Raw genomic sequence first — 72,089 nt, forward strand, 5'->3', positions numbered from 1 at the left:
CAACGAGGTAAGTTTAAGATTTTCCATATTTAACTTGATGATAAATTTACTCGTAATTTCACTTAAATTAACCATTTCACTTAGATTGCTTAGTAAATTTATTCGGTTGCTGCCAAAACTGCTAAACTTTTTACTTTAACACTGTGAAGTTAGTATTTGTCTTTGTTTTGTCTTTTGGTTGAAAGTTTGAAATATATTATCTTTGTTTTCACTGTTTAAATATCATGTCTGTTTATTTACTGATATTTGTATTTTTATTTAGCGGACCGATAAGGTGGATGCTTTACGTCGGGTTTTTCTTGCACGACAGAGTTCACGCATCAGACGGCGTGCACGTGCTATTAAGTCTCCGTATACCCCAATAGTGCGAAGACACCGCAAGAAGAAGCCCGACTCGCTTATCATCCCTCAAGAGTCCACTCCTATCGTTGAAGAGGCCCCTATCATTCCTCGAGAGTCCCCTCCCACCGTTCAAGAGGCCACTGTCATCGTTGAAGAGGTCCCTCCCACCATTCAAGAGCCCGATTCACATGGCGTCATATGTAGGATTCTTGAGAAACCCTCTGACGTGCCGGACATGATGGATTCAAGTTGGCTCTCGTATTAGTTACCGGCCAGTACCATACCGGTATCTGAAGAGGAGAGGAAACAACTACCGGACACAATTCTGGATAACACCCTTTGGGCTAAGACCGCAGTTGATTTTTATCTACATGAGCGAAGCCAGGGGTGTTTCACTGACATATGCAAGCTCAATGATGATATCTATTTGTTGCTTGATCGGTCTTGGTGGGGCGTATTATTAGGGGTCGAAGACAATGGCTATTTCGATGGAGGGGTAAGTCTTATATTTTTCTTATATTTTCATTTGATTATTTTTTTTGTAAATTTATGTAAGTTACTAATATATGTCTTTTTTGTAAAACAGCATATCGATGCGTGGGTGTCACGTCTTCTAATAATTAGGAAACTTAAGGAAAATAAAAGAAATACACGGTATACAATTATGCCGACGTCTTTTAACGCCGTTCACTTGAAGAATCAACGAGATGAATCATTTGCGTTGGGCAATGGACAAGCTAAACTTTATCCTGCATGGTGGGAGGTCGATAAGGTTAGTGTTTATTTTAGATTGAGTTTAAAGGTATTCATAAATAAGTACGCAAATGAATGAATTATTACTTATGATTGCAGGTGTTTATCCCTGTTTTGGAACGTAACCATTGGCTTCTCGTCGAGCTTCAGATCCCATCCCTTAAGGCAATAGTATATGACAGCATGATAAATTACATATCATTGGCTGATTTAAGAGATATTATTAAGGGATGGAGCTCTTATTTGGCTAAATACTTGGATGCGATAAATTATTGGACTCGTTCTGGAAACAAGAAGCCAAAGAAGCTCAATATTACAGTTAGCAGAGACGAGACCGCACCACAACAAACGAAAGGACCCAGAGGGGATTGTGGTCCTCTCGTATGCTTGGCGTTGGACCGTTTGATCACAGGAAGTATAAAGTATCTACCTCCCACCGATATAGATAGAGCTGCAGTAGGCTTGTGGTTTCGACATTATATGGCTAGATCGATATATACGAGACGCTGCCTACCTGCATCCGCGTTATAAAAATGTCCATAAACAATTGGTATGTTTATAGGCTTGTGGTTTGAAAATGTTTGGTTAAGTACCTAGAATTCAATAATTTGTTGTTTGTAGGTTTTAGATGTGTAGAAAGTGTTGTTTGAGCAAATGTTTGGTTTATGCAGGTTAATCTCAGAAGTGAGCTGCGTGAAAATGATGTATGGCTGCAAAAGTTGATTCAATAGTAGAAGTGTTATTTTCTCTAATAATTATTACTTATTTTTTGATTGTTTAATTGATTTGTAAAAGGTGATTTGTAAAAGTTGATTTGTTTAATTGATGTTAACATAATTCTTATTTGTGCTTGTTTAATTGATTGAAATGTAATGGTTGATTTTGTTGATTTCAATCTGCATTATGTTGAAGGCAAAAAGTACTATCGCAATACGAAATGAAAATCGCAACGAGAGAATCGCAACGTGAAATTAAATTCACGTTGCGATTTTCATTTCGCATTGCGATTCCCTCGTTGCGATTTTCATTTCGCATTGTGAAATTAGCGTTGCGATTTTCATTTCGCATTGCGATTCTCTCGTTGCGATTTTCATTTCGCATTGCGATAGTAATTTCCGCGTTGCGATGGACATTAAGATGATTGCCTATTAAGTGATAACAACTGGAACAGATCATAGCAATTTTCAAACTCAAGTTACTAATACATGCCTAACTGAAAATGTTAAAAGTTCACACATAAAATCTACATAATACAACGTTTGCATTTAAAAATCACCTAAGTTAACAGTCCCAAAAGGTGAAGCCAGTTGTGATTGGGATTTTAAAGATGATTGCGATTTTGATTGCCTTTTTCTTGACACCATATGAGCTTTGGATTTTGATGATGATTCATATTTTGGTAGAGGAAAAGATGATTGTGATGGCACTGGTGATCCACATGTCAACCTTGTATGACCACTTTCCTTGCACCGACTACATGTCGATCTCTTCTTCTCTTCACCCTTAGACGGTATACGATCGTGACTTTTTGGTCGGCCAGGTAGCCTTCTGTCCATGGCTGGTGGCAAAACTGTTTGTAAGTCATCTGGTCTGTCCCACTCAGAAGGATGTGAAATAGGGTAGATAATCTCGGCATAAGTCTGTCGATATACTTCTGTAGTGTAGCAATCCATAGCGTATGTGCTTGAATCATCTTGGTTTAGATGAAGAGCAACTTTTATAACATGGCCACATGGATAACCAGATGTTTGCCATTTCATACAACTACACGTCCTTGCATTTAGATCGACAAGCCCATTTAAGTTATTATCCAGTACTTCAAACAAAGTGTTTGAACATGGTTCAACTCTCCATGACGTTGACTTCACAACACGTTTCGTTATCTTTTTTCAGTCCATGGTGTAACACGATGTTCCAATGTTCCTGTAAATTTAAATAAATAATACTTAGTAAAATATATGATAAGTTACGAATTCAAAGAAATAATACCTGCATGGTTTCTTTTCTTGTAGTACCACTGTTGAATAGAGGCTCGAAAAAACTCCATTAACATAGTAATGGGTAATTTCCGGGAATGACGACTTAGAGCGTTAATTGATTCTGCACTATTAGACGTCATGAAACCATATCTTGCTCCAAGTTGATCTACTCTTGACCATCTTTCAAACCCGACATCTTCTAGTGTTTGAGCACACTGAGGCAAAACACGTCTTAAACAGTTTATATGCTTATTGAAATCCACTTCCCGATAAGCCTTTACAGCCTTCCAGTATGTCCATTTGTGCTTTTTTATACCAGCAGACCTTGATTTTAGATTTCTATACAAATGAACACCATAAAGTCCATGAAAAGCATCTGGGAAACACCTTCTAACAGCGTTGTCAATTGAGTTTGCCCTATCGGATATGATTGTCAGATTGCTAATAGGACCTATGCAATCCCTAAGATGCCCCATAAACCATGTCCATGAATTAGAGGTTTCAGATTTGCCAACCCCGTAAGCTATTGGCAATATCCCATTGTTAGCATCCATGACTACTGCTAATAAGTTTACTCCAAGGTATCGACCTTTCAAATGTGCTCCGTCAACTATAATAACTGGGCGCATGCAAGTAATAAACGAACGAATCTACAAAATAATATACACAAGAAATATAATCATTTAAATGTGAAATGCATGTAACTAACAGAAATGAGTCAACAGAATTATATTGATTTACTAACCGCATCACCAATGGCGATAAACAGCAACTCAAAGCGTCCATCTCTATCTGTTTTGATATGAGTTACCGACCCAGGATTTTTCAGCTTTAAATTGTGACAATAAGCCGGCAGTTGGGCAAACGATGCTTCTGGCGACCCCCTCAACAATTCCAAGGCATAACATTTGGCTCTCCAAGCTTGAGAATATGATATACTAATCTTGAACCGAGCATTCATGTCAGTCATAATTTCATGTCCCCGATATACCCTGCCATTCAAAAACATTAACTTAGCCAGAAAACCACCCAACACCTTTTTGTTTGCCTGTCTATGGTGAGGAAAAACTTGGGTTCTTGAACATGTATGTTTATCAATAAAAGTCCTAACTTGAAACATTGCGCAATCTTTTATCCTCTTTGCAATCATGCACCACGTACAGTTTTTGTCAATCGTACACCTTGTTTCGAAACGATCTTTGCTTGATTTGTTAACTTTTAGTTGATAGCCATCTTCCACACATTTCGTATACAAAGCTATCTTCAAGTCTTCCTTTGTATCAAAACAATCATCTTTCTTGATACGAATAACTTTTGTGTAACAATCAACTGCTTTCTTTGCCAACTCTTCTTCCGGTAACTGAAGTAATTCTGGCATATTCCAGTTATACTCCCGTGGCATTTTCTTTTCTTCGGGGACTTTTTCTTCTTCTTTTTCTTCTTCAAGATTATATGAATTTTAGAATGGATGTTCAACATGTTCATTCACAGTCGTAACTTCCTCCTCATTATCATCAACAACATCTTCCTCGGCAACGGGTGTTTCATCATCAAAATTCGGGTATTGACCAATATCAAAATCATTACACGCAGGGTCTGTTTCTTCTTCTGAAACATCATCAAAATCCGTGTATTGACCAATATCAAAGTCCGGGTATTGACCAAGATCAAATTTCGAATACTGACTAGTACTCACAATTTTTTCTCTTGGCTCATCATCGTCTAATTGGTCAATACGAAAACCGGAATTTGGTGCTGAAAGTTGATTTGGATTTGGATTAGAGAAATGCTTTGGGTTTTTTGACCCACTTAGTTGATTACTAACCGCTACTGACCCAACAATACTACTTCTAGGTTCAACAACATACAATGTAACATCATCACTTGAAACATTAATGTAAGCAATGAATCGTTCAACATCTTCATTGTCGGTTAACAAATAAACTTTACCATTTCTCTGATAAGATAGCCTAAATCCACTTAGGGGCTCTAAATTCAATTTCTTTGAAACACGTAACATTAGGGTTTCATAAGTTAACTTCTTTAATGACAGTTTTAGTTGAAGATTCATGGGTAAAGGCATATATTGTAAAACACCATGAACATTCTCCCATGACCCTCCAAAACACAAATCTATCCAAACATGATCAACATTAGATGATTTCATGGTTGTAACTAAACAAACGAGATGCGAAACTAAGACCTGTTGCCGGATGGGGAAGGATGTCGTTGGATATTGGAACGAATGTCGCCGGAGAGAGTGATAGATGGAGATGGAATGAGTTGCGATTTAGGGATTTAGGTTATGAGTTGTTGCTGCTGCGTATATATATACACTAAAAATTTGGCTTGCGAAACTAAAACCTGTTGCGAACTTTGAAACTCGCATTGCGATTCTGTATTATCTCGTTGCGAAAGTCAGAATCGCATTGCGAAAGGCAATCATTTGACCATCTCAATGCGAAATGCAAATCGCAACGATAGAATCGCAATGCGAAATGAAAAAGGCAACGAGGATTAACATGCATAAACTTTTAACAATTATTATTGAATTCTAGGTACTTAACCAAACATTTTCAAACCAAAAGGAGTATATATGTTAACAAAACTTGCATTATGTGTATTTTATGTGTGCACTTTTAACATTTTCAGTTAGGATGTATTAGTAACTTGAGTTTGAACATTGCTATGATCTGTTCAGTTGTCATCACTTATTAGACATTCATTTGACTATCGCAACGCGAAAATGGCTATCGCAACGCGAAAATGGTTATCGCAACGAGAAAATCGCAATGCGAAATGAAAATCGCATTGCGATTTTCTCGTTGCAATTTTCATTTCGCATTGCGATTTTCTCGTTGCGATAACCATTTCGCGTTGCGATAGTCTGTTTTGCCTTCAACATAAAGCAGATTGAAAATCAAAAAATCAACTATTACATTTCAACACAAATTATGTACACATCAATTAAACAAATCAAGATTTACAAATCATCTTTTACAAATCAATTAAACAATCAAAAAATAATAATAATTCTTATTTCTTCATCAATTATTGAATCAATGAATCAACAACTTTGTGACCCCGTACATCCATTTCACGTAGCTCACTTAAGGATTAACCTACAGAAACCAAACATTTGCTCAAACAAGACTTCCTACACATCTAAAACCTACAAACAGCAAATTATTGAATTCTAGGTACTTAACCAAACATTTTCAAACCAAAAGGAGTATATATGTTAACAAAACTTGCATTTGACTTACCAATTAACAATGGACACTTTCATAACGCGGATGCAAGTAGGCAGCGTCTCGAATATATTGCTCTAGCCATATAATGCCGAAACCACAAGCCTACTGCAGCTCTATCTCTATCGGTGGGAGGTAAAAACTCTGTGCTTCCCGTCGTCAAACGCGCCAAGCAAAGGCATACGAGAGGACCACAATCCCCTCTGGCCCCCGGCGATTGCTGTGGCGCGGTCTCGTCTCTGACAACTGTGACATTGAACTTCTTTGGCTTCTTGTGTCCAGAATGACTCCAATACTTAATCCCATCCAAGAATTTAGCCAAATGAGAGCTCCATCCCTTGAAAATATCTCTCAAATCAGACAGTGATATGTAATTGATCATGCTGTCATACACTATTATCTTCAGGGATGGGAGCTGAAGTTGGACGAGAAGCCAGTGACGACGTTCCAAAACAGGGATAAACACCTGCGATCATAAGTAATAATTCATTTATTTGCGCACTTATTTATGAACACCTTTAAAAAATTTAAAAAATAAACACTAACCTTATCGACCTCCCACCATGCAGGATAAAGTTTAGCTTGTCCATTGCCCAACAAAAATGATTCATCTCGTTGATTCTTCAAGTGAACTGCGTGAAAAGCCGTCGGCATTATTGTATATAGCGAATTTTTTTTATTTTTCCTAAGCTTTCTTATTATTAGTAGACGTGACACCCACGCATCGATATGCTGTTTTAATAAAAAATACATATATTAGTGAATTACATTAATTTTTAAACAAATTAATCAAAATCATATATAAGACAAATATAGTCTTACCTCCCCATCCAAATAGCCACTGTCTTCAACCCCTAATAGCACACCCCACCAAGACCGATCAAGCAACAAAAACATTTCATCGTTGAGTTTGCTGATGTCAGTGTAACACCCTTGGCTCCGCTCATGTAGATAAAAATCAACTGCGGTCTTAGCCCAAAGGGTATTATCCACAATTGTTTCCGGTAGTTGTCTCCTCTCCACTTCAGATACCGGAAGGGTACTAGCCGGTAACTCATACGAGAGCCAACTCTCATCCATCATGTCCGGAACCGGTGGGGGTTTCTCAATACTTCGATATATTACCCCATGTGAATCGGGCTCTGGAATGGTGGGAGGGACCTCTTCAACGATGACAGTGGCCTCTTGAACGGTGGGGGGAATCTTGAGGGAGAATAGGGGCCTCTTGAACGATTGGAGGGGACTCTTGAGGGATGACCGGTGAGTCGGGCTTCTTCTTGCGGAGTCTTCGCACCATTGGGGTGAACGGAGACGTAATAGCACGTCCACGCCGTCTGATGCGTGAACTCCGTCGTGCAAGGAAAACCCGACGTAAAGCATCCACCTTATCGGGCTGCTAAAAAAAATTAATACATAAATCAGTAAATAAACAGACATGATATTAAACAAAGACAAATATGTTTCAAACTAGCATTGTATTCACCCAAATCATTATTCTATCATAGTTCACAAAATACTCAGATAACATTCCAGAAGTAAGCACTTATATAAACATTTAAAAGGACAACATATATAAACATTCCAGAAGAAGAATAGTTTACTTTCGCAACACGAAACTTAAAATCGCAACGCGAAATGACTATCGCAACGCGGAAATGGCTATCGCAATGCGAAATGAAAATCACAACGACAAAATCGCAACGCGAAACACAAATCGCATTGCGATTTTCATTTCGCGTTGCGATTTTGTCGTTGCGATTTCATTTCGCATTGCGATTTTGTCGTTGCGATTTTCATTTCGCATTGCGATAGCCATTTCCGCGTTGCGATAGTCATTTTCGTGTTGCGAAAGTAAACTATTCTTCTTCTGCAAATTGAAACTTGAATGGATTGCATTACTTCAACCAAAAGACAAAAACAAAACCAAAAACAAATACTAACAAAAACAGTTTAGCAGTATTGGCAGCAACCGAATGAATTACGAGTATGAAAAATCTTAAACTTACCTCGTTGCGTAGAGTATGAACCTCATTCTGCAACGATGCTACCATCTCACGTAGAGCGGCTACCTCACCGCGTAATGTAGACACCTCAACACGCCATGCACCATCGTCTTTGCGTAAAGTACCGACCTCCTCACGCAAGGCATTGACCTCATCACGTAACTCCCCTAACTCATCCCGTTGAGGTGGAGGTGGAGAACAGGGAGATAAACGTCATGGCATCTTTGCCGGTCGCCTATCTTGCGGTGATGGTGGAGAAGAGGCTCGATGATGTGACATAATAGGTGATGGCTGTCGTTGTGGAGGTGTATAGCCGGGTCGATCAGATGATGGCTCTGGGTGAGGTGATAGCTCTGGGCGAGGTGATGGCTCCCGAAGTGGAGGCTGCTCATCAACCGTTCCATCAAAAAAACGCTTACTAGCTTGCCACCAATCAGTGGCAAGCTCAGCTTCCGTGGGTGTCAGCCTCTGTAGAGGAGTGTTGGCCTCCTAACAATATAAAAGCTCAAACAAAGTTAAACGTGTACTAGTAATAACTTGTTTATAAACATATGGTAGTATTATGTTAACTTACATTATTTATTGTCGTATACCGTAGTAAATCTTCCCATTGCAAGGTCCGTTTCCTCTTCCAGGAAATAGCCCTGGGAATATCATTTGAAGTTTTTATTGCATATGTCTTCATGGCGGGAAAGGCCTCAAATATCCAAATCTACAAACAATATAATAACAAACATTAGTAATTGTTAAATAATTACTTATAATTTTGGAAACATCATATCAAAATTCTTACCTTAAAGGCCCAAATAAAGCCTGTCAAAGTGTATTTGGAACCATCGCCATGCAAACTTTTTCGATCATCCAAGGCAGACGATAACTTATTCCATGTATCTTTCCATAAATACGAGCCCCACGGAAACAGGTTCCACGCATTTAGGTCTTCTACCAATTTGATTAGATCATTTGGAATAGGTTGTCTGGCCTCTCTGCCTAAAAAGCCGGCATGCAAAAGAATTAGAAGGCATACTCGGACAACGTCGACGTCATCTATCCGAGTAAAACCATCTTTATTATTGAAAAATCTTGTCAGGTCTTCTACGTGTAGACTCGGCCTCTCCAGCTCAGGAAAAACCCGGGATAGCCATGATGGGCGGGTAATGTGTCTAGTGTACCGACCTACATCATCGTGTCCGAAGCGTAGACCGGTGATTAAGCAAAACTCCTCCCGCCCAAAACACGTATACGCCGGTGGAAAATCAAACCATATCTCTTCATCACGACGTTGTATAGTCTCTGGTAGATCGCTAGTCATGGTTTGAAGAAACAGGTGTGTCAACATCGCATCTCCACCGGGATGTTATACTTTCAGCCATGGCCCGAAGCATGTATCCTCAAACATTTTTCTTTGTGCAGGTGAAAGCTTCGACGCAATTGTTTTGGCCAGGCTGACTTTATTTCTTAAGGTCAATTGAGCCGAATAAAAGTTCTACAAAAACAATAAACATACTAAATTAGATATACCAAAAACTACACTGTGAAGATATACCAAAAACAATAATAAACATAAATAGTAGTAGTTTATTCTTCAAACTTAAATATGCAACACTGTGAATTTCGTATTTGTCTTTGTTTTTTGGTTGAAGTAATGCAATTCATTCAAGTTTCAATTTGCAGAAGCAGAATAGTTTCTGAAAATGAAAATCGCAACACGAAAATGACTATCGCAACGAGAGAATCGCAACGCGAAACTAAAATCGCGTTGCGATTTGCATTTCGCGTTACGATTCTTGGTTGATTTAATAAGCAATCTAAGTGAAATGATTAATCTATTATTGAAATTACCAGTAAACTTATCATCAATTTCAATATGAAAAACCTAATAATAATGCAAAAATTTCAAAAAGAAAATAATTAAAAAAACTAACCCTCGTTGGTTGATTTGGTTGATTTTCCATTTCTGATTGTGAGGGTGGCTCTGAGAGATTTAGATAGACGGATTTCGCCGGAGATGGGGACGGATTTCGTCGGAGATGGGTGAGAGAGTGAGAGATGGAGATGGGACTGAGTTGTGATTTTAGGTTTTAGGTTATGAGTTGCGATTACGGGATATACTGTGGACAGTTCAGTGTTCCAATATATTAATATTCATGTTTGGAATTTAAAAATAAAATACTTGGCCAGGATACTAATGGCGCTTTGAAAATCGCATTGCGATTATGTATTATCGCGTTGCGAAAGTCAGTATCGCGTTGCGAAAGTAAGTATCTCGTTGCGATTTTTTATTATCGCATTGCGATAGTCAGTATCGCATTGCGATTTTCCCAATTCGCATTGCGATTTACTTATTTTCGCGTTGCAATTTACTTATTCGCATTGCGATTTTCCCAATTCGCGTTGCGATTTACTTATTCGCATTGCGAATTGGGAAAATCGCAACGATACTGTAGACCATCGCAACGATACTGTAGACCATCGCAACGCGATTTTCAACTATTGCATTGCGAAAATGCAACGCGAATTTGCGATAATGGAGATCGCGTTACGAATTAGCGATCGCATTGCGATTTTGTTGGTCATTTTGGCAAATCCGGAAAAAGTTGGTTAAAATCGTATATTATATGGGATTTTTGGTCACTGAGGTTATTTTCTCTATTATTTATGGTGAAAGGACATGGAAAAGAAAAAAAAATAGTTATAATATCATTTGCATTCACTCTTATAGATATATGAACTGTAAAACTACACCGTTAGCACTGACTGGAAATATAAACAGTAATTAAAAGGAACAAATTCGTAAATCGTATCGTGGTATAACCACTGCCTTAGAAACGAATTCGCCCCGATGTGTGTAATCGCTGCAGTAGGCGGACCGTCCCTCGAGGTTAACACGGTCGCTCCGAATTTCGTACATCCGAAATCGGAGTGGACTGCCGGTGGTATTTCTCTTCTTATCGGGAAGAACAAAAAGAATAATTGTAGAAAACACTTTGACAGTGAATTGTGAATGTTGAGAGTAAGTTGAGAAGCTGAATATAGCCCTCTATTTATAGGCTAGAAATAGGGTTAAAATTGTCTATAAAATTTCAGGATTAAATCTTTTCTTTTGTAACAGTTGAAACGTATAGATGAATCTGACTCAAAAATAGTCCAGGTTCATTGCATCATTGTTCAGCTGTTATAACTCCCGAAATTATATCATGTAACCCATGGAATTAAATCAAATAACTCCTGTAACTCCTGATATTAACAGCTTGTCTCATTTGTACAAAGCTGGAAATCAGTCCAGATACATCACATTTTTCCATTTATTTCTTTCAAAGAGAAATTCCTCAAGAATTTTCTCTTTTGACACGTATTACCACAACCACGAGCCGAGCCGAGCCGGACGGCGGCGGCGGCAATGCACGAGAGTCCCCCTTGTTCTCTTTCACTCAACAAGGAAGTGAGAATTCCATACTATAAATACTCATTCCCAATAGTGTTTCCAATACTATGTGGGATTGAGCATTACCAACACACTCTAATAGGTTTAATCTCTCATCTAAGAAGTCACAAGGGTGTCAACGAATTTAGTGTTGCTGAGATTGACTCGACTTAAAAATCTTAAAACTAAATTGACTTAAAAATTTATGAATTTAAAATTATCAAGTTGATTTTGAATTTAAAATAAAAAATTGAAGGTCAATTTGACTCGAAAACTCAATAGCTTAAAATTTTCAAGCTTCACTCTAAATAAAAAATTGAAGCTCAACTCGAACACGAATCTAAATCTTGGAGTACACGAAATTGTTACATATATTATATTTAAAAACAACATGTAAAATGTTAATATCATTAATACTTCAATAAAAAACTTAAAAAATTATTATATTACTATTTTTTTCAAGTTGTTCGTGAGTTTTACGAATCGAATATCAAGTAACTTGTTCCGACTCGTTAAAATTTGAGTCGAGCTCGAATCAAATGTTAACTGAACTTTGATTAAATTGATATCAAGTAGCTTGTGATCTATTTCGTCTTATTTATAGTACTAATCATACAAGTTCAAACGAAACCTAAATCTATGATGTACGAACCAACTTACTCAATGATTAAAGAAATCATTATTCTTCTTAGAAATCATAAGTTCGAACGCCAAAAACTGCATCAATGATTTTCGAGACTCAAGTCATCACATTAACATTGATCCAAAATTTGGGTCGTTATATTAATTAATGTATCACATGTAACAGAAGTTAGACTCAATGACTAAAATATAATAAATAAAAGAATTAAGTGATTGAATCATACATATTTCAAAATTATTGATCAAAACTATAAACAATAAAACAAAGATGATTAAATTTGTAGTTTACCTACGAATATTGCTCTAATAAAAAGTTGATCTCCTTCTCCTTTGTTTCTCCTAATTTTCTTATTGGTCTAATAAATTGACATTTCTTCTTCTTCTTCTGCAATTGAAGGGGTCTGAATTTTACGCGAGCTCGGCGTATCAAATGTGACACGTGCTTCGGAAGGACAGCTCTTTGTAGGTAGCCTGGAAGAGATGAAAGCTCACTTTACCTTCGTTTTTCGTTCACTGATTCACGGTTTCAGTTATCTTCTTTTTCTTGTTCTTCATGGCTTTAGAGATTTTATTTAGTCCAGAAAATGATTTGATCTGTTTAATTCTCTGAATCACATAATTTTCCATGTTGAAAATTCAATTTTCTTTTCAATTTCTTTTTTTATTTGGTGATTTAATCAAACTTCGCTTTGCTTGAAATTTCATACGTTCTGGTGTCCTGCGTGCTGGATCTGAACGCGTTCCTCTCGATTTTTGGATTTTATTCATTTTTTATATTTACCCGGTAAAAGCGGTAAAATTACTGAGATAATGTAATTGATTTTTTTTTATTTTTAATATAATTCATCTCGGAAATTATTTTCTAAAGAAACAGTATCAATCTAAATATAATGTGTTTTATGTGTCTTCAAATTATATATGAAGATTCCATAACTATATAAGGTAAATAAAAAATCCCCTACGATTGTATAGAGCAAATTAAAAAGATCAGTGTATGTCGTCTTCATATTAAATTGAAAAGAGTACGGGTAAAAGCACGATAGCTTGATTGAAAAGAGAATTGTGACGTGTGTGTATATATATATTTTAGTAATTCCTTACTGTTATTATTAGTGTAAACATTCATCTCAACTGTTCTCCTTACCGGCACTGAGCTCTAAGAACGTAGTGAATAAAATGTTTACTTTTTTATTTTTTTTCCTGGAGTTTCCCTTTCAGGTGGATTAAAGGCTTTGTTGCAACTAGTTGAGTTACTGTTTTTCAGGTTTTTAGCGTGGGAGAAGTGAAAGGCTCTTCGCGATGGGAATGTTTGATGGATTTCCCATTCCTCCAGATAAAGAAGTAAGTTCAATTCACTCTTCTTCTGGTCCTAATTTTTTATGGTATATTTAGTTGTTGCCTATGTTACTTGAACTCTGGATCGAGTGTCGAATACAGTTATATATCTGACACGTGTTCCATTTTTTCTATGTTTTTCATGCTTTTTGTAGATGTTTGGGGAACCGTGTTTTTATCCCCATACATGAATATGTGTCGAACCCATAACTTCAGAAAATGAATTCAAAGACGTTCAGAGTTGGAGCCGCATAGCGGCATAGGTTGTTGCTTTATTCCATTGTTTTTGCCATTGCTTGTAAAAGATTGTCGAGAACAGGAATTGCGACTGGTTAACCATTAATAAAAGACTTAAATCTAACACTAATTCAAACTATATACATGTAAATTTCACGTGCTTTGTTCTCAGGGAAAAATATAATAATAATAAAATATTTAATTATTCATGAAAGTATTATTCTTTTTGTATTCAAACAACCTTCTTTTCTGTGTATAGAAGTAAAAAGTAAGTAATAAAAGCAACAGCAAAAATGTGTCATGATTATTGCAAAATTTGGCAATCATCTTGAGGCTGGTTGAGTGGAGTTGGAATAATATTCTGATTGTTACTATGGTTTAAAATAGGATGCTTTACTCGGATGGTATGATTTTGTTGATTGGTAGGCAACTTGATTTAATGTTATCAAGCACCTGTTCCGGTGAACAATTTAATAAACTTGGTAGAACATAATGATGCATTTCTGAGATTACCTTACATGTTTTTAAGCTATTAAAAAAACATGTTTTTAGGATTTTTCTCAAGGTTCTTCTCCCGATTGTTTATGGTTAAATGCAGTATTTAAGGGATGAACCTTCAAGAATGGTTCTTAGGTTACCTTGCATGATTTAGGATTTTTCTCAAGGTTCTTCTTCGGATTGCATATGATTAAATGCAGCATTTAAGGTATGAACTTTTTTTTTGATAAGAAAAAGGGTCTCATTAAAAAAACCCCTTCATAACCGTCACGCTACATAAGTAACCCAATGTACATTGGAAGGAGGAATTTAAGGGATGAACTTTCAAGAATAGATGAGAGTCGGGCAGCTGCACGTTTTGATTCACTTCCTCGTGTTGTCCGTATCCTGACATCAAAAGATCGTGAAGGTGAGCTCCAGATTTTGAAGGAACAAAGTGAAGTTGTAGATGAAGTTGTGCATGCTTACCACGGGGACTTCAACAAAGCAATTCAAAATTATTCTCAGGTTCTTTATTGGCTTCTTCCCAAGCTAAACTTTTGTACATTGTGCTTCTTAAGTTTCATATTTCTTGTTTTTCTAGCGGAAAATTAATTTGTTTCAAAAACCATTGTGGTATTTTTTTTCTCCTGGGCTCATTTATCTGTGTTCATATATTTCTCAGTAACTCTATTTTGGGTAACGTTGGGTCCACACTCGGATAGGTTATATGGAACATTGTTCTGTAGTTTCAAATTATAATCATGCGATTTTTATTTTAAGTCTTGTTGGAAAATTAAAATACGGAAAAAAGCCATTAACCACCATAATTATATGTCATAAATGCTAATATCGCTAATTCAATTCTTTTGGTAAATTGTGGTTTCTTTTGAGGATAGTTATTATGCTTTAGGGACTATCTCCCTTAAAGATTAAAAATTCTCTAGTTATAGACGAATAACTTACAATTAGGTGTGGTGACACTGAAGATATTAGCAAACCTCTCACAAGAATGAGGAACCCTACTACTGTTGTTTATTTTGTTAATCAATAGAATTTTGGTAATTATATGTTTCTTCTTTTGCCCTAAAGATTGTCCTCGTAATGGGTTCAGTTGCAATGGCGATTATTGAGGAGTGTTAAGTGGAGTTGTTCCACATATGTTAAATATTAGGTTTCTTGTGGTTTTATGTTGAGGTTGGTCCCCTCCACCTATTACCAACTGGTTTTAGGTTGGATGCTTAACAATTATATCAAATACTAATCATGTTGAATAGACTGATCCAGCTGGTTGAACTGAGAATAGGACATTTTAAGAAAAATGGTACTATTAACTAGTTATTTTAGCACCACAAAATTCTATGAAAGTTATTAACTCTAGCAATCAGTTTATAGATTGTGCACTTCTTTTAATGTTACTTATAGTATCAAGAATCTATTGATTGATTAAACTATTCTAATTAGTAAAAGTAAAACAGCATAACTTAAAATTCAATTGAAAGTAAGGAGTGATAATAGTTTAACACTCCCTCAAACCATAGATATATTTCAAATGCTTTGTTAACTTTACAAAATTAGCTTTACTTGCTCCATCTCTATTTATGCACAAGAAATTGCTAGTGAAAATTTGGAAAATGAATGCTTTACAAGACCAATGGTAGTACAATAAATGATGCCCTCGTAAAATGTAGGAAGCCTAAAGATGGCTAAATATGTGGGAAGAGGAAGAATGATTCCATTTTGGATTCGAAATTAAGATGATGTGAAAAAGTAGAATAATAAACTTTTGGTTTTCAATCAAGACACTCATTTTGGACTTCTAATATAGAATATAAATTATGTCCATGGATTAAGTATTTAAATCTCTAATTATGCCTTTGATCATCAATCCTATGTTAGGGATCCCTCTAAATAATGGATGGATAAGAGTTTGAAGGACATGAATGATCCACACTGTTATATGTATGAACCAATAATGAGTAAACAAATTTGAAAACTCTCTGATATGACACTTCCATCTGTTGCCATTTCTCATGTCAGTACCGTTTTCTCTATCTTTTCTTTCTCTTTGTTGAAATGATACTAGGAAACTGTGCTTTTCCATTTTTTGTTACTAACTGTTCTTTTTCTTCAGAATTTTAAGTTAAAACACTCATTCGGGACATCTAATATAGAGAATAAACTATGTCCATTGATTGAGTATTTAAATCTCAAATTATGCCTTTGATCATGGATCCTGTGTAACACCCTAATTTAGGGGCTAAAATTAAGAAATTATAAAGTGGTGGATTTAATTGGTATTTTGAAAGAAACAGTTGGTTAAATTGTAAAATTTTAAAGTTGACAGATTGTTTTATGAAGTGCAGAAAGTTCAGTGGCTAAACTCTTGGTTTAATCATTTTTATTTATGAGATGATATAAACCCATTCCTTCTCCCGTCAACCCCTCTTTCAACTCCGATCTACTCGTCGTCCGACCTCCGATCGACGAACCGAAACCACCATCGTGTTCGTTGTCGACCAAAGAACAAAACCCCTCAAACCTTTCGTCGTGAATCGTCATTGTTCGTCGTTAATTTCAGTCGGAAGTACCATCGGAAATAACTCGATCTTAGTTGGTTTTTCACCGATTCACGATGATCGGGTCATCCGTTTACGACACCTCCCGCACCATCGTGTTCCTTGCATCGTTCCGAGTCCACCGGTGTCATCCTTGGTCTCCGTCGACGGCGGCGCGTGAGGAGGTTTTAACTGATTTATCATCCGATTCGATCTGTTTTAACTGATTTATCATATTTTATGCTTTCGACGTCCTGAATCCGAATACGAAGTCCGTTTCGCCAAATTCAAAACCGGTAAGTTGGTTTTAACTGATTTATCATCCGATTCGATCCGTTTATCTCAATTAAGCTCCGTTTTTTATATAATTTATGTTGATATGTATCTGAGGAATTATTGGAAGTTGAATTGAAGATCAAAGGCGTTCGAATGGAATTTTTATGGTCGATCAGTATTACACGAAAATCGAGGTAATACATTACTACCTTTTCATGCTTTATGAAACATGTTAGTATTGGTAAATACACGAATGGAAATGTTTGGTCTCATATGTGTAATTAATGAAGTTTTACACACGATTCGAATACAGTAAAAATTCGGTAAATGAATATGGTTTAGATGACTGATATAAGAAATGGATGGATTGTTAGAATTAAATTATGAGTTCTGTGATTAGTGATAAATGTATTATCATGGATTTGTAGCTTATAATCAAAGATTAAATGTTAAAGGTACTTGGATGGGAAATTATGAGAATACTTCGGTAGGGTAAAATTACAAAAATATCATTATGTTGTAAGATGACAATAATTGTTCCTGAAAGTTGGTTAATAACTTTGAAAAGACATATTGATCCGATAAAATTACAAATGTGCAAAAGAAATGTTAGTTTTGCTTAGAAAATTTGGATAACTGGTTTTTAACCCCAAAAGAGTTTGTGCAAAATACTATAAGTCTGTTAAGGAATCATTTCGAGATCAAAGAATGCTCGGGAAAGCAATTAACCATTGGATTTCTAAAGTATAATTATTTTCGTTAAGAGTTAATACCGAAATTATCTGGTTAAGAAATTATGAAAATTCCCTTGAGAGGTAAAAATAGTCCAAGTTGACTCTGAAGGAGGAAGTAACATGAGAACTTGTTTTTAAACCGATAAATTACTGATTTGATTGTTGAGATCTTATTTTTGTATGGAAAATTCCTGATAATCCGTTATTATCATCTGAAAAGGCATTTAACCTAGAAATCTCCGACTTAAGTAAGTTCATGAAAAATAATAATTTATCGATGGTGATATTTTGTCGGAATTGTTCGAAATGACTGAAATAAATGATAAGTTTGAATTCGATGATAAGATCGGACGGAAGGAAATGATTGTAATACATGTATATGTATAATGAACATAATATCCCTAGAATGTAAATGACCAAGAATTTCACCAAGCTCAGGAATGATTGGATACCCTTGAGCTCTGAAATGAATGGAATAAAACTGAGCACCAAAATGACCAAAATACCCTTATGACCTAGAATAAGTAAATTTCTTGGATTAATTAAGAAATCCAAATAAACATGGATATTGTGCTACCAGTAAAAGTTATGGAACACAACTTAAGTGATCAACCAACGCTAGTGCTATATCATTACCTGAATGATATAGATATCACTTGAATGTTTGTTCGCCTTCTCAAATTTGGATCGATGATAATTCTGGAAGTACTTGGCTTAGCTCAACTCTAGAGTGCATACAGTAGTAATAAGTGGGTATTCGTGAGACAAATCAACTACAAATACCATAATGACTTTATTATATGACTAAATTGAACTGAAAGGAAGTACAACATGTATTTGAAATTCATAAACGTCTGAATTATTCTGGAAAACTCTAAAGTAATCGGGATAGACTTGCTTACTAAACGAACTAAGTAACCTCAATGACTGATGATTAATTAGGTGATTGGACGAGTTTGGAAATACTGTTGAACTTATATGGTGAATTGTCCTTATGGGTTATTAACCATGAATCAAGTACGTTTGTATTTCCTGATATCGTTAAAACGTGAAAATAAAATAAAGACCGTTGGAAGATCTATTCAGCGATGATTATGGGGATGATCTATGGATTTGCATTATGGTATTAAAGAGTGAATAGACTGGAAGAATAATGAATTAACTTGTTGACATGCATCAGTTTGGGAGTTGTGTAACTCTAGTTGTTTGATAATACGATCGATAGTCATAGATTGTAAATGACTTGAATCTTCGATTCTATATTTTCATCTAAAATCACTTCGGTCATGTTTGAAAATGCAAGTAACGTAGAAGGAAAAGATTCTGAATACCTCATTTGGTTCAATTGGGCTGAAATCCTATGAATTCAAAGTATATTCCTGAATACCTTTGATTGTTTGGGTAATTGAATCACTCGCAGTAAATCTGAATTTAGAATTATTATGTATAAAGGTTCCTGAACGTTTTCCTGATGCACATGAAAACCTAGTGGAATTCTAAAGTATCAATCTGAAATGTCTGATTAGATCGGTTAGAAATCGATTCTCTTCAATAAAATCTTATTCCTAGAATCCGATCAAATTGCACAAGTTCATGCTATCCATATTGATAACTACAAAATGCATCTGGAAATATTTGGATTCTCTAGTGTGTTCCTTATATTTTGAAAAATTATTTTATTATTTTAACATGTGGTACACTGAAATCTATGGTTACTGTTTTATGGATGCACCGACTTAACGGTGATGGCTTATGGATTTGTATCATTATATAAATTGTATCTTGGAGATACAGATTTGTAAAGTACAGCTCTGATCAAGCTGGAAAATTTTTATGGACCTAATGTGACTCTTAGGTAGGCTCTACGGCCCTGAGATCATTCCCGGGTAGGCCCTGTGGCCCTAAGATGTGTTCTTAGGTAGGCCCTACGACCCCAAAATCTATCTAAGGTAGGCTCTCAGGCCCTAAGATGTTCCCTTAGTTTAACTCTTTGTAAGATGGTTTTAAAATACGAGGTTAAAAAGCTCCACTACAGTATGGTTTATGGGATTTTGCTGAACTATCATTTGATTAGTGTATCTATTATGATTTTATCGTACTGATGGAACACACTAGGCATCCTATTCGACCTCATGAAAACGTGATAGTATGAAAGGTTTCTTATGAACTGAGATTCATGGCTTCTACTCGATGAACTTCTAAGGGAACCCCAGATTATTTCGCCCACTGGTATACGTATGATTCAATAAGGAAATTATGGTTTCCCATTTATCTGCATGTCATGTAGCATCATCTGGTAGTTCTGTATTATTGAGCTTTTCGAAGCTCACTATATTACTCATCTTTTCAGGCTAAAAGAATTGTACCAGTGCAGCTATCGACTTCAGTAAGGGAGTTCTTCCGGTGATGTTTGCAGAGTATAGTACATGTGATTAAGGGGCATGTAATTGTATTTTGTTTTATATATGAGTCTGAAGATTTGTTTTATTTTGAATACTGATAAATTTTATTTTATACTCATAAATGATTCTATGAGTTTACATGTTTTAAGAAAAGTTTTAAATTTTCCGCTATTTTTTTCGGTGGGTCGCTCCGGTGGCCCTAATGTGATACTCCAGATCGGATCGGGTTATCCGTATTGGTCTGAGGGGGTTACATTTAGTGGTATCAGAGCCGTGGTTGAGTCAAATTTTGTTCAAGATAGACCGGCCGGTCGAATGTCAAAATATGTTTGATCAATACATGCCCCTAGAATACAATCGTACCTCTCTGAGCCGGAACTCCAAGGTTAAGTCCCTATCTGTAATGAGTAAACCTAAGTTTTTATTCGTTAAGACTCTACCTTTGCAAAAAGGAATACCAGTAACGTCTGTCTAAACTCTGTAAAGTATCTCATCAGCTATGTGAGAGATACTCATATAAGAAATTTCGATTCAACTCCGGAAATGAAATTGGGATATGCTACTGCTCTATGAGCCTATTCTCATAACAAAGACTGAATTGATTACTCAAGGAAATTTTTTTTCGGATTCTTTTATTGAAATAAGGAAAATTTATGATAAGAATGTATGCTCAGCTAGTTAAGGATAAGTCGAGGAATCGTACTTTTGTAAAAGCTACTGAAAGATTTGAAAGAACTGATGGAAGTTTTATTTATGCAATTATGTGACATGAATGGATTTCAATGATGAAATTCTTTTAAGGAGGGGAGAATTGTAACACCCCAATTTAGGTGCTAAAATTAAAAAATTATAAAGTGGTGGATTTAATTGGTATTTTGAAAGAAACAGTTGGTTAAATTGTAAAATTTTAAAGTTGGCAGATCGTTTTATGAAGTGCAGGAAGTTCAGTGGCTAAATTCTTGATTTAACCATTTTTATTTATGAGATGATATAAACCCCTCATTCCCGTATGTTTCTGGAAAAAAATTTCAGTTTTTTCTCTCCCGTCAAACCCCTCTTTCAACTCCGATCTACTCGCCGTTCGACCACCGATCGACGAACCGAAACCACCATCATGTTCGTTGTCGACCAAAGAACAAAACCTCTCAAACCTTTCATCATGAATCGTCACCGTTCGTCGTTAATTTCAGTCGAAAGTATCGTCGGAAATAACTCGACTTTAGTTGGTTTTTCATCGATTCACGATGATCGGGTTATCCGTTTACGACACCTCCCGCACCATCGTGTTCCTTGCATCGTTCCGAGTCCACTGGTGTCATCCTTGGTCTCCGTCGACGGCTGAGCGTGAGGAGGTGAAGCGGTCAAAGTTTCCGATTCGTTGAAATCGAGCTCTCCGCCGTTCAAAAATTTGAACCGAGCTTTGTAAGTATCTCGAAATCACTTAAAATAATTTTTAGGAATTTTTTCGGGAATTTTCTGACATCAGGGTACTGTTCACGCGCCGCCACTGCGTGTGGGGAAGAAAAAAATGATCGGTTTGACCGATTTTGCTCATGTTTTGGCCGGTTTGACCGGTTATAACCCGACCCGACCCGTTGACCACAGTTGACCAAAACTTCGACTGGCTTTGACCGGGCACTAAACGACCTTTGACTTCGACCGAGTATACCTATCATGATATTTTTCAACGTTCCAAATCCAATTTCGTAGTCCATTTTTCGTAATTCAGACCCGAAGGACTCGAAATTTCCAGTCAAATCCGTTGACTTTGACTTTGATCGAAAATTCCAAATTTTTGAAAAGTCATATTTTATGCTTTCGACATCCTGAATCCGAATCCGAAGTCCGTTTCGCCAAATTCAAAATCGGTAAGTTGGTTTTAACTGATTTATCATCCGATTCGATCCGTTTATCTCAATTAAGCTCCGTTTTTTATATAATTTATGTTGATATGTATCTGAGGAATTATTAGAAGTTGAATTAAAGATCAAAGGCGTTCAAATGGAATTTTTACGGTCGATCAATATTGCACGGAAATTGAGGTAATACATTACTACCTTTTCATGCTTTATGAAACATATTGGTATTGGTAAATGCATGAATGGAAATGTTTGGTCTCATATGTGTAATTAATGAAGTTTTACACATGATTCGAATACAATAAAAATTCGGTAAATGAATATGGCTTAGATGACTGATATAAGAAATGGATGGAATGCTAGAATTAAATTATGAGTTCTGTGATTAGTGATAAAGGTATTATCATGGATTTGTAGCTTATAATCAAAGGTTAAATGTTAAAGGTACTTGGATGGGAAATTATGAGAATACTTCGGTAGGGTAAAATTACAAAAATATCCTTATGTTGTAAGATGACAATAATTGTTCTTGGAAGTTGGTTAATAACTCTGAAAAGACATATTGATCCGATAAAATTACAGATGTGCAAAAGAAATGTTAGTTTTGCTTAGAAAATTTGGATAACTGGTTTTTAACCCCAAAAGAGTTTGTGCAAAATACTATAAGTCTGTTAAGGAATCATTTCGAGATCAAAGAATGCTCGGGAAAGCAATTAACCATTGGATTTCTAAAGTATAATTATTTTCGTTAAGAGTTAATACCGAAATTATCTGGTTAAGAAATTATGAAAATGCCCTTGAGAGGTAAAAATAATCCAAGTTGACTCTGAAGGAGGAAGTAACATGAGAACTTGTTTTTAAACCGATAAATTACTGATTTGATTGTTGAGATCTTATTTTTGTATGGAAAATTTCTGATAATCCGTTAGTATCATCAGAAAAGGCATTTAACCTAGAAATCTCCGACTTGAGTAAGTTCATGAAAAATAATAATTTATCGATGGTGATATTTTTTCGGAATTGTTCGAAATGACTGAAATAAATGATAAGTTTGAATTCGATAATAAGATCGGACGGAAGGAAATGATTGTAATACATGTATCTGTATAATGAACAGAATATCCCTAGAATGCAAATGACCAAGAATTTCACCAAGCTCATGAATGATTGGATACCCTTGAGCTCTAAAATGAATGGAATAAAACTGAGCACCAAAATGACCAAAATACCCTTATAACCTAGAATAAGTAAATATCTTGGATTAATTAAGAAATCCAAATAAACATGGATATTGTGCTACCAGTAAAAGTTATGGAACACAACTTAAGTGATCAACCAACGCTAGTGCTATATCATTACATGAATGATATAGATATCACTTGAATGTTTGTTCGCCTTCTCAAATTTGGATCGATGATAATTCTAGAAGTACTTGGCTTAGCTCAACTCTAGAGTGCATATAGTACTAATAAGTGGGTATTCGTGAGATAAATCAACCACGAATACCAGAATGACTTTATTATATGACTAAATTGAACTGAAAGGAAGTACAACATGTATTTGAAATTCATAAACGTCTGAATTATTCTGGAAAACTCTAAAGTAACCGGGATAGACTTGCTTACTAAACGAACTAAGTAACCTCAATGACTGATGATTAATTAGGTGATTGGATAAGTTTGGAAACACTGTTGAACTTACATGGTGAATTGTCCTTATAGGTTATGAACCATGAATCAAGTACGTCTGTATTTCCTGATATCGTTAAAACGTGGAAATAAAATAAAGACCGTTGGAAGATCTATTCAGCGATGATTATGGGGATGATCTATGGATTTGTATTATGGTATTAAAGAGTGAATACACTGGAAGGATAATGAATTGACTTGTTGACATGCATCAGTTTGGGAGTTGTGTAACTCGAGTTGTTTGATAATACGATCGATAGTCATAGATTGTAAATGACTTGAATCTTCGATTCTATATTTTCATCTAAAATTAGATAGGTCACGTTTGAAAATGCAAGTAACGCAGAAGGAAAAGATTCTGAATACCTCATTTGGTTCAATTGGGCTGAAATCCTATGAATTCAAAGTATATTCCTGAATACCTCTGATTGTTTGGGTAATGGAATCACTAGCAGTAAACTGAATTTAGAATTATTATGTATAAAGGTTCCTGAACGTTTTCCTGATGCACATGAAAACTTAGTGGAATTCTAAAGTATCAATCTGAAATGTCTGATTAGATCGGTTAGAAATCGATTCTCTTCAATAAAATCTTATTCCTAGAATCCGATCAAATTGCACAAGTTCATGTTATCCATATTGATAACTACAAAATGCATCTGGAAATATTTGGATTCTCTAGTGTGTTCCTTATATTTTGAAAAATTGTTTTATTGTTTTAACATGTGGTATACTAAAATCTATGGTTACTGTTTTATGGATGCACCGACTTAACGGTGATGGCTTATGGATTTGTATCATTGTATAAAGTGTATCTTGGAGATATAAAGTACAACTCTGATCAAGCTGGAAAATTTTTATGGACCTAATGTGACTCTTAGGTAGGCTCTGCGGCCCTGAGATCATTCTCGGGTAGGCCTTGCGGCCCTAAGATGTGTTCTTAGATAGGCCCCACGGCCCCGAAATCTATATTGGGTAGGCTCTCAGGCCCTAAGATGTTCCCTTAGGTTAACTCTTTATAAGATGGTTTTAAAATACGAGTTTAAAATGCTCCACTACAGTATGGTTTATGGGATTTTACTGAACTATCATTTGATTAGTGTACCTATTATGGTTTTATCGTATTGATGGAACACACTAGGCATCCTATTCGACCTCATGAAAACGTGATAGTATGAAAGGTTTCTTATGAACTAAGATTCATGGCTTCTACTCGATGAACTTCTAAGGGAACCCCAGATTATTCCGCCCACTGATATACGTATGATTCAATAAGGAAATTATGGTTTCCCATTTATCTGCATGTCATGTAGCATCATCTGGTAGTTCTGTATTACTTAGCTTTTCGAAGCTCACTATATTACTCATCTTTTCAGGCTAAAAGAATTGTACCAGTGCAGCTATCGACTTCAGTAAGAGTGTTCTTCCGATGCTTTTTGCAGAGTATGGTACATGTGATTAGGGAGCATGTAATTGTATTTTGTTTTATATATGAGTCTGAAGATCTGTTTTATTTCGAATACTAATAAATTTTATTTTGTACTCATAAATGATTCTATGAGTTTACATGTTTTAAGAAAAGTTTTAAATTTTTCGCTATTTTTTTCGGTGGGTCGCTCCGGTGGCCCTAATGTGACACTCCAGATTAGATCAGGTTATCCGCATCGATCTGAGGGGTTACATACTGTGTTAGAGAGCCCTCTATCAATCTGACATCCATCAAACACTCATGGTAGTGAATCCTAATTCCTGATAAAATAATGGATGGGTTAGAGTTTGGAGATATAAACTATCCATACTATTATGTATTTGAACAAACTGATCATACAAAATAAATAAATAAATCTGCATTCAAAACAAATTATCTCTGATATGAATCGATGCTTCCATAAGGCGCCATTTCTGATGTCGGTGTTAATTTCTCTTTGGTATTTCTTTGTTGGAATTGGAAGAGGAAATTGATCTTTTTCATATTTTATTACTATTTGTCCTTTCTTCTGCAGATCTTGTCGTTATTCAGTGAATCCTCTGAAAGTATTGGTGTTTTAAAGGGTGACTTGACTGAGGCTAAACAGTGTCTAGGGGTGCGCAATAAATAATTGCATCAGCTGTGGTATCGATCTGTTACATTGCGTCACATAATCTCCTTGTTGGATCAGATTGAGGGAATAGCTAAGGTCAGTTGATTATTATTTCTACCATTCAAAGGATATTATCTTAGTATTTACATGTGTCTTCTTCTTTAGAATTTGGCGTTGCACTTTCTTTCATGCAATCCTATGTTGCTTCAGTAAATCAAGTAATCTGAAGCATCACCTTTTGAAACTTAATTTTTGTTACATGTTCATTGAGACTGCAAATGTTCTTCTGTAATCTGATGTGTGCAATTTACAAACAAACTTGCTTCCATTCTGCCAACAAAGTATTCCCAGCTTGGGTAACTCTCCCTTCCAGGCTTGTATGTGTTACAAAGAAGTGTCGTGAATGATATGAGAATTATTTATGGTAGCTGTTAGGAAAAGAACAATAGTATTTCCCATTTCTTACTGTGCTCTTCCTTTGTCAAATCCCTTATCTAAGGTTTGCAGTGAGATTTGGAAGAGAAAAATATTTAAAACCCTTAAATTTCTCTGTATATTATCAGATCTCTGTGGAATTTGTAAAATATGTGGTCTAACTCTTTTGCGAGTGGGCTGTAGCTTGACATTAATTTTCTTTTGTACCCTAAATTTTCTGTAATTGCAGGAATGATGGGTTGCTAGCCTTTGTGGAGAACTTTGTGAAAGACCACCTTTTGCCAACCATGTTTGTTGACTACCGGAAAAGCGTACAACAAGCAATATCGAACAAGTTCTATAACCATATAGCTCCCTCAATTATTAATCTTCTTTTTTATATTAATCATATGCTATTAGTATTTTTTATGTTTAGCGATGAAACCGACATCAAAACTATTGGTATTTTTATAGTAATACCAATAGTTTTTGTTAGATGAAGAACCGTCTATCAAAACTACCCATTTCATTTTATGTTAATTATATAATGTTAGTATTTTTCAATATTTAGCATATTAAGATGGTTTTTTGGCGAAGTGTCCCAAATTTCCAGTCCGCCTAGACAGTCTAGTGGTTGATCCGGCTTTGGCAGATTCTTGTAAAGGGTATAAGAAGTCGATCTCCCCATCGGACTTGTGGAGTCCTCCGCCCTTGGTTTTTTTAAAGTTAATGTCGATGGGGCAGTGAACAGAGACAGGAAAAGCAGTGGGATTGGGGGAATCCTTAGGGATGAAAAGAATAAGGTGTTGGGTTCTTTCTCTATAATACCCCAAATTTTGACTAATAATCAAAATGTAATTTTTGAAAAAGTTATGTAATTCGGCCCCGTAAATGAATAGTTTACCCCTGAGAATGACATTTTCGTGGGAGTCAGATTTTTCGTACGGATTTTATATTAAAAGCTATAAAGCGATAAAGTTCGGGGGAAAAATCCGAATACTCAAATCGAATCGAATTTTCAGGAAATTTTGAAGGATGATGAAGTAAGGTTAAAAATGTCATTTCCATGACTTATTTGTAGGATTTAATATAAACCGTTGGATTTAAGATAGTTTTCTATAATCAATTTGGATCGTTGGATAAAAAATGGTTAAATTAAAATTTTGGAAAATTCGAAGGGCAATGTTGGTAACTACTAACTAATTGGTTTATTTTTTACCATTGGATGAATAAATTGAAATGTGGCAAGTTATGAAGCCTTGGATTTCAAGGGTAAAATGGTCATTTTGCAATAAATGAATTTTTAATTAATTATATCATTAAAAGATGACAAATTAAGCTTAGATTTTTATTTTGAAAAAAATCAAGAATTTTCTTCATCTTTCTCTATTGTGGCCCTGAGTTTCATAAGATCGTGATAAAAAGCAAGTTCAAAGCGATTCAAAATCAAAGGAAAAAGTTTAAGAGTAAAAGAATATCAATAGTAGGATTTCTAGTGAGGCATTATCAGGTGAGTGCATTTCTATCTTATTTATATATGATATGAGGAAGACTTGTGATAAGTCAACCTCAAATATTTAAAAAAAATATTTTGGAATCATATTATGATAAATATATTTTCATAATGATTTATTAAATGATTTTTTTTAATATTTTGGCTTGTGATAAGCCAATCTTGAAAGTATGACAATAAAATGATATGGGTTATGTTACGATATTTCTTAATATTTTATGGAAATGATTTGAATATTTCGGGTATGAACGACCCAATACATTTTTATATGATATTTTGATATATTTGTGTTTATGAAACTTTGACATGTGAATGATATATGGATTTAAATATAAGGTTCATTGTATGTGCATTGAGAGTTAGTGATACAATTGTCATGCCAAGAGTTTGAGTGATCTTTTATCGATCTTACATGTTACATTCGTGTATATTCTATGCGACACTTTCGAGTGCAACTCTACATGGCACTTTCGAGTGCAACTCTACATGGTACTTTATGTGCAATTCTACGCGATACTATTTGTGTATTCAAAAAACTCATGATGATTGATCATTATGATATTTCTGATTTATACAGTGTTGTGTTTTATAGTACTTGTATATTCTACGTGGCACTTTATGTGCATATTATCTACGTGGCAGTTTCAACTGCATATTTACTCGCACTCATATATGATTCACGTATCATGCATTCTCATTCATCATACATGTTTTTCCCTATATGTTATATGTATGTTATTTCCCTATACATGTTTTTAATTATTATTCTTATTTTATTATTGTTAGTAATATAATACCTAACTAAGTGTATACTTAGTGTGTGATGATTTTCATGCGTAGGTGGTAGAAAGCGTAAGGAGTAAGGAGTCAGGAGTCAGGTTCAACATCAATTTTTTGAGGAATCAAATATGCTCCATATTCAGTATGACATTTTTGAATATTGATAAACTAGTTGGCATGTATATCATATGGTTATGATACTTAGAACTCCAAATGTTTGCAAAGAACAATATAAATATACGTAATATGTTTTTGATACATTCAAGATTTATATATACTTGTTTTCTTAGAGATTGCAGATTCAAGTAACTGTGTTTGTAAAGTGTGTATATCTTATAGACCAACTGGTAGTTGGTCTAGTGGGATGAGACACTAAGTCCCTTAAGCAATGTCAGGGTTTGAATCCTGGTGTTTGCGAATGGAGCAAACTGGGTTGGGAGGGTTGCCCTCGCCTTTGCAATACCTAAATTGGATTAATCGGTCAATAGATCGGATACTAGTGATTAATTTTAAAAAAAAATTATAAACATATATATCTTACAGTCAGTCTTTTTAAAATATTTTTTTTTAATTTAAACTACTCATTGCCATCCTCAAGTATGATATTTAAAAACAAACATATCTTTTAAATTCAACTATCTTGCATGATCTATAACTATAATGGGGTTGTTTTAGAGATATAAGACAGTCTTGTTGTAGACTCATGCATAGCATGCACTGTATAAGAAAGCTAACAAACGAAGAAAAGTGGATTTTAAAAGTCAGAATAAAAATCTACAAAGCTTAGTGTGTTAAAATCTTCACACAATGGGACATCCCTTGTCAAGATGCACGCTGTTGTCAGCCAAAGATAAATCCAATCAAAAATCAATAAAAGAAAAAGGCTAATTTCAAGGGAAGATGCAAAAAAGGGGACCCAAATGCACTGAATTTGATGTGGAATTTAACATCCCACCTCGACCAACCACATCATTTTCATAATCCTCTCATTACTTTACCGGTGTTTTATAAAAATATAATTATTAATTAAATCGATTTAATTGAAAATTGTGTTTAATTTAATATTTAAATATTAATTTAATTAAACCGTATGTCGGAAGGTAACACCAATTGAACATATGTTATTTGTGTTTTTTTTTTGTGTTAGATAGCGACCAAACCAAACTAATCAATAAAATGTTTAATTTCTTTCATTTCATATATAAAATTATAACTTTAATTATAATTATAATTTTGATTTCTTCTTTTTTGTATTTCCTATTACAATAATAATGGCGGTAGAGCACCTTGGTTGGTAATAGAATACAAAATTAAAATAATTAGAAGAAACAAAAATGTTGATGTCAAAGGTGGTGGGGTCGATTCTGGTGGCGCGCCGTTCCCGAATATCATTCCAAAGTAGTTGCCATCGTCACTGGACCCTTCACCGCCGCTAGTGGTGCCGGTGCCGGTGGACCCGCTGTTGCCGACGGATCCGGGATAAACAAAGCTCCCAGTCTCTGCCCTGTACAAAATAATTCCACTCCCAGCATGCAAAAGGTCACACATCATACTATTTTCAAAAGATTCTTGAAATTTCATATTTAATATCATGTCTATGCGGCCAAGGGAAAAATGGGTCGAAGAAGAAAGGGAAAGGGCCCCGCCCAATAAGTGAGAACCAAGAGAGAATCATAACTAATATTTGACAGATGTTGAAATATTATAATATTTAAGAAAAATGTAAATATTTATTAGGTATTTAAATTCAAAATTCAGCACGAATCAAACGATCTTAGTGATTAAGAGATTGTTATTATCATTAAGGTCTCAAGTTCGAGCACTGTGCATTTAGGGGTATGAGCGTTCATTGTCAAATAATTGAGAGTCTTTGTTCACATTACCTAGTATTCACCCTAGATTTATTAAAAAAAAACTCAAACTTCACAAGATAACACTTAATTTGTTTTATATTTAAACTTACAATGACCTAAATTGTTATTAGCCAAAAATTTTGAGAATACAAGATTATCCTTCTTTAATTCGTTCCTTACTCGATTAAATATTTAATAAATTCTTATATTTTTTAATTTAAATATTTATTTTTACATAAATTAAAATACTATTAAATCAAAATTATATCAAATATATAAATTTTAAGTAGGTTCGATACCGTTTGGGCCCTCACTAAGCTCTGCCCCTAAGTGAGAAGGAAGCCTCTTCTTCTATATGTTATGAATAAAGCTATTCTGTGATGTGCACGGATTGTAGATCAAAGAGAATATAAACTTACCCTTTCACCAACTTGAAACCCCAAAAAAATACCCCTTTTCTCGTGGGTCCCTCTCCTTTTCAATTTTAACCTTAACTCCATCTCTTGTTTGCAATTTGGGGATATAAAGTTTAAATTGTGTAATATTTAAATTTAGAAGAGTTTGAATTATTATTAAATTAAAAATCTTAAGGGGTCATGAATTTTTCACTCCTTTAGTTTCATCTCTGAAGATATATTAATATTTTATTATATTTATATACGATACGTATTCAAATATTGAAATAGATTATGTTAAAAAAAGTAAGAATTTTATTATATTAGTATACTATACATATTTGGATATTAAAATAGATTTCGATTGTAAAAAAGTAAGAATGTAAGGGGTGGATTGATACACCCATGCAAAGGCACGTTAATGAGGACTAAATTTATATAAAGTTTATGATACGGTCTCTAAGCTTAAAAAGTTTAAATATAGATTCCTTAACTTTTTTCGATTTAAAATACTTAGTCTAATTGTTGGCTTTGCTAATATTTCCCCTAAAACTTACGTACAAAGCTATTGGTATCGATGATAGGATTAAAATTTTAAATCCAAAAAAAATAAGAAATTAATATTTAGTTTCATTAATCGTTTTGTGGGTGAGCACAAGGGATATTATCAAATTTTAATAAAAAAGTTGAAGCCCCATAATAAGAATTATACCAAGCATTGACGTTGACAGGTAATTCAGTTATTGGTCTAAAGAAGAGAAAAGGGGTAATATTGGGTTTTCGGGATGAGAAACATACCTGGCCTCGCCAAAGACGCCGGCATTGAAAGTGAGCTGATCAATGTAGGCAGCGGATCTAGGCTCGACGCTTGAAGCTTTAGCATACTGAGCACTTACGCCGGCTCCCGACGGCACGAAATACGCTCCATTTACCATTAAGTCCCCATCCGTCCTCCAGTTCCACCCTGCCCATTCTCTCTCATCTGTGTCCACTCTCTTTGTCACCTGTTTACAAAACACGCACTCATCAAGACACTGCACTACACGCGCCTATAACAAACGTAGAAGATGAACATTTAATGGTTAAAAGGAATATTATTTTTCTTTAAGGTATCAGATTCAAGTAGTTATGTTTATGTGGCTTATGTATGTCGTCAATGGTTAAGATATATATTATAAACATATATTATCTTTTAATCCTTTAGATTATTTAAGGAGATATTTTTATTTTTAAAATTTTAATTTTGATAAAAACAAAAATTGTTAAATTCATTAAGTCATCTTTGAATGTAAAGCTATATTTTCAAATTTAATTATTTTATATTCCTATAAATAGTTCTGTATTGTTTAGATTAAAAATGACCTTACACATAGATAGTAAAGGTACATCCCACGCACCATCACTCTCATTGTGGGGATCGTTAATGAGCCCCCACTTGCAAAAAAGAAAAAGAAAAAGAAAACATAAGTCAAAAAGGGGTAAGGAGCCAAAATCATTAATCAATCATAAAATTTCGTCATATTTTCCAAATGGTAGACAAGAAAGAAAACCAAATCCATGCTTCAATTCATAACTTTGTTTACCATTATTAGTCAATTGGAATTTACTTTGTTTAACATTATTAAACAGAATGATGGGATATATTTAAACGGTCAATATCGTAATAAATATTTAAAAAATGAACAGTTAGAATAACATATAAAAAGAATGAAGTAAGAGAAGAAGAGAACACCTCTTTAGCATTAGGGTCGACAGGTGCAGTATATCGATTCCCTTGACTATTAATGGTAGGGTTAGCACTACCGCCGATGGCATACATTTCCCAAGCAGTAAAATCATTGTTTACCACATGGATATACCCTCGCCTGCACCTCGGCATTCTTTGCACCAACGCTTCTCCGAAATGATTAAACGCTATCGTCACCTGCATTCCCGAATCCGCCAAATGCCTACCCAAAAACATTTTATTTAATTAATTTGAAATTTGAATATTCGATCAAATGAGGGGAAAAACGGTACCTGTCATCATGCCCTAAAAGCATGACTTCGTTGTGGTGAGAAAAATAGCTGTTACTGATTGTGATTCCAGTGGATCCCATGATTGCATCGATAAGGCCATCGGTGCAGTAACTAAGGGCGCAATGATCGATCCAGATTTTTTGCGAACCGAAAATAGAGATCCCATCACCGTCCGATCTCCCCCTCCAGCCGACGTGCGTCGGCGTCGACGCGATGTCGGCGTTCCCCGAGGGTTTACAATGGTGGACGTGGATGTTGTGTATGATCACATGCTGAACGTACTGCAACGTTATGCACCCGTTGCCGGTTACGTGAACGGTCGTGCCGCGGCCGTCCACCGTCTTGTACGAGTTGAAAATGAGTTCGTGTTTGAGTTTGATCACCATGTTGGTCGAGAAGATGATCCAGAGGGGTTCGTCTTGGATGACGGCGTGCCGGAAAGTGCCCGGTTTGGGGTTGGCAACGTCGTTGTCGGACGAATCCACGACTGTGTAAATCCGCCCGCCTTTTCCGCCGAGGGTTCCTTGTCCGAAGCCGATGGAGCAGTCGGCTAAGCGTTGGCGGTTGTTGTACCATTCGGGATCGCACCTCCAGCAATCGTCGATGGGGTTTCCCGTTAGACATTGATCTTTTTGGCTCACGGAGAGGGCTTGTCTTCTCGATACGGACACATTTAATCTCCTACAAAGATTAAAGTGAAAGTTTTCAGTAAAATGCACGTAAATTTCCTGGGGGTTCTGCAGGTTTTCCGGGAAACAGAGGAGGAAAATTGAGCAACATGCTTACATATGAAAATTCTCTTAAAAAAATGTTCTTTTAAAAAACAAAAACTCACTAACTAAATTTGGTAAGAGTAGGTCAATCAAAAAATTCGAAATTTTCCAACACAAAATAATGAGATATTGGCCTCGGGTCATCAAAACACACTAAAATGGGTATCGAAAAGCTGTGGTTTTCTTCTTCTTTTCGAACACAAAATCATGAATGTATAAAAAAACCCAGAAATAGTAGAATCAGAGGAGCCTACCTTTGAACATCATGAACAACAGATTCTGGGAAAGGATGTTGGTGAGGGAGGCTAAGATTGAAGGCAGCTCTAGCAAATGAAAAGAAGGAACCCAACATACATATTAAGATAATGCATGTGAAACGAAGCATCCTTGAACAACAACGATGGAAGCTTTTTCCTTTTCCTTTTGTATTAAAAAAAAAGGGCCCTTTCTTTGAACAACTATACGTCTTTCCTTCGCTTGTTCTTCAAAAGCTGAACAACAAAACATAGGAAATTGTGAAACTTTGGACAACCTGAAGTTGATTTATATAAAGTTATCCCGAAAGAAATACCATGTATTCATGATGACGACGAATATTTAAACCCCAATGATAATAAAAAACCCTTTCTCGTTTTTTCTTCTTCTTCTGCTGTATCTTATCTTGTTTCTTTTCAAATGGTTTGTCTAATCAGAAAGTAGAAGGAAGAAAAAGAAGAAAACTAGGTTTATATTGAAAACCTTCCTAGTAGTCTCTGTTTCCCTCTGTTTTGTTCCCATCTTTTGCAGACTCTCTCAGTTTACTCACATTCTTAGCTTGCCGTATAATTATTCTAAAAGCATGAAATAATCAAGCAAAGGGTAATTTATGAAGAGGAAAACTGGGGGCTTATCCAAAGCAACAATAATGCAGAAAAGAAAACCTTTTTCTTGCATTGAAAAAAAGGTGATTGTGTTTGCCATTGTTGGAGGATTCAGATTCTTTACTGCAATGGATTTGTAAGTATATATATATAAACATATTATTTGTTCCTTATTTTAGCCGATAAGCAAAGCAGCCTACAATCAGTCATCTAAATTGCGGCTGCCATTTTTTTTTTGAATAATAGGGATGTCTATACCAAGAAATCAGAATAATATGGTAAAACCAAAATCTAACTAATATAAAATCAAGAATAATTATCAAGAATAAAATGTTAAATAACAAAACGTACCTGAATTGATAGGTAGGTTAAGATCTATGATTTTTTTTTGGATGTGGTTTTTCAAAATAATAAGTTTGCTCTTGCTAGAATAATACAAGTTAACCTATATTTTTTTGGAGACTACTACCTCTTTATATATATATACATAATATTAGGTCAATCTTTTAAGTATTTATAGTTTTACCCCTTATTAAATTATAAATATTATTTATGGTATATATGATACATACACTTTAATTCTATGACACTTTAATATTTATGACTCATATAACATGATTAGTCATTTATTTTATGTCATACTTTATGACAATTTTATTCATTATATGTGTGTACCCACAATTATAGATTTTAATATACATCTTACATGTCAGTAAAGAGGGCCAAAAATATCTCCCAGGATAAAATAACGTTGTGAGTAAAACAATAACATGATTATAGTGTTCAACGAACTAAGTTTTTTTATATCACCGAAATATTGATTGAGAAAAGAGAAATTTTTATGTGTGTTAATCTCGTAAGTTTAAACGATTTAAATAGGAAATTCACATTAAAAAATTATTGAAAAAAATTAAATAACGAAACAATAAATATCCGCCATTAATGCATAATATTTTATTTTTCCATTAGCGCACAGTATTATGCTTTTCCATCGATGAAAAATATTCTCGCCTTATAAATTAAGATAACAATTACCTAAAATATTATCCGAATTAAAGAACCAGTAAATCTAATTTAATTTAACTTTAAATATTATTACAATAATTTATAATAATAATAATAAAAATAAAATCTTTCTACTTGAAAGGATTTGAAACTATTCAAAGATTCAAAGTCTGCCGGCGGCCTCTTTTGAGCGAAACTTCTTTTTCATTTTGGGAAAAATGGAGGCTTGGCTTTTGCATAGTGGCTTTGGCTCTCTCATGAAAAGTTCTTTAAAAATAGGGTAAACTATTGAAATTATCACTTTTGTTTATAAGTGTTCACTTTTGAGTAATAAGTTATAAAAAGTAATATTTTACTCATTTATGTTACCTATTTACAACTTTTTGGCCACTTACATTGTTAACTTATAACATTTTGGTCAACAGCACATTAAATATTATTGGTTTGATGTTAGTCACTTACATCATTAATTTATGATATTTTGATCACTCGGACGTTAATTTTTATTAGTTTGATAATGTGACATGTTAATAAAAATTAAATTTTAATTTAATCCTTTAATTTTAGATAAAATATTGATTTAACTCATAAACTTTAGATAACAATATTAATTTGACCCTTAAAATTAAATAAAATATCAATTTAATCTATGAATTCGATCAAAGTCCCTTGTTGTTCGCAACTCATCACTGCCACATCATTGCCAACTGTCATCAACATTCATTGCCAACGATAACTGAATCCTAAAATTTTCGTTCAATTATTTTTGGGCTCCTAAAAGCAAATCCAATATTTATTTCATCGAAAAGTATTTTGACTTTACAAATATAGTAAAAACTGTTTCTATTTAAAAAAATAGTAGAGAATGACTTCTTTTAAAATTAAACATAGCAATAAATTTATTGTTAACATTCTTTTAAAAATAAAACATAAAACATAAAATCTATATCTATATCATAATCAAATTCATAAAAAAAATTAGTAGCATAATATATTAATTTGAAAACAAATACCACAAAAACAAGGATGAATAAAAAATAAAATTTTATGATAATTACATTTAAAATGGGCTTAAGGGTCACAATTATTCAAGTGGACCAAATTTATCAATTTCGTCCCTATCGTATTTTCACATTAATTTTGCCCTTAAAGTTATTTAATTGCATCAATTTATACCTTTGACCGTGATGACTAACATAACCGTTAGTTTATGATGATGTGGACGCCAGCAATTTCCACCTCAGATAAGTTTGCTGACATGTCAACCTGATGATGTCGCAATAACAAAAAATATATTATTTTTTAAGTAAACAATTACATATGTGAAACAACAAAACAACACATCATCAGTCTCTTTGAACGCCATCAGATTCCACGAAATTTTGAATTCTTGTCGGGGAATAGGAATGGAGGTTTACAGGTTGGATCATTACTTGTTTTCTCCAAGAGCTCCAAGGTGTTCGAGCCGGTGAAGAGAAATTCTAAGCAAACCATCTTCAAACCTCCTACATTCCCTCAAACTCAGTTGATGATGTAACATCCTCAATACCGGGTTAGTGACTAAATTGTAAAGTCTCAGAATTTGGTGATTAAAATAAAATGAATGAATAGTATAAAGATTTACATGCAAATTATTGTGTAGGATGGAATTGAAAAGAAGAAGGAATGGAAAGACAATAGAGTAATTGTAAGGAAAAATAATTAAAGAAAGGATAAGTATGTATATATAAGGATACACATGGGTGGAAGGGGAGAAAACACCCAAGGATTCCAGAGTTCTCTTATTCTTATTTATTCCTTGTGCGTGTGAACCAAAGCAAAGGTAAGATTTCTGATTATTGAGTTTCTTGTTAAATTTAATATTGGGTTTTGATTATTAGATGATAACTAAGCTTAAGGAAAGCTTAAGTTATCTTAACATCAAAGGATGATGGAGTTAGGAGAGATTTAAGATTTGAAGTTCTTAAATGAAATCTTGGAAGAGAGTTCATAACTAGAATTGAAAGTTAAATTTGATTTGTCATCAATCTAGTTAAGATATACGAAGTGTTAAAAGTGGAATTTAAACATGTTGAATTATTGATGTAATTCTTGAATTACATAGGAAAGATAGGATTTGGAGGTTTAAGATGAAATAAATGAGTATAAATTGGTTTAAGGATGTGTACTGTAGTTAAGAATGAAAAAGGGGATTAAACATGAAGGATTTAATCCAAAATGAATGAATTTTCGGGTTCAAAAAGAGGATTTTGAGCAGAGTGCATCGATGCATATTCATAGTGCATCGATGCATCAAGGTTAAAACCCAGAAATTGTTTGAAGGTGTATTGATGCACAGGTAGTGCATCGATGCAATCTTTTAAAATATAAACATCGAATGTAATTAGTGCATCGATGCATAAGGCATGCATCGATGCATACTATTAATAATAAAACATCGAATGCATTTTATGCACCGATGCACAAGTAGTGCATCGATGCATACCTTCATTAAAAGAGGAAATTGGCATTTATCTTAATCTAAAGAGTGAACCATTAGAGTATATTAGCTATAATACTGATATAGATCCATGTGTGATTATGTAGATACTAAAAGTAAGCTTATTCCGGAATGATCAAAGGATTAGAATCGAATCAAAGCAAAGCTAAGGTGAGTGCATACTATATGTATAGTATAATGGAATAAGACTTGTGATAAGTCTAATCCCTATATTAATTTTCATAGTACAATATTTGTGAACATTCATACATGATAATTATTGTAATACATGCATAAGGCATATATATGTTCATGTGATTGGATAAATGATGTATATATACATGAATAGATTCAAATACACATGTGATATGATATGTGATATGAGAACATGACATGAGCTACATGATCACAAGAGAAATGACATGAGTACATGAACATATGAAATATAAGAATAATGCCATAGTATACGATATGAGAGCTATAGGTGTAATTAGCATGCCAAGAGTCGAGGGTATAATAGTCCTTCGGGACGTAGTCCTTCGGGATATAGTGGTCCTACGAGACATATATGATAGTCCTTCGGGACGAATATTGAACTAAGGTTCGGTGCCCCATGAGGGAATTGATACGAGCTGTGGTGACAGTATTAGTGCACAACCTCAATGTACTCACATACCTCTATTCTCAATAATATACATGGGCAATTGAAATACAAAGTAAAGTGAAAGTGGTACAATAAGGTAAGTTTTGTACATGCATGATATGATTATATATGTTATTGTGTAATAGATACATGTATATTGAAATGTCATGAAGGAAATGGTAAGAATGCATATTCATGAAGATATTGTTGCATATTCATTTATTGCCTCACTAAGTCTATGACTTAGCGTGTAAGTGATTTACACGTAGGTACCAAGAAATAAGAAGATTCAGAATAGAAGTGGCACGGACATCAACATTACTAAGAAATCAGATCAGAAGTAATTGACAAAGTAGGTATTTTGTTGTGTATAAAGTGTTGGTATGTAATAAGTGGTTAATTACGAATGCTCTGATCAATTTTGTATTAAGTGGTCTCTTTTATGTAAATTAAAGTATTTTATTTTAATAAAGTTTTAAATTCCCAGGATTTTACTTTAAGAATCAAAGTTTGAAAAGTCAATGTGACATCTTAGACTTGTATTCGGGTCGAATATGAGTTAGGGGTGTTACAGATGATTTATAACATCCTCAATACCGGGTTAGTGACTAAATTGTAAAGTCTCAGAATTTGGTGATTAAAATAGAATGATTGAATAGTATAAAGATTTATGTAAATTATTGTATATGATTAAATTGAAAGCAAAAAGGAATGGAAGGGCAAAGGGTTTATTTATAAGGAAATAAGTAAAGAAGGGTTATATATTAATCCACGTGGGTTGAAAAGGGGAGAACACAAAGGCTTCCAGAGTTCTCTTCTTCTTCTTTCTTCCTTGTACGTGTGAAGCAAAACAAAGGTGAGTTTTCTGATTATTGAGTTTCTTGTTAAATTTAAGATTGGTTTTTAATTATTAAATGATAACTAAGCTTAAGGAAAGCTTAAGTTATCTTAAAAAAAAGGATGACGGAGTTAGGAGAAATTAAAGATTAGAGATTCTTGAATGAAATCTTGAAATAGAGTTCATATATAGAATTGGAAGTTAAATTTGACTTGTCATCAATCTAGTTAAGACAAACGAAGTGTTAAAAGTGAAATTAAATCATGTTGTAAAGTTGGTAAAATTCTTGAATTTCATGAGGAGGATATGATTTTGAGGTTTAAGATGAAATAAATAAGTATAGATTGGTTTAAGTATGTGTACTAGATTTAAGAATATAAAAGGGGATGAAACATGAAGGATTTAAACTAAAATGGATGAGTTTTCGGGTTCAAGAAGTGAATTTTGGGCAGAGTGAATCGGTACACATTGAATGTGTACCGATGCATCAAGGGTAAAATCCCAAAAATTGTTTAAGGTGTATCGATGCACATGGAGTGTATTGATGCACTCCTTTAAAATAAAAACATCGAATGCCATTAGTGTATCGATACACAAGTAGTGCATCGATGCACCCCTTAAGATTAAAACATCGAGGGTGATTTGTGTACCGATGCACAAGTAGTGCATCGTTGCACACGTTATGGAATGCATCGATACACTGTAGAGTGCATCGATGCATACCTTCATTAAAAGATAAAAATAGCTTTCTTTTTAGCCTAGGGAGTAATATTTTATAATATATCAATTAGTATACTGATATGTATCAATGTATTACTATGTAGATATAGAACGTAATCTTATTCCAGAACAATTGAAGGATTAGAATCGAATCAAAGAAAGGCTAAGGTGAGTGCATTTTTATAGTTAAAGTGTATAGAGATAAGACTTGTGATAAGTCTATCTATGATAGTTGAATTCATGATTCTATACTTATGTACATGCATACATATACTATTGTGATAGAGATTGTATGCATAATTCATGATGTGTAATATGATATTAAATGAACGAATGTCATTGCCAGAGAATACAATACAGGTATGTGGAATAATGGAAATGATTATATGTGTTTATATGAAAAGTGATGAAAGAGATATGAAATGAGAAATGTATTTATATTTAAGCCCATGTTATACGATATGAGAGTTGTAGGTATAGTTGGCATGCCAAGAGTCGAGGGTTACAGTGGTCATTTGAGACATATCCAGTGGTCCTTCGGGACATATCCAGTGGTCCGGGACGCAGTGGTCATTCGAGACAAATATTCAGTGCCCCTTGAGGGAATTATACGAGCTGTGGTGACAATATAGTGCACAACCTCTATGTACTCACATACCTCTGTTCTCAATAATGTACATGGGCAAATGAAAAATAAATTAAAGTGAATGTGGCACAAGAAGGTAAGTTTTATATGTGCATGATATGGTTATATATGTTTAGTGTGATAGATACGTGCATATTGAAATATCATGATCATATGGTAAAAAATGCATATTCATGAATCTATTGTTACATGTTTATTTATTGCCTCACTAAGTCTATGACTTAGCGTGTAAGTGATTTACACATAGGTACCAAAAAACAAGAAGAACAGTAATAGAAGTGGCAAGGACAATATCACTACTAAAAGATCATATCAGAAGTAATTGACAAAGTAGGTATTTTGGTTGTGTATAGAGTGTTGGCATGTAATAAGTTGTTAATTATGAATGCTCTGATCGATTTTGTATTTTGTGGGCTCTTTTATGTAAATTAACTTATTTTGTTTTAATGAAAGTTTAAAATTTCTCTGTTTTTCTTTAAGTGTCAAAGTTTGAAAAGTTAATGTGACACCTCAGACTTATATTCGAGTCAGATACGGGTTAGGGGTGTTACATTTAATGGTATCAGAGCTACAGTTTAGTCGATTCTCGACATAAACTGAAGTTTAGAGTGTCTTATAATGTATACATGCCAACAAAATAGTGAAAACTTCTGATATGATAGAATAGTAAGTATGTTGTTTTGCTAATAGAACTATATGGTTGTATTTTAATAGATGTCCGAACATGGTAGTTCTAGAAATGAAGTGGGAGATGATAGACCCACTAAAAGTAGCAATTCACCTACCCTGACCAAGCAAAGTGAAGAACAGACACTCTCTAGAGTGCCTGTGAATGATCAAGATATATTCTTTAGAACGTTAGACATGGTATTGACGTGTTTTCAACCTCCTACTACTTCAACTCTGAAAATGAATGTTGCGAAAGAGTTGAAGGGTTTAGGAGCTCCAGAGTTTAGAGGGGAAGCTGAGGAAGGTCTTGTTACTGCGGACTTTTGGCTTAATGATGTAAAAGTTATTCTTGAGGGACTTAATTGTTCCGATGCTGAGAAGCTAGATGGAGTAATTTCCTTGTTGAGAGGGCAAGCAAGGATTTAGTGGACCAATGTTATATTGAGGATGTCTAGCAATCAAGTAACTTGGTCATTGTTTTTAGAAGAATTCAAGCATAAGTACATCGGATATCAGTTTGTTCAACAGATGAAACAAGAGTTCCTGAATCTGAAGTAATGAAATCACACTGTATACGAGTGTAAATTCAATAAGTTGAGCCGCTTTGCTACCGAGCTTGTTCCTACAGATAAACATGCATGTGAGTGGTTCGTAGAGGGATTACGTCCTCGGTTGAATGAAATATTGATTGTATTGAATCCATTCTCGTTTCAAGAAGTAGTCAATCATGCTAAAGCTTTGGAAAGAGCTCAGAATGAGAGATTTGAAAATTCAAGAGCTCAGACAGTAAAAATAACGGGTGTTTCTTCGAGGTTTGCACCATCAAAAAGGGGCAGAGTTGTTGGTTCTCAACCCCAGGCTAGATCAAAGTCAGTGGCATCCTCCGCTAGAGGATCGAATCTGATGAGAGGTAGACAAACTCAGTCAGTGGGATCTAGAGCTGGGAGATCTAATCAGAGTCAAGTCAGACAATGCTCACATTATGGAAAGAATAATTCAGGGATATGTAGGATGATTTTTGGAGCTTGCTTGGGGCAGAGTTGTTGGTTCTCAACCCAGGCACATGTCTATTGTTTGATAAACATGTTATGGTATTGATTGATCCAGGGTCTATATATTCATACATTACTAGTAAGTTAGTGAAAGAATTGAACATTCCTTTAGGAACTACTAGCAATGAGGTGATAGTGACGAATCCATTAGGGCACAGTGCTCATGTAAATATGGTGAGTCGAGGGTGTCCCATACGGATTTAGGGAATTGAATTCCCTGTTAATCTGATGAAATTACCTTTTGATGAATTCGAGGTGATACTGGGAATAGACTGGTTATATCGTTACTATGCTAATGTCAATTGTAGACTGAAAAGAGTAACGCTGAGAAGTTCAGAAGGGGTAGAAGTTGTAGTATTTAGTTAAGGATGAAATTCATTGGCAAATGTAATTTCAGTAATGTCGACAAAGAAGTTAATACTATATGGATTTCAAGGGTTCATTGCTAATGTGATGGATGTTAGAACCAAGGAGAAAAGGATTAAAGAAATTTCTATAGTCAGAGAGTTTCCCGATGTATTTCCTGCAGAGTTGCCGGGTTTACCTCCAGACAGAGAAGTAGAATTCCAGATTGAAATAATGTCTGGAACTGCACCTATTGCCATGGCACCATACAGAGTGGCTCCAAAAGAGTTGTAAGAATTAAATATTCAATTACAAGAATTACTGGATAAGGGTTTTATTAGACCAAGTGTATCACCTTGGGGAGCTCCAGTTTTGTTTATTAAGAAGAACGATGGTTCAATGCGTCTCTGCATTGACTATAGACAGCTCAATAAAGTGACTATCAAGAATAAGTATTCACTTCCTCGAATCGATGATTTATTTGATCAATTAAAGGGAGCTTCAGTATTCTCGAAAATTGATTTACGTTCAGGTTATCACCAATTGAAGATTCAAGAGAAAGATGTTCCAAAGATGGCGTTTAGAATGAGGTATGGTCACTATGGGTTTATTGTGATGCCATTTGGAGTTACGAATGCACCAACTGCTTTCATGGATTTAATGAACTGAATATTTCAAACCTACTTGGATCGATTAGTAGTGGTGTTCATCGATGATATTTTAGCGTATTCAAAGTCAGAAGAAGAGCATAGTTCACATTTAAAGATTATTTTTACAGATTTTGAGAGAAAAGAAGCTTTATGCCAAACTCTCCAAATGTGAATTTTGGTTAAAGAAAGTGATGTTCCTTGGACATGTGATTTCTGCAGAAGGAATTCGAGTGGATCCCCAAAAGATTAAAGCCATTTTAGAGTGGGAAGTTCCAAAGAATGTGTCAGAAGTCTGGAGTTTTTTGGGGTTAGATGGTTTTTTACCGAAGGTTCGTTAAAAACTTTTCGATAATAGCATTACCCCTAACCAAGTTATTAAGGAAAGAGGTAAAATTTGCTTGGACTCCGGAGTGCCAAGAGAGTTTTGAAAGGTTAAAGAAGATTTTGACAGAAGCTCTAGTGTTGATTCAACCCGAGTCTGACAAGAACTTTGTAGTGTACAGTGATGCGTGTCATAACGGTTTGGGATACGTGTTAATGCAAGAAGGCAAAGTAGTGGCCTATGCTTCGAGGCAACTAAAACCACATGAGAATAATTATCCAACACATGATCTGGAGATGGCTGCGGTAGTGTTCGCTCTTAAGATCTGGTGTCATTACTTGTATGGTGAACGATGCTACTTGTATACGGACCATAATAGTTTGAAATATTTGATGACTCAGAAGGAGTTAAATTTAAGACATAGAAGATGGGTGGAATTCTTAAAGGATTATGATGTAGTGATCGATTTTCATCCGGGGAAAGCGAATGTGGTAGCGGATGCCTTAAGCCGAAAGACGTTTGCAGTCTTACGAGCTTTGGATGCCAGACTATCGCTAAGAAGAGACGGTGCCATATGTGCAGAATTGACTCTCAAGCCATCATGGCTAGATCAAATTAAAGAATTGAAAGTTAGAGATGAAAAATGTTTAAAAAAGTTACAGCAGATAAGGAATGGAGAGGTTACGGATTATGAAATGAAAGCTGATGGGAACCTATATTATCAAGGTAGACTAGTGATTCCAGATGATGATGAGTTGAAGAAAGACTAGTTTAATGGAAGCTCATTGTATTCCATTGACTATGCATCCGGGAGGAAATAAAATGTATATGGATCTTAAGAGTTGATATTGGTGGCCTGGAATGAAGATGGACATTACGGAATTTGTATCAAAGTGTTTGACTTGTCAACAAGTCAAAGTTGAGCATCAGGTTCCATCTGAACTGGTACAACCAATGTCGATTCCTCAGTGGAAATGGGAGAACGTAACAATGGATTTTGTGACGGGGTTTCCTTTAACTCCGAAAAAAAGGGATTCAATCTAGGTGATCGTAGATAGATTGACTAAGTCAGCCCATTTTATCCCGGCACGAACTGATTTCTCCATGGATAAATATGCCGAGCTGTATATTAGAGAAGTTATACGTTTACATGGTATACCTATTTCCATAATTTCTGATCGGGATCCTAGATTCACATCGCGATTTTGGAAATCATTACATAGAGCTTTGGGAACTCGGTTGAACTTTATTACAACATTTCATCCTCAGACCGATGGACAATTTGAGCAAACTATCCAAATTCTGGAGGATATGCTAAGAGCTTGCGTAATTGAATTCAAAGGATAGTGGGAAAGGTATTTGCCACTTGCTGAATTTGCGTATAAAAATAGTTATCAGTCAAGCATCAAAATGGCTCCCTATGATTCTCTTTATGGAAGAAGATGCCGTACGCCATTGAATTAGTTTGAGCTTAATGATAGAGAAGTTATTGGTCCCGAGTTGATTCAGGAAATGGAAGAAAAAGTTCAAGTGATTCAGAGTAACATCAAAATAGCAGCTGATAGACAGAAATCATATGTAGATTTAAAGAGAAAGGAAATAGAATATCAAGTTGGAGACAAAGTGTTTCTTAACGTTTCTCCTTGGAAGAAGGATTTGAGATTTGGACGTAAAGGAAAATTGAGTCCTCGATTCATTAGACCCTACGAGATTATTAAGAGAGTAGGACCAATATCATATCAGTTAGCTTTGTCATCTGAAATGGAAAAGATACACAATGTCTTTCATGTCTCAATACTTACAAAATATCGATATGATCCATTCGATATTGTGACTACCGAAGAGATCGAGGTTCAACCAAATTTGACTTATGAAGAAGAACATGTTCAAATATTAGCTCATAAGGTTAAACAACTAAGGAACAAGACTATTCTATTAGTTAAAGTCTTGTGGAGGAATCACAAAGTAGAGGAAACAACATGGGAACGTGAAGAGGACGTAAGGAATAAGTACCCCCATCTCTTTGTGTAATGAAAATTCGAGGACAAATTTTCTTAAGGGGGAGATTTGTAACATCCTCAATACCGGGTTAGTGACTAAATTGTAAAGTCTCAGAATTTGGTGATTAAAATAGAATGATTGAATAGTATAAAGATTTATATGTAAATTATTGTATAGGATTGAATTGAAAGGAAGAATGAATGGAAGGGCAAAGGGGTCATTTACAAGGAAATAAGTAAAGAAGGGTTATATGTTAATCCACGTGGGTTGAAAAGGGGAGAACACAAAGGCTTCCAGAGTTCTCTTCTTCTTTTTTCTTCCTTGTACGTGTGAAGCAAAACAAAGGTGAGTTTTCTGATTATTGAGTTTCTTGTTAAATTTAAGATTGGTTTTTGATTATTAAATGATAACTAAGCTTAAGGAAAGCTTAAGTTATGATGAAAGCAAAGGATGACGGAGTTAGAAGAAATTAAAGATTAGAAGTTCTTGAATGAAATCTTAGAATAGAGTTCATATCTAGAATTGGAAGTTAAATTTGACTTGTCATCAATCTAGTTAAGACAAACGAAGTGTTAAAAGTGAAATTAAATCATGTTACAAAGTTGGTGAAATTCTTGAATTTTATGAGGAGGATATGATTTTAAGGTTTAAGATGAAATAAATGAGTATAGATTGGTTTAAGTATGTGTACTGGATTTAAGAATATAAAAGGGGATGAAACATGAAGGATTTAAACTAAAATGAATGAGTTTTCGAGTTCAAGAAGTGAATTTTGGGTAGAGTGAATCGGTACACATTGAATGTGTACCGATGCATCAAGGGTAAAATCCCCGAAATTGTTTAAGGTGTATCGATGCACATGGAGTGTATCGATTCACTCCTTTAAAATAAAAACATCGAATACCATCAGTGTATAGATGCACAAGTAGTGCATCGATGCACCCCTTAAGATTAAAACATCGAGGGTGATTTATGCACCGATGCACAGGTAGTGTATCGATGCACACGTTATGGAATGCATCGATGCACACGTTATGGAATACATCGATACACTGTAGAGTGCATCGATGCATACCTTCATTAAAAGATGAAAATAACTTTCTTTTTAGCCTAGGGAGTAATTGTTTAGAATATATCAATTAGTATACTGCTATGTATCAATGTAGATATAGAACGTAATCTTAATCCGGAACAATTGAAGGATTAGAATCGAATCAAAGCAAGGCTAAGGTGAGTGCATTTTTATAGTTAAAGTGTATAGAGATAAGACTTGTGATAAGTCTATCTATGATAGTTGAATTCATGATTCTATACTCATGTACATGCATACATATACTATTGTGATAGAGATTGCATGCATAATTCATGATGTGTTAATATGATATTAAATGAACGAATGTCATTGCCAGAAAATATAATCCAAGTATGTGGAATAATGGAAATGATTATATGTGTTTATATAAAAAGTAATGAAAGAGATATGAAATGAGAAATGTATTTATATTTAAGTCCATGTTATACGATATTAGAGTTGTAGGTATAGTTGGCATGCCAAGAGTCGAGGGTTACAGTGGTCCTTTGGGACATATCCAGTGGTTCTTCGGGACGTAATGGTCTTTCGGGACGTAGTGGTCATTCGGGACAAATATTCAGTGCCCCTTGAGGGAATTATACGAGCTGTGGTGACAACATAGTGCACAACCTCTATGTACTCACATACCTCTGTTCTCAATAATGTACATAGGCAAATGAAAAATAAATTAAAGTGAAAGTGGCACAAGAAGGTAAGTTTTATATATGCATGATATGGTTATATATGTTTAGTGTGATAGATACATGCATATTGAAATATCATGATCATATGGTAAAAAATGCATATTCATGAATCTATTGTTACATGTTTATTTATTACCTCACTAAGTCTATGACTTAGCGTGTAAGTGATTTACACGTAGGTACCAAGAAACAAGAAGAACAATAATAGAAGTGGCAAGGACAACATCACTACTAAAAGATCAGATCAGAAGTAATTGACAAAGTAGGTATTTTGGTTGTGTATAGAGTGTTGGCATGTAATAAGTTGTTAATTATGAATGCTCTGATCAATTTTGTAGTTCGTGGTCTCTTTTATGTAAATTAACGTATTTTGTTTTAATGAAGGTTTAAAATTTCTCTATTTTTCTTTAAGTGTCAAAGTTTGAAAATTTAATGTGACACCTCAGACTCATATTCGGGTCGGATACGGGTTAGGGGTGTTACATGATTTCTCTTCCAATCAAGCTCTCCTTTAACCCTAAAAACCTCAACGCCTTTATCCTCCACCTTATTCCTTATTATTACCCTATCTTCTAAACACCACAATAAGCTTCCCATCATCCCTTAAACTCCCTCAACCTCTTTGAAATCATTGATCTCTCTGTCATTAGTGTTTTTTTCGTTTTATTCAACTCATAAAACCTCTCCTTAATCCCTTCATTATTTCTAACACCTGGAAGCGAGAACCTTGACTGGTGTTTCCTCGTTGTGTGTCTTTCTTGGTTGTTTCCTGGGTTTTCTGTGCTGGTCTTCTTCTAGGTTTTGCAATCATCTATGGCCCGTGTATTGAGCTTTCATCAGATACTCAAGTGCTATTGTCTTCTCTCTGTTTTTGGTTTGTTTCAGTTTTCTGAGCTGTACTGATGTTTATACTATAAATATCTGTTGAATGTCCATATTTACCACATTTGCAACAAATTTGGTTTAGTCATTCGTATTTCAGTTGTTGAATCACTCCATCAATGCGGATGCTCAGAATTAGCAGTTTATTTAGGTCTATGACAATTGCCAGTCTAACAAATTTTCCATGACCACCAGCGTTGGTATGGTAGTCTATATTTACTACTTTCCCAATAATCACGACAATGTGTCTGAAAAAGAGCTTTGGAGTAATATCAATATGGTAGTTTTAGAATCTTCACCCAATCTACGATTTACGTTGGAAAGTTTTCTAAAATAGAGAATGTTCCACTCCAAGGTTGAACTGTGAGGTAGCTGTCATAAATCATCCAAAGACCTTCCGTTAGGGCGCATACATAGTCACATTCAATCTCAAACATCACCAAGTATTAGTCATTATCTAGGTCAACAACCCTATAGTTTTCTCTAGTTTTTCATAGTTGTTGAATTCTGTCCATTAGGATTTTATAGCCTAATCTTCGCCCTAACAATATAACAATTATGGATCTGTTCACGCTTTTGTCGATTCTTTCATGCACTTTTTGAGAAAAGTCTACAGAAGATATTGGTTAACTTGTATCGATTACTGCATCGCATTCTTCTAGTAGTATTTCATCTATGCTTGGGGGTAAGATATGATATATATGTGTTGAGCAATATGAGAGTTGTGCTACGTAGAGAGTTGGTTAGAGTTGTACTACGTATAAAGTCTGTTACATGAGCTGGCATGGTTATTATACCATATTATGACCAACTGTTATAATTCTAAAAGTAGTCTAAGCTTATAAGAAAAGTCTTTGTGTAAAACTGAAGAAATCAATGAGAAATACGTTTTTTTATTCATTTATTTACTTGTTTTACAACATGGTATCAGTAGCTTCTAACTTGGGTGCTTCTTTGTTGGTTTTTTGACGCTCTGTGAAAGTTATTTTTCCGTCTTCATGCCTGGCAGTGACGGAGCTTCCCCCGACTCTATGGTTACTAGATCTGCGGCGTTGTTTCCTCCTGGAAAGATCTTCACCAACAAAACAATCAGTGTGGTGCTTGATGAATATAACTTTCTCCTTTAAAAGCAACAAACGTTGCTTGTTGTTTGTAATCATCAACTTGAAAAGCTATTGACTGGTGCTGTTCAACCACCGTCTGCTATGGTGGAAGGAGATGATGGGTTCCCGGTGGAAAATGAAGATTATGATGTTTTCATGGCTCAAGATAGTGCCTTAGCCTCCTGGTTACTTTCTACTATTACTTTCTCAACTAGTGGGAGTGGAGACTACCTCAGAAATATGGAAAACAATAACGACTTTCTTTGCGAGCAAATTGACCACCACTCTCATGAATCTACACTACAAGCTGATAACAGTTAAGAAGGGTGACCTTGGCATGCAGGCTTATATTGCTCACGTGAAAGAGATTTACAATGCACTGGTTGCATGTGTTTGTCACATCTCCGAGTTTGAACGCATTGCCACTATTCTCAACGGTTTACCACCGGATTATCATCCTTTTATTGTAGTAATTACAGAGAGTTGTGAACCTTTCACTTTGGAAGGTATTTTTTCAGTACTCGTTGATGCTGAAACACAACAAAAGAACTTTGATCAATTTGATAATCTTCATATCAGTGCTAATGTTGATCAGGTTTCCACTGGTTCCTCTACTGCTGACAAGACTTCTTCTATTTTGAATTCACGTTCGGGAAGGTCAGAAATACCTCCCATTGATTCTGGTGGTCGAGGATGAGGTCGAAGCAAACTTTAGTGTCAATTATGTGGGAAATCTGACCATCTGGTTGATCAATGTTGGTATCAATTTGATAAGTCTTTCCATGGTGTATTTTCTTCTGGTTACGAAGGATCATCTAACAATGCAGCTGCGAACTTGTGTCATCATAACACTAGCTCATCAAGTTCTGGGTGCTATGGATAACTAGTCATGGCCATGGAAGCTCATCTTCACCTGAAAACATGACTACTTGATGTGTTGACTTGGGTGCTACGAACCACATTACACTAATGCTAGGGAACTCGTTGATAGTACTACTTACTCTGGGCATGATAAGTTACAAATGGATAATGGTAACTCATTGCCTATTAATAAAATTGGTCATACCTCTTTGAATTATGGCTCTATTTCTTTACGACTATCAAACTTGCTTCACGTTCCTCGCATTAAACAAATCTTATCTTTATATCTAAGCTTGCTCGTGATAACCGAGTTTTTCTGGAATTTCATGCCCATAGCTACTTAGTGCGTGATGAGGATACGAGAGTTGTGGTCACACGTGGGGTGGAATCTGATGGTTTATATGAGTTTCGTTATTGCTCGTCCAATGAAGACTTTTTACCTATGATGAATGTGGCATGATCGTATGGGTCATCATTCTTATGGTGTATTACGTATGCTAAGCTTCATTTGGAATAATCATTCTTTGAGAAATATTAATAAAACCAAGTCATCATTATGTACTGTTTGCCAAATGGGAAAAGGTCATGCTTTGCCCTTTCCTTAATCCAACACTGTTTACACTAAACCATTTCAAGTTGTGTTTACAGACCTTTGAGGTCCTGCACATATCCCCTCTAATGGATTTAAATATTATTTATCCTTTGTGGATGCAAATGGCTATTCAAAATCAAACGCAATACTGATGATACTATTGCACGACGTAAAACACGATTGGTTGCCAAAGGATTCTCACAGGTCCCTGGGCATGATTTTGGAGATACATTGAGTCATGTTGTAATGTTGTCTACGTTAAATGTTGTGTTATTAGTGGTTGTTTCAAATAAGTAGATGTTGCGATAAGTTGATGTTAACAACGCATTCCTCAACGGAAAATTGAGTTAAGAAGTGTTTATGTTCCAACCTCTTGGTTTTGAACAACAATCTCTTGATGAAAAACCATTAGTGTGCAGGCTAACAAAAGCCTTGTATGGCTTAAAGCAAGCTCCAAGGTCGTGTTATGCAAGATTAAAACAGTATCTTGTGCAACAAGGGTTTAAGGAATATGTTGTTGATGCCTCTTTATTTATCCGATGTTCTGAAGGCACCCATGTATTCCTACTAATCTATATTGATGATATTATCATCACTAGTGACTCAAATAGTGTGGTTAAATAGGTTATTCACTGTCTTAGTGATCAGTTTTCTTTGAAAGATCTTGGTGACTTACGATTTTTCTTTGGCATTGAAGTTTCCTGAACTCACAATCATCTAATGCTTTCCCGTCGAAAATTCATTAAAGAGTTGTTAGAAAAAACTAAAATGGCTCAAGCAAAACCAGCTCTAACACCGATGGCAATTTTTACCAAGCTCACAGGCGAGTCTGGTAATGCTTGACGACCCTCAGTTTTTCAAAAGTATCATTGGAGCCGTACTCTATACTGATGACCGTCGATTGGTTTCTGTGTGTTTTTTGGCAGCAACCTAATCTCCTGTAGTTCTAAGAATCAACAAACAATTTCTAGATCAACCACTGAGGCCAAGTTTTGCAGTGTCACAGATGTGGTCTTTAAAGTCGTCTAGGTTAAGACATTGCTTGCTGACATGGGGGAAGAAACAAGTACAATTCCTGTAGTATTGTGCGACAACACAAGTGTAGTAGCAATCAATGCTAACCCTATTTTTCATGCAAAAAATAAAGCATGTCGAGCTCGACATGTGCTTTGTTCATGAGAAGGTAATGGGAAAAGAGTTGAACGTTAGTTACGTACCTGCTGGCCATCATGTTGCTGATGGTTTAACCAAATCGTTGACTAAATCATCATTTGTAGAGTTTCGACAAAGTGTTCATGTCATGGATAATGAAGGACCTGATGAGTAGGGATAATGTTGAGCCAATATGAGAGCTGTGCTACATGGAGAGTTGATTAGAGTTGTGCTACGTGCGAAGTCTATTGTATGAGCTAACAGGGTTGTTATAAAGTATTATAACCATCTGTTATAATTCTAAAAGTGATCTAAGCCTATAAGAAGAGTCTTTGTGTAAATATGAAGAAATCAATGAGAAATACGTTTTTTTTAATTCATTTCTTTACTTGTTTTACAACAATCTGGATGTTTCATCGTTCCAGTAACCGCCCCAACATATGATAATGTCCTTCGTGTTTTTTCTTCATATCCATTACGTGTCTCTCTTGTTTTTTCGTTTACGCCGGCAATAGATTATGTCATCTGGATGTCTTCCTCAACATTTTTTCCTTCTTCGATCAACATAGTTTCATCGTTCCTGACCTTCTTCAGATTCTGATGGTGAACCTGGTTTTTCTAGGGTTGTAATTGATTCCAGGTTGATGTCTTCCGTAACTTGGTTACCCGTTCCTGAGTTAGGAGGTTGTGTCGGTGGAAGTCTATGAAGTTCATCCGGTGGTGCGAGGTTTTGCGGTGGGGTTCCGATGAGGTTATCGTTGGGTTTTATGATAGGGTTTCATTTAGGGTTTTTGAGAGGTTTGATGATTTTTTCTCATAATTATTACTATTCTTTAAATATATATTCAGTAAAATCGATATTATATTAAAGTAATAATAAAACTTAGATTTCCTTTCAATTTTATAAATCAAATTCGATGTGTGTTTTTTTATGTCATCAACATTAGCTTTAATCCATCCCAATGGGATAGTAACTTTCCGAATGCTCTTCCAATTAGGATTCAGCTCCTCCAATGGAATAGCACATGATCCTTGAGAAAAGCATTCTAAAAATGAACCCATGTTTTCCTCCGACAATGATTGAGTATACTCTTTTTCCTCTTATTAAATTTAGGGAGATTTTTAAGGAGATCAATATTATTATCTTGTTTTGTATAATTTTTATTATATACAACTCTCTTTTTCAAAGAAAAAATGAACACACTTTTGACTTGGGTTCAATTTAAATGAAGCATTAAAATTCAAAACATTGATGTGATAATACGATAATAAATCACCAATTTCGTGGCACATAATTCAATAAACTCGGCTACGCGAGGAAAAAAAGGAGACTGTCTTTATTTTTCTTAAATGCAATTGGGAAGCCAATTTTAGTTTTGCTTTTTTAATCGTTCGGAAAGTTTCCTTAAATTTGGGTGGCCAAAAAAAATTGAAGATAAATTAGATTTTAAAAAGGTGACAATGATATTTAACATTTTTAAGTATTGTGGGAAAACAAAAGTGAATAATTATAGGGTATTTTATCCCGAGTAGACGGTGGACTGATATAATTTTATAGATTTTATATCGTATCTATTTTAATTGAGACGGTGATGGATATAAGTTTAATGGGTAGTGGGTATGTGTGAATGTAAAAAGTCATACATATTGTGGATAGTAGGTAGGTGACGAGTTTAAGATCTTACTCACTTTGCATCCGCCCGCCCACTAATTACCTACCATATAAATTTTGGATCATTATAAATTTAGGTATAATTTCAAAGACTATTCTATAAATCTTAAGATTTTATAGGACATGACTTGTAATTTAACCAAATATTAAGGTATAAACCAATGTTTTTAAAACCGGACCAGACCTTGAACCGGTGAAGGTACTGATTCACTGGTTCAACAGTGGTTCAACCGGGTTCAACTGGATTTTATATAAAATATTTTTTTTAAATCTTACATAATATTCAAAGCAATATTAATATATATATAACATTTTTAAGTTTACAATATTAAAAGGTATAAAAATATCACAAGTCATAATATATATAAGTTAAAAAATATAAAATCAAGTGAAACAAAATGATTTAAATCAACTACAACATAATATTTAAGGTAAAACATATTAAATAATAAATATAATTATATAACTATAATCAAAAAATAAATTTGGGGTTGAAAAAAATCATAACAAACGATGTCGTTTGGTTTAATTTTTTTTTAAAAAATAATCTCACATGGCTAAGAAACATAGAAGATCATCACAAAAGTTTAAAGAGTAAAAATATGAGAACAAAACAATCTCACATGGCTAAGAAACATAGAAGAGTATCCCAATTTACTTCTATAAATACTAGAGGTAATTTGACATTCAAAATCATGGAGTCTTTTGGTGAGCACAGAGCGAACTATTCTTTCGCTTCAATTGAGCTCGAATTTCAGGCTTCAATCGAGCTTCTAATTTTTTTTTAAGTTCAAGCATTTTCGAGTTCAAGTTTCATTATTATATTTCGAGTTCGAGTTGAACTTGATAATTTTTAGCTCAGCAGTACTCGAGTTTGAGCTCAGCAGTACTCGAGTTCGACTCGGCTCGTTTAACAAATGACGTCGTTTGGTTTAATTTTTTTTAAAAAGAAAAAAAGAGAACCGACAGTTCACACCGGTTTTGCCGGTTTTCAGCCGGTTCACCCCGGTTTTGCCGGTTCTCAACCAGTTCTACCGGTTCGTTACTGGTTCTGTGCACAACCGATTTTGAAAGTTAATCGGATCAGACAGGCCATCGGTTCACGGTTCAACCGGTCGAATTGACCGGTCCGGTCCGATTTTAATAACATTGGTATAAACTGAATTAATCTTTAGTTTATTTTAAGCTTATATAGAAAATAAATACTTAAAGTATATCATCTTTTTCATTTAAGTACTTAAAGTGTTTTTTTATCAAAACAAGTATTTAAAGTTATCTTTTTGGTCAAAATAGGTACCTAAAGTATTTTTTTGGTCAAAATAGGTACTTAAAGAATCCAAAATTTTCATTCAAGTACCTAAAGTATTCTTTAATTAATGCCACATGTTAAATTTTTTAGAACTTAGATGAAAAAAATTGAATAGTTTCGATACCTATTTTGACATAACATACTTTAGGAACCTACTTTGACTAAAAAGATGATTTTAGGTATTTATTTTGACCAAAGAATTCTTTAAACACTTAAATAAAAAACATAATATACTTTAAATACTTATTTATAATATAATTCTTTATTTTGCTATGTTTCTTAATGGATGTGTTTGTTTTATATTTTATTGTTTATGTAATATGTGTGGTTGTTGCCAGACGGGTATGGGCAGGTATAGGCGGGTACGGGATGGGTGATGGATATTCAGTTGGATAGTGGTTGTGTGGATGATTTGAGAATGTATACGCGTGGGCGGGCGGTGATTTAAAAATTTTACCCGTCGTGGGTAGTGAGTAGGTGGTGAATACGAAAATATTAGGTGGGTATGAGGATGGGGAAGGAGTATCCACACCCACCCCGCCTGTTTACCATCCCTATCCCCAAGATCATTAAATTATTAGATGAATTTTATTTTTACCACTAGATTACAAAAATTATCAATTAGGTCATTAAATTTTAATTTAGTTTCAACCAAATCATTGATTGTTATATGTTAACGGAAATTGTTGGCGTAATAATTAAATAAATTTATATAATACATGTTTAATCACCCTTAATTCTGTATTTAATTAATTTAGTCTATTTTTTATAATTAAATAAATTTAACTTCTTAAAAATTTTATTAATTTGATCCAGCCATCAACTGAGTTATTTTTATTTATCTCCCTTCGAAATCATATTGTCATTGTCATTGTTTTTAACTTGTATTACTATTTAATCTTTTATCCACTAATCATATTATCACCGCACATCGTCGTCATTGTCATCTACATTCTCAAAATACCTTAGGTTAGTTTTTTTAGGAGAATTTCATAAACGATTTTACCATTTTAGGATTTTTAAGATAATTTCATAAATGATTTTACCATTTTAGGAGTCCAAAACCCATGTTTGTCCCCTAACTTTCACCTCACGTTTTATCATACCATACTTATATGTAAAGTATTTTATATCTATATAAAAATTAATATATTAATAATTTATACTGTAGACTTTTAGTATTGATTGTTATTAAGATTTTATCCTATTCATTTTCACGTACGGCTTCTTTACACATTTTTTAGATTTTTAGATGAGTGAAGACAGATAAATGAGATTAATCGTACAAAATTAAAAAAACCCTTTATAAATAAAGTGAAATATATTTAAATTTAAAAATTTTGGTGAGTGAATCTCCTAACATAAATTTTTTCATACAGAAGGATTTGAACTCGAGACCATTCGAACTCGAGACCATAATTAAACAATATCAAATTGTTTACCACTTGAACCAACCCCTTTTAGATGTTAAGTTATAAATCTTATGATGATCTACAAATTAACTGTTACATGTTAAGCCAAATTTTACTATTAATTTGTATATTTTATTTATATTATAGACTTGGTTCATATTTTGTAATCATTGTTTTAAATTTCTGTGATTAAGTCATATTATCCTCGTATCGTTTTAAATATGAAAATATTTATGAAATAATCCTACACAGGCTTGGTATGTAAAAGAAAAGATACCAAAGCTTTGACATGAAATTGAGCCAAAGTAGTGCATATCGACGTATATATTACATTTATGTATATCCACAGCATTAAGAAAAGTTTCACATGTTTTGCCTCGAGACAGCTTTAACATGACACAAAGACAAAGGTGTAAAAGGTAGAGGATTTTTTTAATAAAAAAAAACTAAGCATGAAATATAGCAATTTTCACAATCAAATAAAAGAAGATAGTTTGCATGACTTGGAAAGTTTTCTTTAAAAAAAAAATGCATCACGTCGCATTAGATAATATTTGGACACATTTCGTCAGAAAGAAGATTTTCACTTTATAATTATAATGGACTGAGGGGACAGGTGGTACAGTCATCTCCTAAAAGTTTAAAATTATCATATATTTTTATATATTTTTATGTATTTTCTATTGAAAATATATTTTTGTCTACTGAAATTTTAGTTCGCCCCTCCTAACATAAAATCTTGCGACCGTCCCTGATTGTATGGTTAATAAAAGGTTTAAGGATGTTATAAACCTTCAAACTTTTAAAAACAATCAGTTAAACCCTTACATTTTTTCCATCTAATTAAGGTTTTTATATCATAAAATTTCATAAACTCAATCCTTTATTAACACTGATTGTTAATCTGACCATTGTTTTGGTACAGTTGATATTACAAGTCACATTACAAACCTATTAAGTGCAATTTCCAAAAAAAACATATTATTTTAAATTATTTTATGATTTTAATATTTTTGGAGATTTCTTTTAAAAATATATAAATTATATGTGGTAGAATTATGATATACCCGTGAAAGTAATATTAAAATAATAATAAGATTTAACTGTTAAAATTGACCAAGAATTTAATTGTTTTAATTTCTCAATTCGGTGGTTTAATTAATTCAATATTTTAATTTGAAAGTTCAATTGAGTGCACAGAAATATAAATTCTTAATTGATTTTCCCGAAAATTTGAAAGTTTTAAACATCCTTAAAACCATTAATAAATAATAAAAAATAATATCCACCAAATTTTTTTTTGATATAATAATAATAATAATAATAAAATTAAAAGTTATCATAAAATTACATAAAAATCTTTAGATCAATAAAAAAATCGAATAAGGATTTTGATTAAAAACTGATTTTAGATAACTCAATCATATTTCATTTAAATTTGTGGTAGAAGTATAAATATAGATATTAAAAGAATGGGTAAAGTACTGAAATGGTCCCTTGACTATAGCTTATTGCTTTGTTGAGTCCTCTGACTATTAAAAGTTACAAAATAATCCTTCGACTATAGGGCGTTGCTTTGTTGAGTTCCTCAACTATTAGAAGTTACAAAATGGTCATCTAACTATTCATTATATTCCAAACTCGTCATTTTTCGTTAAAAAATTAACGATAGTCTGAGTTGAATGTTAATATGATGTCCGAGATATGATAACAGTTTGAGATTCAGATCAAATTTTATCATATCTTAGATAGCATATTAACATCAAACTCAAATTGCCGTCAATTTTTTTAACGGAACATGGCAAAATTAGAACACAATGAATAGTCGAGTGACCATTTTGTAACTTTTAAAAGTTGAGGGACTCAACAAAGTAACATTCTATAGTCAGGCGACCATTTTGTATCTTTTGATAATCGGGGGACTCGCTAAAGCAACAACCTATAGTCGGGTACCATTTGTTTACTTTACCCTAAAATAATTTAGAATGTTTTAATATTTTTAAATTGCTAAACATGCTTTTCACCTCCATGAAATTAATTTAGACAAACAAAACTTTCAATAGTTCAAAAGTCATATGATTGTTTGTGGTTCAAAAAAGAGGTGATATGATTAATTGTAAAATCCACGTAGGATAATAGGTCTAGAATGTAAAACAAAGAAATATAAACAAAAAATTGGGGACCCATACGATCAAGTTGATATTATACCATCCAAGTTGGCTGAGAAATGTCAAGAAGTCTAGATTATGATAGACGATCCAATTGCATAATTAGTTTCTGAGCTTGTGATGGCCCGTTAAAGAACCTATAAGTATAGTTTCTTTGGATAAATTATACTCAGCCGTTTAACTTGAGAAGATTTTAAGTTGACCATTGATCTTTTAGTTCTTATAATTAGTCCATTTAATTATTTAAATGATGTCATCAAGCTCTCAGTGTTTTATGTGTTTTGTGAAATTAAAAACTTCAATTGTTTTCTCAAGCCTCGTTCAAATCTAATAACAAGTTTATATAACATTGATTCTTTCTATTACTTTTTTTTGAATAATACGAGTCGATTACAATGTAGTATCTATTCAGAATTTTCTTAATATATTAACAACACACACTTTACAGACACAACTATTTAAACATAGGACAAATAGGGAGAATAATTTCCTCTTTTACCATTGAAACCACTTGATAAGTTCGATCCTTTTGTTTCTTTATTTACAATGTGCTGAATTAAACCGTAGTATGGAAAATCTAAAACTTCAAAGTTTGAAATGCCTATTAATATTTTAGACGAGATGAATTTAGTTGAATGAAATTCACGTCTTTATGAAAATTTTAGTTACCCCTTTAACAAGTAAACTGATTGAAAGTTAAAGGATGATTTAATATCGTTTACTGTTTTCTTAGTTCTCATAGAGTGACCCTTCTTTATTTTTCTTTTTTCAGGAAAATATGATGCTGATGCAAGTTCTTGCAGACCGAAAGTATCCTCTTTGATTTGTTTTATTTGGTTTCTTTCATTTATGCCTCCGACCGTTGCTTGATGTAATTGTCTCTTGTATGGCTTTCTTATTGGTTTTTCTTAATTTTGGCCTATAGTAAAGTCATCGAACTGAGTGCAATTGAGTTACAGAAACTAAGAATCAATTTGGAGAAGTTTCAGCAACAGAACTTGCAACTTGCCCAAGCAAACAGCCAGATATTATCGGTAGATTAGTACTGCAAATGAGGTACATATTCTCGAAAGCTTCTCAACTTCTGCCCTGGAAAAATAAACGAATTTAACTTGGTCGTTAATGAGCAGAGTTTGACTATTTTAGCAAGCAAAATTCGAGTATCCTCATGCTTGAATTGAGTGATTTACAAGTCCAGTTGGGTTGCCCCATCCATCCCAATAAAATTGTCACATTATGACTTTTGATGGTATTTTTTTTTCAAATTTGACTTATTATTATTTAAAATTTATTATCAATAAAATTTGGAAAAAAACATTTTAAATTTTCAGTGAAGTGGTTTTCAAGTATGTTTTTTTAATTATTAATTAAAATATATAAAATAATTAAGTTTAAAGTTTTTTTTCTCAAAAAATAACCGATAAAAGTTGTGGTATTTTAATTGGGACAGAGGGAGCATTTTTTTAATATTTTATTCAGTACTTAAAAATCAAATTGAAGTTAGCTCGAGTTCAGGTACAAATATTCAAGTTCAAGTAGATCGAATTTAAGTCGAGTTTAAAGATGTGAGTTTCAAGTTCAGCTCTACCTTGTTACTATTTGAACATGACTCAGCTGAATTACGCCTGCAATGGGTGCATGGTAGTCAGGTTTATGATTTCATTCTGTTTATCATCTAAATACCTTGTTTCTGTCGTCAGAAGAAAGCCAAGATTTTGGCTTGCCCTACATCTGGAAATGGGGTTTTTACCAATCTGGATTGACTTTTCATATCAACAAAATCATTTGCAAAATATGTATTGATTTTTCTCTTATCAACAACCCATGTTATTTACAAACGCTTTTCCATGGTTTGAAGGAAGGAACAAACAAAGATGGCAGGGCAGGTGAATCCCTTAAAGAAGAAGATAGAGACTATGAACCTTGTAGTAGGAGAAGGTGTGGCTAGGCAGGTGAATCTCTTAAAGAAGCAAATGGAGAGAATAAATCTTGCAACACGAACAGGAGGCGGCAATCAAAGAGTCTATGTAACTTGCACTCTGGAACTTTATTTCAAAGTAATCAATGTTGTTCATAGCACAATCTTCACTTATTATTTACGTGCTGCTTCAGGCCCTTCTAATATTAAACCAGTCGAAGCCAAGGAGGGAGTCGAGAACAAAAGGTTTCTGTATAATTTTTTTTGCTTTCTGTTTTGAGAAAACAGTGATATTTAGGTTTTAAATATATCTTTTATGTTTACCCAGCAGGGTTTGTTTAAGAAGGCGATCTGCAAGATTTAAACCCCAAGAATCGGAAACGACTGAAGATGTTTTCATGGTAGATAATACAAATTTTCTTGTTCCCTCTCGTGGTGATGATGAGGTGCATCTGAGTGGCCTGCTATCATCTGATTCATTGGTCAAAAAAGAACCTAATGAAGGATGTATGATCCCCGGAAATGAAGCTCAAGTACTTAGGCGGGCGTATACAGGAAGGCCTTTGCGCCGAGCAGCTGAGAAGGTCCAATCCTACAAGGAAATGAAGGTTAATGTGAAGATGCACAGAGAACTGTGAGTTCATCCTCTTTGCTTCTTCACTGCACTTTACTAAGGTTGGGATGCATCTAACTTCCTATATCACAATGCTGCCGTTTCTGTATAATACGTTCATATAACATTTCAATTCATCATCCATTTATAACAATTGTGAAATGCCTGAAACTGACATTAGGTTGTTAACCGAGTTGTACTTGAATAATCTGTAGGAGTTTTGATATACATTTGCAGGTTAAATGTGTTATCCAATTTGCCTATAATATTGCTTGTATCAATTTAAAGATTCATGGGTTGAGACCCCTTTATGAAATAGGGATTGATGAGCTCCAACCATGGTTAAACCCCTGGTTAGACCTATCTATAGGTGAGGTTACCATGTATAACCAGCCCCGGATCTTATTCATTTATGATTTATTTGTGGTTTCAAATTTTAGTATCATGCGATAAAATTCCATGGGATCCAAATGAGGCTACCATTTTACTACCATAAATGCGCATGGAATTTTGAGGGTGTTAAAACTTGGACCATCTGATGACTGATATTATGGTCATTTTGAAGCATGAAATGGAGATGTACTTGCAAACTAAGCTTTCTTCTTGAGATTCCTTTGTTATATTCATCTTAAATTTTAGATTGTTATAGTTTTAAGTCACTTAAAATTGAAATTTTCTGAAGATGAAGTTGACTTTATATTGTTTTCTTAAAAGAACTTTAATTATCTATTACCCTTAAAAACGTGTGGGGCCATCACCCATAAAATTTCACATGCAGAAAGGCAAAAAGAGTTGAATCACTTTCATTGCTTTTGCATCTCCAAAACCCCGTTGCTGCACAAGCACGAAGCGTCTTTTCGTTTGTGAGTTATACCCATAATATATATACTCAGTTCAAATTGTTTTGAATTTAATCATTTTTAATTTGATTATCACTACAGCAAAACTGTTATGTAGCGCGTTTTTAGATAAAACGCCACAAAAGTATTACATATAGCAGCGTTTTCAATCCAAACGTCACAAATTGAGACTTTAGCGGCGTTTTTGGTGAAAACGCTGCAATAGAGTATAAATATAGCGAAAACGCCGCCATAGGATGGTATATAGTGGCGTTTTTTCAACAAACGCCGCAATTAATAATAGTTTTTGCGTCGTTTTTAGACAAACGACACAGAAAGGTTAAACAATAGCAGCGTTTATAGTAAAAAGCCGTAATAGAGTAGACATTTAGCGGCGTTTTAGCTAAAACGCCATAATATAGTGTTAATGTAGTGGCATTTATACCACAAATGCCATAATAGATGGTAAATTAGCGGAGTTTTTTGTATAAACGTCGCAAAAAAACATGTGATATAGTGGCGTTTTTTAAAAACGCCGCAAAATATTAAATATATTGTCGTGCCTTTTCTCCCACCCAAACCCTAAAATCATTTCAACTCTTCTTCCCTCACAGTTTCTTCTTTGGTACAACAACGACCCTCACATGATTCAAGCGACGTCGTCTTTTGTTATCCCGACGACAAAATCGACCCTCTCACCGACGAACTATAACACAATTCCACGGTTTGATCCCTCTTATCACTAATAATCTTTTTCAATTTTGTTTTGGTTGGTATTCTGAAAATGGGGAAAACCCAGAAAGCTAACATAATTGAGAAAAAAGAGCAGGTCTTGCCTTGAGTAAGAGAAATTATCGTCGGAATGTCTACGTGGCGTCTTTGCTCTGACGGTGGATCAAATTATCGTTGGGAGGCTCGAAACTCGATGGAACTCATATTGCTCCATACCCTTCCATGGCCGATCTCCTACTTGAAGGTAAAATTCTATGAATCTTTATGCCGCTATATTTCCCTTTTTGTACGGTCACTCAAATTTCATAGATCGTACGCATGTAGGATCTTCGAAGCTTATTGAAAATGATGATAGAGAAATGGATAAATACCCTATGTTTAGAACCGAATTTGGTAACTCTGTGGCGTTGAAAGAATCTTCAATTGCAAAAGCAGTATCGATCCTCAATGAAGACGATGTTGCCTCTACTGTTACTCCAAGTAAACATTTATATCATCTATATAAATATATTTTAATGTTTGATTCAATTCCCAAGCACCTCCAATCAAGTTTTATACTGTAGGTGGAGGGTCGTTATCTGTTTCAAGTGAAGCACTGAAGCGCACAAGGAGTCTTCTTGGTGAACCAGAGGTAGGAGATTTATTTGGTAAAATGGATGAAGAGTTTCTCCATATAGAATTTACACGGGGGAAAAACTTAACGATGCGTCTTCAAACAAGGAAAACAGCTTTCCTACGTCCTTTCCCCAAGAAGGAGCAATGAAGACTAAATTGTACTGAACAATATGGTGAAGACTGCTTATGCATAAGTACTTTAATGTTTCTAAATTATAATGTATTTTGTTGTTAAGTAGTTTTATGCATAAGTACTTCTGTTTTAATTAAAATGTATGGTTGTAACTTTAGGTTATGTATAGAAGAAATGAAATATTTAAAATATGTTAATCTTATATAAATAAAGGTATTTAGTGGCGTTTGTATCAAAAAACGCCGCTATATATTACACATTTTGCGGCGTTTATATCTAAAAACCGCTAATGAGTAGTACAATAGCGGCGGTTTTTTACAAACGCCGCAATAGGTGTATTATAGTGGCGTTTTTATAACAAACGTCGCAAAATATTTGTATTTTAGTGGCGTTTGTATGAAAACGCCGCTATAGACTTCTACTTTAGTGGCGTTCGTATGAAAACGCCGCTATAGACTCGTACTTTAGTAGCGTTTTTGTTAAAACACTGCAATAGTAATGTAATTTAGTGGCGTTTTTGGTAATAAACGCCGCCATAGTCATGTACATTAGCGGCGTTTTTAACATAAACGCCGGATTGTCTAATCCTTTAAGCCATCGGGTTCCAAATCCCTAATTGTTTCATTCACAATTTCCTAATTTTCCTAAACATTAGAGTGAAGTCACCCTGGGAAACCATCATCATAAGCGCAGCATTACGCCGCCGTCGCCAGTTTCCGGTCAGAAAAAGGTATGTATCTCTTCTCCTTCGCACTCTTATTTCGGCTTTTTTCTCCCTTGGCTTTCTGTGCTTTCGCCTTGCCTGTTTTGGGAGCAATTCGTGCACCAAAATTTACTTTCATATGTTTGTCCTTTAGGTCTCCAAAGCCTGAGGGTTTGATTAGTTTTAGGACATTATTTGATTCCCTTTGATTGAAGTTGAGGTGATTTTTGATCTTTTTAAATTATGGTGTTATAGTTTTAGTTTGACCATAACTTCATTTATCTTTGAGAAATTGGCTTTGTATAACTGCACAGGACTGAACAAGAAATGCAGAATATTATGTGATACATTGTAAAGAGAATATCAATTATTACTAGGATATGAAAGTTCACTATTTTTAGCTTAGCATAATCCTGAATCCCTATTGTTATAATAAAATAATGAGACCTATTGTAATATTTGATTTCCAGAAATAACTCAACATTATTCTGCTTAGCTTCAGGGATTTTTTTCTTTTCCTTTCATCATTAATTTCCCTGTTCTTCTCATGATTTCCATCAATTCAAACCTGAGAATTGCTATGAATCTTAACCTCCTACTCCTGCATCACTCCAACAAGATCTCAAAAGAACATATAAATTATGTGTATTACCTCACTGGTTGGACAAAACTTTTCAGTGACTACAACACCATTGGGTTACTACACTTAATAGTGTAACCGTCCCTTTTAATAGCCAATGTAGCCGGGCCCCAGATATCAAGATATCCTGTCTGTAATATACAAGAGTCAGAAAATACTCTCACGTTGTCAAGTTAAATAATAGCATGTACATATTATGCTAATATGGAGTCATTATCAAACAATGAGCAACATAAACAACCACCCAAGTGTAGAAATCGTACCGAATATGAAACTTTATATGAAGCATGACCACTATAAAGAGTCTTTTCTATACAGCCTAACATCTCCGGATCTGTTAAAAGTAGAATAAAAAGAAAAAGGAAAAGCCAGGAAATGAATTTTCCATACCAAGTGTAAGAACATGAGTCAACAAGTTAACAAGGGACAACACAGATGCTAACAATTTTCAAATGATAAAATGCAAAGAAATAGTTCAAGCACAAAGCAACACAAACTTAATCCGGTCAGAAGAAGAGAGAATATAACCAAAACAGACTACGACTAAACAACATAAAAACTAAGGAGATCCCCTCCATTAAGTAGTCATTAAATTCCAAAACCTTAGCTATCATCATTTATATATGTGGGATTCAATTATTAATAATGGATCCCCATTCGCAAATGATGTTGGTGGTGTACTGGAAAGTATTGAACACAAAGGTAAAAGGGTGGGGGAGAGCCAAACCTGAATGGATATTGCTGTTGACCAATTGTCAATCTGACAAAGTTGACTATTGGGTCGTCGTTTATTTAGCACTCTTTATTAATTACCATGCACAACAACAATTACACTACTAAAATCAACTTAAACACATTAACTGCAAGAAAGTGTAATTACTAGAGTCTGAATATATTTATTATAAGGTTGTTTTTTAAAATTGTGATGACCACGTGTAGAGGGAAAATTCAAGTTGGTTATGTAAAAAATAATGCCATAGCAATGGAAAATGGTATTTTTTTTGTATTATGATATTTTGCCAATTTCAGTTATATAGTTTATTACTACCTTATTGTGTCTTTTTAGACTTGTCTCCAACCTATATCCGAACAATAGGTATAGGATATGACCCTTATTATCAATTTATTTTGAAATTTAAGTATGATAGCTGGAAAAAATAATTGAATGTTTGTTGCTATGATGTATGTGCTAATTGATATGTTTCTCTCTTCATAGGTGCTAATTGAGTTGAGCATCTCGAATTTTATTCGTTTCTGAGGAACTCATTTGTCAAGAAACTAAGGTAATATTCTATCCGTTATACTTTTGGGTTACTATTTTTCTATTTTTCTTGAACCTGTCTGACATGGAACAAAGGTAATGAACCCCGTTGTAAGTTCTTCATGCCTCTATCTTTACCATTGAAACATGAGTTTGTTTAGATATAAATGCTTGATTTCGATGAAACATTGTGAAAATATTAGTTCTATACTATGCAGTTTTATATATTCACCCTTATATTTTTTATAAAATAACATAGATACACTTGCTCCCATACAATTTTAGCAATTTAAAATTTCATAATGTAGGAGTGATTATTTCTATATTCATCTTAATATTATTATGCACTAAATAGGAAGTTCAAAGCTTATGTTTAGGTTCTATTTGTTCTGTATAATATTAGCATTTAACATTTAATATGCAACTCCACAAAGACGAAATGGAGTCGAAAACTTGGATGGATTTCTCAAGGGTGAGCGTCGAATATCGAAATGGAGTCGAAAACTTTCTAAATTTTGCTTTTCTGAATGCAAGCCAAGAGAATATGATTCTTTCCCTTGTAACCAGTGTGTTAACATTAATTGGCACACCCGTGAAGTTGTGTACGAGAATCTAGTTGTTTTTGGATATGTTCGGGGGTATAGAAAATGGATCTTTCATAGAGAGTTTGTTTCAGATAGATCTGCTTCCACGAGTTATTCGACTTATCCTGCTCCTTCTCACCATCCAACTTTTAGAGAAGATGACATGGAAGGGATGTTACGAGATGCATTTAATATGCACAATTATCAGCCGTATGTTACAGAAAATGTTTGTCAGAATGATGTTAATGATTTCGTTGAGATGGGAAGAATTGGATGTGATGAAGAGCCAAATGGAGAAGCGGCAAAGTTTTACAAGTTGCTGAATGAAATGAATGAACAACTTTATGACGGATCAAAATTTTCAAAGCTTTCTTTCTGCATTCGTCTTTTCCACTTAAAATGCCTGGGAGGGTAGACTGGTAACTCCTTTACAAAATTGTTGGAGTTACTAGGAGAAGTGTTTCCTTTCGCAAAAATCCCTCAATCATGCAAAGATATGAAGAAAATGATAAAAGATTTGGGTCTTGGATATGACAAAATTCATAGTTGTCCTAATGATTGTATGTTGTATTGGGGTGATCAAAAAAATTAGGAGTCTTGTCATGTATGCAGAAAGTCTCGATGAATGACTAGAGAGGCAGAAAATGTTTCTGAGGATGAAGCTGAAGCACGATTAAGAAATAAACCGGTCAAGATTCTGTGATATTTTCCTCTCATACCTAGGCTACAAAGATTGTTTATGTCCTCCAAGACTGCTGAGTCTATGAGGTGGCATCATGATGGCAGAACCGATGATAGATTATTACGACATCCTGCAGATTTTTTAGCTTGGAAGTCATTTGACAACAAGTACCCAAGTTTTGCGAGAGATCCTCAAAATGTCAGGCTCGGTCTTGCAACTGATGGGTTTAATCCATTCAAAATCATGAGTACTTCGTATAGTACTTGGCCTGTTGTACTTGTTCCATACAATTTGCCTCCTTGGATTTCCATGAAACAATCATCTTTCATCTTATCCATGATAATCCCCGGCGAGAAAGGCCCCATAAATGATATTGATATTTACATGCAGCCGCTAATTACAGAGTTGAAACAATTATGGGAAGGGGTCGAAACGTACGATGTGTTGAGGAAGGAGAATTTTAATTTACGCGCGTCTTTATTATGGACAATTAATGATTTTCTTGCGTATGCAAATTTATCTGGTTGGAGTACCAAAGGTCGTTATGCTTGTCCTTGTTGTGCTGCACAAACATGTTCGAAGTGGTTGGTTAATGGAAAGAAGTTCTCTTATATGGGACATCGTCGGTGGTTACCTGATAATAATAGATTTAGAACTCAAAAGAATATGTTTGATGGCGATGAAGAGTTTCGAAATGCTCCTGACCAAACAACCGGCTCTGAAATATTCAGAATGTTGAAGAATATCAATTTTACTTATGGAAAGATGAATCAACCAAGTAGTACACGATCAAAGAAAAAGGAAAAGCAGGTCAATGAACAGTTGAAGTTGACGAACAAACTGATGATGAGTCTGATGAAGAGTATAATCCAAATGAGGTAGACTTGTGGAAAAAGATGAGTATATTCTTCGAGTTGCCTTATTGGAAAAAGTAGATTTTGAGACATAATCTTGATGTAATTCATATTGAGAAGAATGTTTGTGAGAATATTATCGGGACCATTCTGAATGATGGCAGAAAATCTAAAGATAATCTTAAGAGTCGACTTGACTTAGTGGATATGAGAATTCAACATGATCTTCATCCGCAATTACATCCGAATGGAAGAAATTTCTTGCCGCCTTCTATTTTTTCTCTTTCGAAGAAAGAAAAAGAAGTGTTTTGCACGGTGTTGAAGGATATAAAGGTACCAGATGGGTATGCATCAAACATTTCTCGATGTGTAGTGTTAAAGATCGAAGACTTTATGGTTTAAAGTCACATGATTATCACATATTAATGCAAGATTTACTACCAGTAGTTGTTCGCGATTGCATGTCTAGTAAGGTGATGTCTTGTATCATTGAACTTTCTAATATAATGAAAGCCAAATGTGGGAAAGCTCTAATGGTTGAAGAACTTGATAAACTACAAGATCGAGTCGCCTTGACTTTATGCAACTTGGAGAAGATATTTCCGTCTTAATTCTTCACAATTATGGTGCATCTGCTAATTCATCTTCCTCACCAAGCAAGAGTTGGTGGACTAGTTTTCTATCGATGGATGTACCCTATAGAGAGGTGTTAATTGAATTACACGTTTCAAATTACTACTGATTATACCTTTTAATAAAATGTATTTACGTAGTATGTTGTTTTGTGTATAGGTCTTGGGCAAGTTGAAGTCTTATTGTCGTAATAAACGTTATCCGGAAGGATCAATTGCTGAAGGGTATTTGGCAGAGGAATGTATGACATTTTGCTCTAGATATTTGGAAGATGTTGAAACAAGATGGAATAGACCAAATCGAAATGATGTGTTAAGTACTGATGACTTACCTCAACATTATTTGCTTGGAAGTTACGGTCAACCATTAGGGAAGGTTGAAATTGCATACTTAGATGACACGTCTTGGGTACAAGCACACCGATATGTTCTTTTCCATCACGATTCAATAGATCCCTTTCGTACGTAAGTCTTTCGGACCCAATCCTAATGAAATCTCTTAATCTTTTCTATTTATCAATTTTTAATGATATAATATACTTTATAGTGAGTTTAAAGAAGTCTTGAGATCTCGTGCACGCTCCGAAGATTAAATCAGCGAGACCTACATAAGTTATTCACAGAAACTTTTCATGAATGGTTAGGCCAGAGGGTAAGCAACTAAATCTTACGGAATACTTATAAATATATATCTTGTTTGTTCAATGAAAATTAATTCACCATTAATGTGTAATAGGTTTGGAGTGGGAGAGAAGTTAGTGAAGATGTTAAATGGCTTTCTCAAGGTCCGAATAGAATAGTTAAAAGATATAATGCCTTCATCTTTAATGGGTTCAGGTTCCACACGAAATCTCATGAAAGATTAAGGAGGACACAAAATTGTGGAGTCATAGTTACTTTGTCAACTACAAGTTATGCTACTGTAAGGGACAATAATCTGTAGGATGGAGAGGTCGATTATTATGGAAATCTTACGGACATTATTGAGTTAGATTATTATGGAAAATGAAAGGTTGTGCTGTTTCGGTGTGACTGGGTTGATGTAAACAGATGCATAAAAACAAATAAATTCGGGTTTACAATGGTTAATTTCTCTCGATTAATTCACACATGTCAACGTTTGATGGATGAACCATATGTATTTTCTTCTCAAGTGAAACAAGTATTTTATTGTCACGATCCAATGGATGACGGTTGGTATGTTGTGCTCCGAAATACTCCCAGAGACTTGATAGACATCGGGGATGGAAGTAGAGATGACATTGAAACAAGATCAAAATGTTTACCTCTACTACCACAAAACTTAGATGAAACTATCACTAATACAACACAATTTCAATGGGTTCAGGAGGATGTTGATGAAGATATTTATGACACTTGACATTACATAAGAATGTCGTACAATTTTATATCTTTATTTATTTATTTATAATGTTATAACTATTAACATGTTGTCCTTCAATATATTCATTACTTAATTCGTTTTTTATTACTCATGTTTGTTTATTATAGATAGCATGCCGAGGAGAAAAATAACTGATTTGTGGCTTGTTCGAGCTTTTGAAGATCATGAAGAAAGAAATAACAAGGAATCGAATGCACCTGACTCTTCCGAAGTTATTGAAACTGTTGAAGAAGAAGTAGAAATTAAAGGTAATCTTCGAAACATTATTTACTACTTTGTTCATTTTCAAAACTGTCATTTAATAATTTATTATATAGTTGAAAATGCTGGAACGCGCAAGACTCGAGGATGTACAACTTTGAAGGAATTATACCAACTTCCTCATGGGCATCGTGTCAAAGTTTCAAGAAATGATGTCAGTCAACCTATTGGCCCAGAATCACGTCTTCTAGCAGGTTACTTAGGCATATTTGGACGTAATGCGAATCTATTACCGATCAATTACGAGTCATGGCGCGAAATGCCTAATAGTAACAAAAATCAGGCGTTGGATTTTGTTAAGGTAATAATGTCATTATTATTATATACTCTATAGAAATTCAATACTAATGTATACTTATTTGCTGTATAGGAGAAATTTTCTTTAGAGGTCTCTGACGATTATGTTAAGCAAGCGTTAGGGAAGAGATGGAGGGACCACAAGAGCTCCTTAAAGAAGAAATACTTCAAGAATGATCTCAGCCTTGAAGAGAAGTTGCAAACAGTCCCACCAGGAATGCTCAGGTACCAATGGGAAGATGCAGTTAGATTTTGGAGTTCAAAAAAAGGACAGGTATGATGTATTTTTAGAAATAATTGTAACGAATTGTAAATCATCATTAAAAGTGGTTGTTTGACATTGTAGGAAAGAGAGCATGTTGGTTTGCTAGCAGACAACAACAAAAGTTTACGCACACGGCTGGATCAAATAGCTTTGCTTGTATAGCTCATGAGGAGGTATTAAAGATTATTGAAATAGTTTTTTGTATTCCATGTACATACTAACTCATAGTAATTATATTATGGTACATTGTAGGAAAATACATCCGGTTCTAAAGTTGGTCGAATACAACTCTTCGACATGACACATACGAAGAAGGATGACACTCCTATGACTGCTAACGCTGCAGAAATTATGGTACGTTTATTGGGTAGATGTTTTAAATTTACCTGACTTTATTTATATTTGTACCATGACATTTTTTATTTTAATTAATTATTCACTTTATTATTAGCAAAAATTGAGGGAGAAAAAGGCGGAGCATCATCCTACCGCTTTGAGTCAAGGTATTGTTAATGATGATGACATTGAAAACCAAGCTATTAATGACGTTTTGGGTCCTGAAAGATTTGGTCGGGTGAACTGTCAAGGATCATTCGTTACTCCCACCAAATATTTTGGATCCAGCTCATCACAGTACATGTTATCACAGTCTCGATCTTCCCACCACGAAGTTAGTCGTTTAAAAGAAAAGTTGGCTGAGATGGATCAAC

General features: G+C 34.3%; 2 protein-coding genes, 1 long non-coding RNA gene and 1 pseudogene across 4 annotated transcripts; 3 read left to right on the plus strand and 1 right to left on the minus strand.

Annotated features, from left to right (window-relative positions):
- The first annotated feature begins 12,762 nt into the window (after positions 1-12,762).
- LOC120157774 (exocyst complex component SEC8-like) lies at positions 12,763-26,135 on the plus strand. Of its 2 annotated transcripts, XM_039168803.1 has the most exons (5): positions 12,795-12,860; positions 13,613-13,735; positions 14,665-14,672; positions 14,779-14,971; positions 25,964-26,135. In XM_039168803.1, exons 2-5 carry the CDS (start codon positions 13,694-13,696, stop codon positions 26,057-26,059), a joined length of 339 nt encoding a protein of 112 aa, XP_039024734.1. In that variant the 5' UTR covers positions 12,795-12,860; positions 13,613-13,693; the 3' UTR covers positions 26,060-26,135. The 2 variants fall into 2 exon arrangements, with proteins under 2 accessions (XP_039024735.1, XP_039024734.1); XM_039168804.1 differs by lacking the exon at positions 14,665-14,672 and having other exon boundaries at positions 12,763-12,860; positions 14,771-14,971.
- A 209-nt stretch (positions 26,136-26,344) lies between these two features.
- Positions 26,345-27,038, plus strand: LOC120157820. Its single transcript, XR_005519171.1, has 3 exons — positions 26,345-26,397; positions 26,706-26,874; positions 27,010-27,038. It is a non-coding gene; the product is annotated as an uncharacterized LOC120157820 (long non-coding RNA).
- A 2,957-nt stretch (positions 27,039-29,995) lies between these two features.
- LOC120157811 (probable pectate lyase 13) lies at positions 29,996-34,677 on the minus strand. Its single transcript, XM_039168828.1, has 6 exons — positions 34,360-34,677; positions 34,043-34,279; positions 33,016-33,696; positions 32,729-32,945; positions 31,795-32,000; positions 29,996-30,252 (listed from the first exon to the last, which is right to left on the minus strand). Exons 2-6 carry the CDS (start codon positions 34,171-34,173, stop codon positions 30,009-30,011), a joined length of 1,479 nt encoding a protein of 492 aa, XP_039024759.1. The 5' UTR covers positions 34,174-34,279; positions 34,360-34,677; the 3' UTR covers positions 29,996-30,008.
- A 25,046-nt stretch (positions 34,678-59,723) lies between these two features.
- On the plus strand, positions 59,724-61,594 carry LOC120157745 (annotated as a pseudogene).
- The last annotated feature ends 10,495 nt before the right edge of the window (positions 61,595-72,089 follow it).

The sequence above is a fragment of the Hibiscus syriacus genome, unplaced genomic scaffold, assembly GCF_006381635.1.
Source record: "Hibiscus syriacus cultivar Baekdansim isolate YM2019G1 unplaced genomic scaffold, ASM638163v2 tig00111276_pilon, whole genome shotgun sequence".
NCBI lineage: Eukaryota > Viridiplantae > Streptophyta > Magnoliopsida > Malvales > Malvaceae > Hibiscus > Hibiscus syriacus.

What these genes read in the sequence shown, in the direction of transcription:
- LOC120157774 (XM_039168804.1), top strand. Translation starts at nt 13,694, where the DNA reads ATGGGAATGTTTGATGGATTTCCCATTCCTCCAGATAAAGAA. An exon ending in CCATTCCTCCAGATAAAGAA is followed by an intron (nt 13,736 to 14,770) that starts GTAAGTTCAATT and finishes ATTGGAAGGAGG; the next exon opens with AATTTAAGGGATGAACTTTC. An exon ending in CAATTCAAAATTATTCTCAG is followed by an intron (nt 14,972 to 25,963) that starts GTTCTTTATTGG and finishes TTTCTTCTGCAG; the next exon opens with ATCTTGTCGTTATTCAGTGA.
- LOC120157811 (XM_039168828.1), bottom strand. Translation starts at nt 34,173, where the DNA reads ATGCTTCGTTTCACATGCATTATCTTAATATGTATGTTGGGTTCCTTC. An exon ending in CTTTTAGGGCATGATGACAG is followed by an intron (nt 32,946 to 33,015) that starts GTACCGTTTTTC and finishes GTTTTTGGGTAG; the next exon opens with GCATTTGGCGGATTCGGGAA. An exon ending in GGCGTCTTTGGCGAGGCCAG is followed by an intron (nt 30,253 to 31,794) that starts GTATGTTTCTCA and finishes TATTTTGTACAG; the next exon opens with GGCAGAGACTGGGAGCTTTG.